The 70,387-nt window shown below is 52.3% G+C and overlaps 1 protein-coding gene across 2 annotated transcripts; it reads right to left on the bottom strand.

The window, feature by feature from the left end:
• Nucleotides 1–11,836: 11,836 nt before the first annotated feature.
• On the bottom strand, nt 11,837–45,356 carry KCNK3 (potassium two pore domain channel subfamily K member 3). 2 transcript variants are annotated; one of them, XM_049784482.1, is made up of 2 exons: nt 45,038–45,356; nt 11,837–13,154 (listed from the first exon to the last, which is right to left on the bottom strand). In XM_049784482.1, the coding sequence occupies exons 1-2, from the start codon at nt 45,318–45,320 to the stop codon at nt 12,145–12,147; spliced, it is 1,293 nt and encodes a 430-aa protein (XP_049640439.1). In that variant the 5' UTR covers nt 45,321–45,356; the 3' UTR covers nt 11,837–12,144. The 2 variants fall into 2 exon arrangements, with proteins under 2 accessions (XP_049640439.1, XP_049640440.1); XM_049784483.1 differs by lacking the exon at nt 45,038–45,356 and adding an exon at nt 13,344–13,359 and having other exon boundaries at nt 11,837–13,190.
• Between the last annotated feature and the right edge of the window lie 25,031 nt (nt 45,357–70,387).

Raw genomic sequence — 70,387 nt, 5'->3', positions numbered from 1 at the left:
ACATGCCCTTCGGATGCCTCTAGGACAGGGGTCTCAAACTCAATTTATCTGGGGGCCGCAGGAGGCAAAGTCGGGGTGAGGCAGGACCGCATAAGGGATTTCGCTTACCGAATATTCGCAATAAAAAGTCGCATTAGTAAGAAAAAAATCGCAAAAAATCGCATTAAACATTTGCATACCCTGAACGGAACTGCTCGGGGTATGCAAATGTTTAATGCGATTTTTTTCTTACTAATGCGATTTTTATTGCGATTATTCGGTAAGCGAATAATCGCAAATACTGCGATATTTGAAGGCCGGCCGCGGGCCACGAAATGTTGTATGGAGGGCCGCAAACGGCCCACGGGCCGCGAGTTTGAGACCTCTGCTCTAGGATGTTATAACCTGTGTACTTTTACCAATTTAAAAACTATAATTACCATATTTTTTGTACCATAAGACACTTTTCCACCCCAAAAGATGCGTCCTATGGAGTGAATGCCTCCCGAAACTAAAACCTGAGTGCAGGGAAGGAGAGCATCTAAAAACTATGTGTGTCTTATGGTCAGGTGTGTCTTATAGAGCAAAAAAAATACGGTAATATCTTCCAGGATGAGGCTCTGTCCTAGCGCACCCCCTTGGCAGGTATCAGGTTTAAGCTCTGGCACAACAGCTGGAGATCCCGGGCATCACCACCAGAGGGAGTGAACCCAGAGTTCGGGAGCTGGCAAGGAAAGGATGAAGGAAAGACCTGGGGATGGGAAATTCATGAAGTTTCACTGTTAGGAAACACAGAGATGAACCAGGAAGGTGGTGGTACAGGGAGTGCGGCACTTGCCTTGCACACAACTGACCTCGGTTCCATCCTAGGTGTCGCATAGATGTGTGGCACTTGCCTTGCATGCAACCCATCCTGGTTCCATCCCTGGCACTGCATAGGACTCTGGAGCTCTGCTGAGAATGGAGTGTGGGTACTGAGCTACGAGTAGCCTCCCAACAACACTGGATGCAGTCTGCTCCCACAGCATAGACAAACAAACAAGCAAACTAGACCTCAAACAACAGAGGTAAACTGAAGAAATGGCGCAGCACAGGGAGGATGGTATACTCTGCACTCTTACAGGTTTCAGAAGAGAGAAGCAGCTTCTTCCTGCTACACCCCCGTGTTAACAAATCCTGAGACCTAGGAAGGCACCAAGTTTAAAAGAGGCCCTGTCTGAGGAAGGGTTTTTTGTTTGTTTGTTTGTTTGTTTGTTTGTTTTTAAAGCTGTCTGCTATTACAAATTTTTTTCAAAGCAGTTTGTACTCATAGAGAGGATGTTTGAAAGAAGTAGCACCTATAAGAAAAGATGCTTGAAAAAATGACTTGTTACTCACAGGTATTAGGGCCCTGAAAAAAAAAATCCTTGGTTGGGCCCGGAGAGATAGCACAGCGGCGTTTGTCTTGCAAACAGCCGATCCAGGACCAAAGGTGGTTGGTTCGAATCCCGGTGTCCCACATGGTCCCCCGTGCCTGCCAGGAGCTATTTCTGAGCAGACAGCCAGGAGGAACCCCTGAACAATGCCGGGTATGGCCCCAAAACAAAAAACAAACAAAAATCCTTGGTTGCCTGTCCATGAGGCATTCAAAAAAATAAAGGGATATAGCATACATATTATTTAAGACATATTTTAGCTGATTTTTTTTAAAATTACTCAGATATATAAACACACCCTATGAGGAACATTTGCTTAGATTCAAGTATTTTTTATTTAGTCTTATAGAAATATTACTCATCCTCTAATCTAACTTTGCTCTTAGCCTATGTGTAGTCATAGTATGAGTTAACATTTCAGGCCCCAGTTCAGTGTGCAGAAAACCAAAACAATATTGAATGACCTTGCTGGCAAAGGCTCTCAGATAGCAAAAAGCGGCTTCAAAAGAAAAACTGCCCCTGTGTCAAATTATGTTTTAATAAATTTGCCCCTGTGCTCTTTTTATTTTATTCTTTTTGGTAAAATTAGTTTTGTCTGAAAATTTGTGACTTGTCAAGAAGTTGAGTATTAAGTATTTGACTTTTGCTTTGAATAAACAGAACAGAGCTTGAATGCAACTTGAGTCCTCGGCCTCTGTCTTTTATAGCCACCCGTGCACACACCTTTCAAGGGAACCCCAAAGATTCCATAGTTTCAGGACCAATCGGTCTGTGACATCTGCCAGAACCCCAAAATCTCGCTGCCCAAGAGCCCCAGGGAATGGTCCTAGACAAGAGGCTGGATGGTAACTTGCTGTGTGCCCTCGCAAGTTCAAGATCTGGCCACTAGATGGCAGACTGACCCTGCTGCTAAAGGTGCTTGCGTGTTTACATATGTACACTGGTGTGCGTGTTGGAGGATGAAAACAAGTGTCCTCAAGCCAGACAAGAAGGTGGCAGGTACCATCCCTGGGATTGGCATGTAGGTCATTGTTCCTAGAGGGTTGGAGATGCACTGAAGGGCATGAGTTGTAGGGTCAGGAGTGGCCCAACCTGACGGCATTCAGAGCCTCCTTTCCACCTGTAAAAGGGATCTAAGGTCAGAGTCCCATACACGGACCATTTGTTGAGTCTCTGTCTAGGATAATTTAGGAATATTCATTCTCACACATTCTTTTTTGTTGTTGTTGTTGGTGGTGGTGGTGGTGGAGAGAGAGAAGGGGTTGTCCACACCCAGCAGTTCTCAGCATTCACTCCTGGCTCTATGCCTAGGAATCACTCTTGGTGGGGCTTGGGGGACCATTAGGAGTGCTGAGGATTGAATTTTGGAGTCTGCATGTTAGAGGCGAATGTCCTTCCCCCGTCCTCCCCCCAGTAGGCTGCCCAGCTGTCACCTAGCAGGTTTGCAGAGCCACTGGCTCCGGAAGCTATTCCCTGGCCAGTCAGGGTGGATGGATGGTTCCCAGTTTTTATTTTTTATGGGGACTTTTGAGCAAAGTTCTGCATATCTGCTTAAAAGTGGTTCTGTGTAAATGCTAGATAGTGGAAACACTATAGAAAAGGAAGAAGGAACATCTTGAAAAAAGGATTGGCTAAAGCCATCATTGCAACTGATGCAAAGTGGTCAGGTTGGGAATGTGTCATTTTCAGTGACTTGGGCAAAGTGACACCCCTTGCCTCAGTGGAGATGGTTGTGTTGGGAACAGCAGACTGTGGGGATGGGGTTGGGGGGAGAAGGGAACTGTGGGGACAGGAGACCATGCGGGACGAATCATGTTCTTCTGTGGGTCCCTGTACCTCCCATTCTTGCCCAACCCCTCTGGATTAAGAACCTGAAGTGATGGGGCTGGAGCAGTGGCGCAGACAGCAAGGCATTTGCCTTGCATTTTCTAACCTAGGATGAACCACGGTTCAATCCCCCAGTGTCCCATAGGGTCCCCCAAACCAGGAGCGATTTCTAGTGCAGAGCCAGGAGTAACCCTTGAGCATCACTGGGTGTGGCCTCAAACCCAACAACGATGATGACAACAACAACAACAACACAATCAAAGAACCTGAAGTGAATCCACCCATTTCCATGGTATAGGTTCAACCTGGGAGGAGCTTGTTTCTGTTTCCACCAGGGCATTGGTCCTTGCTTTGAAGGGCTATTCCTGTGTCTCCCATGTTCTGCCTTGGACCCCCAGTGCACTTGGTCTGCCAGTGTCCCTGGCCCTGGTGTCCTCATGTCCATACGGCCACACTTCTAGTGGGGGTGCTGGGTGGGAAGGCTCCAGGTGCCTGAACCAGTCATGGGGTCCCAGGGAGCGCAGCCGGCAAGACACTCCGGAGACTCTGCCTTTGGCTTCCAGGTGTTTCCTGGCCTCACTCCCTGTAGTGTGTGCCAGAGATCCTGCTACTCAGCTGACCAGGGAACTCTTAGGGACTGAGTGACAGGAGGGTTCACTCCCCAATGCACCTAAAATGATGGGGCATCAGTCCAGCACCTGCTGATGCTTCTAGACTCTCCTACAGCACCAGGAAGGTAGATATTCCCTGCATGCTCTTTGTGTTCTAGATGGGAGAGAACAAGTTTGCCCCAAAGCAAACCCAACTCCAGGTGGATCATCATTGCAATCCAGGCCAGGAACTAGAGGCTGGGGGCTCCCTGTTCATCCAGTTTAGGGGAGGTCTGGAAGGAGCAGAGAGGATATTTTTAAAAGCCAAGATGTGCCTGAGAGGTAAGTACAGTGGGTAGAATGCTTGCCTTGCATGTGGCCAGCCCAGGTTGATCCCTGATACCCCGTAAGGTCCCTTAAGCACTGCCAGGGGTGATCCCTGAGCACAGAGACAGGTAAAGCTCTGAGCACTGCCAGGTGTGGCTCAAACTTTCCTACCCAAAAGGAGAAAAACAGAGCCAGTTGAGTGGAGATGGCACAGCTGTGGAGTGGGGGCACGTGGGTGACTGCCTATAAAGATGCAGACATGACCCCAAACCTATCCCCTACTCTGATGCTATTCAAACCCTTGCCCCCCCCATTGCCCCCATCTGCTCTCTGCCCTTCTAGAGGAGTCATATTTTCCAGACTTTCCAGAAATGCAGCTGAACAATGCTCCCGAATTTGCCTTCTTTTGCCCAATTATTGCTGGACTCTGAATTGGTACAACCCCCTATTTTAGTTTTAGTTTAGTAGTTTAGTAGTTTTAGTTGAGGAGTTTCACCTGCTTGCAGCCTACTTAGACTCTGGGAGGTGTGTTTGGGTCTGCCCATCTGCTCCTAGAATCAGGCAGAAGTGGACAGGGTGGTGAAGTAGGGGCAGATCTGGAAGATTAATCCCCAATCTCTCAGCTTACAGAAATGTTGGTTCTGGGCTGCTTGTCTGCAGTCAGGGGGTCACCCCTCGACCTTGCTGCTCTGTTGGGGCATGATGGGGTTTAGGAGGGGTTCTGCTGGACTCACCTACTCTTCCCGAGGCCATTGAAGGTGGAAACATGCTAACACAGCCAGGATCTACGGTCTGCTTTTGCCACTGATTACTCTGGAGAACTTGGCCAAAGTGAGGTCCTCTCTGTGACCCCAACTTTTCCATCCAAGATATGCTGGCCATGGCACCCACTTCTTAATTCTGTAGGGGTTATGGAGAGGTTTGGGTGGGTCATACAGGGCAGTGAGTAGTGGCTATTTCCGGCTTACTGCCCCTGGGTCACTCCTGTGTCTTTTGGTGACCTTGTGGTGCTCAGGAAATACTTTTTTTTTTAAAGCTTTGTTTGTTTGCTGGTTGGTTTTTGAGCCACGCCCGGCGGTGTTCAGGGGTTACTCCTGGCTCTGCACTCAGAAATCGTCCCTGACAGGCTGGGAGCACATATGGAATGCAGGGAATCCAACCAGGTCCCTCCTGGGTCTGTGCATGCAAGGCAAACACCCTACAGCTGTGCTATTTCTCTGGCCCAAGGAAATACTTTTGTCTTTGTTCACTCCAGCACCTCCTGGCCCTGGCAAGAGTATTTTTTCCTTGCGTTCCATCTCAGCTTCCTGTGGTCCCTGTATCTGCCTCCCTGTGCCTGGCCTATGCAGGAAAGCCTGAAATGGAGAGGGAAGACTCAGGCCCCAGGGGCTAAGAAAGAATCCTGGGCTCTCCAGGCCCCCCTTTACCTGGGACAGGGGCAGCCAGAAGTGTCCGGAGAGCTCAGGCACTGGGACACTGCATAGCCTGGCAGTGGACCCTGACAGGACAGGGCTGGACAGGACACTAGCTGCTCTGCTGCCCAGAGGCCCCTTGGGTCTCCTGGGCACAGAGGATGATTCTAGGCCAGCCTGGGCCCTGAGCAATGCTGGGACAGAACCTTCTTCTGGGTACCTGGGCCTGGGCATGGACCAGAACCTGCCTGATTACAAGCTCCTGTGGAGGGCTGGGATGTGGCAAGCAGTGACTGGCCCTTCTCCAGAGTCCTGGCACATGGTTTGTTGACTGCATCACCTCCCTCTGCCCTTGCTGTGCACAGGTTCTGCCCAGGGCAAAGAGTTCTAGAAAGGCAGCTTCCTTCCTTGTTTTTGCTTGTTTGAGTTTGGATTTCACCCAGCAGTGCTCAGAGGTTACCCCACAGCTCTGCTCTCAGGAATCACTCCTGGCAGTGCTTAGGGAACCAACCATATGGGAGGCTGGAGATTGAACCCTAGGTTGCCGCATGCGTGACAAATACCCATCCTGCTGTGCTATAGCTCTAGCCTTAGCAGTTCCCATTTTTGCCCCCTTCTGTTAATAGACTTGGGGACCATGTGGTCCTGGGGGTCTTGAACCCCAGAACCAGCATGGTGAACCCTGTGCTGCTGTCCAGAGTCTGCTTCTCATACCCAGGTGGCCCAGGACTCTGCCCAGTGACATATTCAGAAGAAATGGAGGCTGCTCAGCCCTCAGCACCCCTCTCTGTCAAAGCATCCTTTGGCATCTGTGAAGTGGGGGCTTAATCCACATCTGCCCCTCAAAATGATCCAACCAGCAGTGGAAAATGCTGTCAGTGTGGATTTGGGGGGAAGGTTTGGTCACACCTAGGGAGAACTCCTGGCTCTGCTCTCAGGAAATACTTCTGGTGATGCTTGGGGGAGCACATGAATGCCAGGGATTGGACATGGGTCAGCCTCAGGCAAGACAAATTTCACCTGGTCATTCTATCACTCTGGTCCTGTCAGTTTAGATTTTTGGGGAGTGCAGGGCCAGGCAGGACCATGGCAGTCAGTTTCCCTGTAGCTGGAATGGGGTGATTTTGTGTTTGTGTTATGTTGTGTGTGTGTGTGTGTGTGTGTGTGTGTGTGTGTGTGTATGTGTGTGTGCGTGCGCATGTACACCAGTCTCGTGGTGTTTGTCCAGATGTAGACCTGAGAAATTTCCAGAATCTGCAAAACTCAGTCCTGGAGATTAGCAGCTTCCATGGACAGTTGCAGTGGAAGAAGTGGTGTCCTTCTCTTTGGGAGCTGGACCCTCTGGATTCTAATCTTGGCTGAGGGTTATCTTGCTTCATGACTTTGAACCTTGAACATGCCACTTCCTCTCTGGAAAATAAAAGCCAGCCATGAGAGAAAGAGAGAGAGAGAGAGAGAGAGAGAGAGAGAGAGAGAGAGAGAGAGAGAGAGAGAGAGAGAGAGAAAGAGAGAAGAGAGTAAGGAGTAAGAGAGAAGGGAGAGAGGGAATAAGAGAGGGGGGGAAGAGAGAGGGGAGAAAGAGAGAGAAGAGAGAGAGAGAAAGAGAGGGAGAAGAATATCTTTGACCAAGGATAGCTTTCTTGGACCTTGTGCTGTGTGTTCAATCCTCAGAGAACAGGGTCCTTCAGATTTATCATGTGACCTGGGGTGAGAGGCTGGTAAGGTCACTGTGAACAGATAGATAGTTTCTGGCCCTGGTTCTTGAGATAAGATACAGGGATGCCCCTGGGATTGAGGAGGACAGGGCTGAGCCCCTAGAAAGATCTATGTGGAGTGGGAGGAGAATTTCTCTCTGTAACAATTTGTCCCTTCGAGGTGTCATTGGTAGGCTTTTGCCACCAACAGTAGTGGGGGCAGAGGATTGGGGGACAGTCCTGGCCACCCAACCAAGTCATGGCAAGTCCCTGAGACTGGGTTTGAGCTGACACATAAATGAGAATGAGACAAGGCTTTGGTCATGTCATGGCTTCATCTCTAGCAGATGAGACATTGCTGGGTGAGGAACCCCCTCTTTAAAAATTGTGGGGGAGCAGAGGGCTATGCTGGCTTCTGAGGTTAGAGGCCTTGCAGGCATGTGCCTCGAGAGAGTCCAGTTCATCTCCACTTTCTCTCTTGCTTACTAGAACATTCTGTGTCTGTCTGGTCCTCACACTGAGTGATCACACATATGTATGCATGCCCACGTATGCCCACTCACACACACACACACACACACACACACACACACACACACACACACACACACACACACAGAGTTCTGGCTTCTGAGTGTCATTTTGCTGACCCCAGAGCAAGGAGCAGAGGGGCTGACCTCCTGCAAGATCAAGAGCCCAGGACACCACTGAGACTGTCCCCATAGTCCAGGCAGTGAGTTGAAGTTCAAGACCAAGGTCACCCTGTGTTGCTTGCCCCAGGGCAGCCCCTGGAGAATGTCTTTCAAGTCCCCAGTGGGGTTATTTTGTCCCTGGCCATGAAGAAAGGAGGGCAAGTGCCAGTGTGTTTATGTCCCTTGAGAGAGCCATGGACATATTCCTGGGTTCTGCTGACCTCAAAAGCGGACGTTCAGCTTCTCAGGAACTCAGAGGCCCTGGGGTGGCCTTAGGCCCCTGTGGTGAGGAGACAGAGCCCGGCCCCCTTTTCTTGGTCTCTCAAAGGGCATGTCCTGAGGGGTGCCATCACAGAAAGTGACACCAGTGGGGACAAAGGACACCACATCCTCCTTGTCCCTGAGCTCCTAATGAATAAATCTGTCCCTTTCAGCTGGCCTTGTGGGCAGGGGAAGGCCTGGAAGAAGTGTCCTTACCCCCAGTACCTTGGTTTCTCCCAGGCATTTCCTAGGCATTTTCCAGGGTGCAAAGCACCAGTGCTGGACTGGTGAGCAGCCTAGGGGTGGCTGTAGGAGAGGCAGGAGGGAGCCATGAGAAGGGGTAGAACTGGCTGAGGGGTAAAGGTGCTTTTATGGGGCCATATTGAAAGCCACTGTCCTCTATTCTGGTGGCACCAGCTGATAGAATGTGTCATCCTTCCCCGGCCCACTCAGGCCTGGGCTCTCTACTTTCAAAGACATGCCACATCTGTAGAAAGATGTTTCCCCATTTCCTCTTTGAGAAACTTTTCTTTATACTGGAGGGGCCCTGCAGGGCCTAAGGCACGTGTTTTGCATGAGGCCAACTTGGGTGTGATGCCGGCACCACACGCTGCCCTGAGCATTGTGGGGTGCACCCCAGAGACCTCCAGTTTCCCCTAGGTGTGGCCCTGGAAATCGCCTCCCCACTGCCAGCACTGCCAGGTGGCCTAATAGTCTGCAACACTGCAGGACCCATGCAGCTCTGCACCTCTGGGCCTGAGCATTGAACTACAAGCTGGCTTGGCTGGAAGAGCCTTTGTCTGTGTTCCCTAGGTTCAGAGTTGGGGGTGCTTAGAGGTTATGGCTGGAGAAGGTCTCCCACTCTTGGTGGCAGAGAGGTATCACTGAAGGCTGGGCTGGACCCGCTCAGAGCCTAAAGGTCATGTGAGGAGGGGGAGCACTGGACAAGGGGCTTCTAGTTCTTTTTGTTTGTTTTGGTTTTTTTTTGGGGGGGCACACCTGGTGACACAAAAGAGTTACTCCTGGCTATGTGCTCAGAAATCGCTTCTGGCTTGGGGGACCATATGGGACCCTGAGAGATTGAACCTCAGTCGGTCCTAGGCTAGTGCAAACAAGGCAGATGCCTTACGCCTTGCACCACTGCTCCAGCCCCATCTAGTTCTGTTCAACTTAGCCCCTCAGGGCAGTGTGCTCAGGGTGGCCCCTTGCCCCCTCTGGGCCTCCATTTACCCAAAGACATGGACCAGACCAGGGGACTCTCTCTTCTGTCCCTTCTTGCTCTCTGAAAGGTTCTGGGAAGACCCTGAAAAAATGTGAATCTTGGGGGCTAAAGGCCTGGAACGTGGGTGGCCCTGATTCCAGTCTCTGACCTTGCATAGCCTCCTACCTCCTGCCACACAAGTGGAACCAGGGCCCCCCACATTAGACCTGAGCACTGAGTCATTGCTATGGTGGGAGTGGCCCCAGCATGGCTGAATGGGACTACAAGAAAAGCACCATCTTGGGAGAAATAGTGGCAGGAAAGGCCTCTTCTTGCTACTGCCTGAAGTAGAGGGGGTCCTCTCGTGTATGTGGGTCAACCCAAGAGGGGTGTGTGTCTGTGTGGGTGGAATAGTGCCTCCCCCCAACAGAGCTACAGCACCAACCACAGACACAGCCGACTCCAAGACAGGTCTCCAGGGACAGCATTTATTAGGCGCCATTCTCAGTGTGAAGACAGATACAGGCTGGAAGAATTGGGGTGGGGGAGGCTGATGGGGCCGCAGTAGCCACTGCCTAGGGGTCCAGGGGCTGCCCGGGGTAGGAGTGTGGGCGTGGGGCGTGGCACCCACACATATTGCATATTCTGTGGCAGTGTGCCCAGGCTTAAGGCATTGGGAAAGCAGAAAGGCGGCCTGCAGGGGGAAGGCAGGGGCAGAGGGACGCGGCCTTCTGGGGCCCCAGACAACCAGAACTGGGGTGCAGTCATGTTCTGCCCGGGGCATCAGGCCTCCCCTCCCCTGTCCCCCTGCAACTTTGGTTGTGGCTCCCTCAGGACAGACATGACAGGACCCCTGAGGTGAGGGTCACATGCAGGACACACGGAGCTGGCCCTGCCCTGCCCCCCAGCATCAACCTGGAGTCCCGCTTGGCAGGTGGGTCCCCAGTGCCTCTGCCCGTGGTGGGGCTTGCGCAGGGGCAGGGGTGATGGAGCCTAGTCAAGCCTTTTCCTAGATTCTTGCCAGAGCAGAGGAGGCAGGATAGGGGCTGCCGCTGGTCACCCCATGGACACCCTCCTGCTTCCCTGGATGCCAGGTCTGGCCTGGCAGAGCTAAGGAGCTGCCCAAGAGCAGCACCAGAGGGCAGTGTTGAGGGGGCACCTAGAAGCGTCTGGAGTGCCAGTTTTTGCCCTGGCTGCTGCTGCCCCTCTGGGCTTCTGGGGTACAGGGGAGGCTGGCAGTGGGCGCCAGGTGGATCCCCACCCGAGGGCCTCTCCCCCTGCAGCCTTAGCTCCTCTCTTGCCTCCTGGTGCTGTGGACACAGGACAGTTGCTCTGGGGTGACCTACCTGCTGGGGGTTGCCCTGGCCCCGAAAACTCTAAAGTTCCTGCTGCACCTCACAGAGCTGGTGGGGTGCTATAGCGCCTTGGGGGGCCCACTTAGGGTCTTGCCTACTGGACAGGTGGTGTGGGGTGATGGCCTGGTTCTGGGCTCTGGTTTCTGTTTTCAGCTCAGAGGTCCCCATGGGGCTGGGGGAGTTAGATCCTGTTCCCCAGAACCCACCGTGAGGAATAGGACGGGCAGGGTGTGATGCCCTGACCAGCAGCCTGGCCCCCTGATTCCCTTTGCCATCTGTTACCTTGGACAAGTCACTCTCCAGTTTCAGGGTCTCAGTGTCACCTACCACAGGGAGACGGGAGTCTGCCTGGTGACTTCACTGTTGAGTATGTTTGCATGCGTGTTTTCGTGCGTGTCTGAGTATATGTATATGTCTTTGGGCATCTAAGTATGTGTATGAATGTGTGTACATACATATGCCAGTGCATATGTGTAGATCTATGTATTTGCGTGTGTGTATGTAATCGCAGGAACGAGTGGGCAGGGCACTGTGGTCAGAGGCTGAACATTGTCCCAGGTCTGAGAGGGTCATGCCCAGCAGCTGCCCAGGTGGAGGGGGACAGAATTAGTTGGTTTGTCCCCTAGGGCAGTGTCTGGAGGCTGGCTAACCCCTGCCCCCCACCCTTAATAAGGCCACGGAAGGCCAGTTAATGGTCACTGCCATCCAGTACGAGCCCCATCCCCACCCCAGTCAGCCCTCTGGGCCACCTCTGTCATGTGGGGGCTCTTCCCCCTTTTCCCTTAACTGCAAAGCCATGCACACCACCACAAAGGGTAGTGGGAGAGGGGTAGACAGCTGTGGATTCGGGGAGAGGGGAGAGATATGGGACAGAGTGGGGTGATCGGGGGGGGGGGGGGACAAGGATGGGGTGGGGGGAAACCTGGCAGGACAGAGGTATAAATAGAGACAGACACAGAACACGAAGGCCCCTCCAGGCGTGGGGCAGACGGAAGGGCGAGGTTTGGGTACCAGCAGGGCCTCAGAGCCTTGGGGGGGACCCTATGACTTCCAAAGGAGTGGGAAACTCCCAGCTTCCCCCTTCCACCCACTCTAACCCCTGCGCCCCACAAATTTCACATTTATTGGACTCTGCAGGGCAAGGATGAGGTGGGGGGAGCTCCTGGGCTGGGTGCAGTCTTGTCTTCAGAGCCCAGGGCACCTGCCGGCTGGTGCGAGCTGGCACAGTCGGAGATGGGAGGTGGGCACGCAGGGAGGACGGGTGGGGAGCCCAGGAGAGGTGTCCCCAATATCATCCCAAGGTGACAGCACAGCTCCTCCAGGAAAGGGGGGACTGCCCCGCGATCGCCCTCCCCATCTTCCCAGAACCCTGGGGTGGGGCTGAGGGGCGATCACACGGAGCTCCGGCGCTTCATGAGCCCCCGGAAGGTGGACAGGCTATGCAGGCCCGTGGACACGGAGCTGATGGCCGATCGGGGCGCCCCACCGCCACTGCACAGGCACCGGCGCGAGGGCGTGTCGCTATAGCGGCCGCCTCCGCCTCCTCCCGGGGACGAGTGGCTGTGCTCCACGCACGTGTCGGACGTGGACAGGTCCCGCGGGATGATCATGGGGATGGAATACTGCAGCTTCTCGCGGCTCTTATACCACAGGCACGAGCACATGGACTGGAAATGCAGCACCTCGGCATAGACATTTCGGAAGCCGCCTCCCGAGGAGGCAGCCGCCGCGGCCGCCGTGGACGAGGCGGTGTCCGTGGTATGGGCGCTGCTCCCGCACCCGCTGCTGCCCGCGAGCGCGCCCAGGCCCGAGCCCAGCCCGATCGGCCCTCCGATCGCCCCTCCGCCGCCGCCGCCCAAGCCCCCCAGCCCGCCCGCCTGGCCGTTGCGCGTGAGCAGCGCGCGGTGCTCGGCGTCGCGCTTCTCGTCCTCGGCGTTCATGGTCATGAAGCGCAGCACCACGAGGTTGAGGAAGGCGCCGATGACCGTGAGGCCCGTGAGGATGTAGACGAAGCTGAAGGCCACGTACTGCGGCTGCGTCTGCAGCGCCTGGTCCTTCTGCAGCGCCACGTAGTCGCCGAAGCCGATGGTGGTGAGCGTGATGAAGCAGTAGTAGTAGGCCTGGAAGAAGGTCCAGTGCTCGTAGTAGGAGAAGGCGGCCGCGCCGATGCACAGCGTGCTCACGCACGAGAAGAAGCCGATGAGCACCATGTTGGCCATGGACACGTCGGCGCGCCGCATGCCCAGCCCGCGCTTGGCGCGGTGCAGCAGGTACTTGACGAACGTGTTGATGCGCTCGCCCAGGCTCTGGAACATGACGAGCGTCAGCGGGATGCCCAGCACCGCGTAGAACATGCAGAACACCTTGCCGCCGTCCGTGCTGGGCGCCGCGTGGCCGTAGCCTGCGGGATGGGGACGGATGGAAAGGCAGCCGGTCAGTTTCGGGGGGCGTGGCTAGCCGAGGACCCGCCCCCAGGCCTCCCTTATTTGGGGAGAGAGGAGACAGCAGGGTCAGTTCCAGGGGGCGTGGCTAGAAGAGGCCCCGCCCCCAGGCCTCCCTTATTTGGGGAGAGAGGAGACAGCAGGGCCAGTTTCGGGAGGCGTGGCTAGCCGAGGCCCCGCCCCAGGCCTCCCTTATTTGGGAAGAGAGGAGGCAGCAGAGCCCTGTTCAATTCCGGGGGCGTGGCTACCCATGGCCCCGCCCCCAGGCGACCCTCAGTCAGGGAGGGAGGAGACTGCAGAGCCCTGGTCAGTTTCAGGGGCGTGGCCACACGAGGCCCCGCCCCCAGGCCTCTTATTTGGGGAGAGACAGCAGGGTCAGCTTCAGAAGGCGTGGCTAGCCGAGGCTCCGCCCCAGGCTCCCTTATTTGGGGAGACGGCAGAGCCCTGGTCAGTTCCAAGGGGTGTGGCTACCCTAGGCCACGCCCAAGCTTCCCTTATTTGGGGAGAGGCGGCAACAGACTCAGCCCTGGTCAGTTCCGGGGGCGTGGCTACCCATGGCCCCACCCCCAGGCGATCCTCAGTCAGGGAGGGAGGGGAAGACAGCAGAGCCCTGGTCAGTTTCAGGGGCGTGGCCACCCGAGGCCCCGCCCCCAGGCACCCCTAATTTGGGGAGAGGAGACAGCAGAGCCCTGATCAGTTTCAGGGGGCGTGGCTCCCGTGGCTCCGCCCCAGGCGTTTCTTCTCCGGGAGGCTCTCAGGGACACCCCCTCCCTTCACCCCCTCCATCCTCAACCCTGCTGAGCCTGTGGTGCCCAGGATAATGCCAGGGATGGAACCCAGGCTTGTCTCTGAGCTGAGCCGGCACTCAGCACTTTGAGCCGTCCCCCTGCACCCCTGACTCTGAACAGGTCAGCCTCTCATGTCTCACTCACTCACCATGGCCACGCCACCCGCTTCTTTGGGGAGAGGAACTCTCAAATCCCACCTTATTTCTTTTTTTTTTTTTTTTTTTTTTTTTTTTTTGGGTTTTTTGGTTTTTGGGTCACACCCGGCGGTGCTCAGGGGTTACTCCTGGCTGTCTGCTCAGAAATAGCTCCTGGCAGGCACGGGGGACCATATGGGACACCGGGATTCGAACCAACCACCTTTGGTCCTGGATCGGCTACTTGCAAGGCAAACACCGCTGTGCTATCTCTCCGGGCCCCCACCTTATTTCTTACCAGAGACTTAAGGTGTGATGCATTTTGTTTGGGGTCCACACCCAGTTGTTGCTCAGGGGCAATTCCCAGCTCAGTGCTCAGGGTTCAATACCTGAGATTGTTTGGGGATCACACTGTAAGGGGGATTGAACTTGGGGTTCTCAGGTGCAAAGCATGTGCTTAGCTGGCTAAGCTGTCTCCTCCAGCGCATTTAAATTTTATTTATTTATTTATTTATTTATTTATTTATTTAGGGGCCACACTTACTCCTGGCTCTGCATCAGGAATAACTTCTGGCAGCGCTTGGGGGACCCTATGGGATGTTGGAGCCAAACCATGCTTGAAGCATGGTCACTAGTGCTTCCCCCTGGTTTCTGCTCTGGGCCTGTTCCTTCTGAAGCCTCATCCCTCCTTTCTTCCTAGGTAACATGACCTTACCTGCAAGACCCCGCCCATTCCTGGGAGGGGTCTTGGAAAAGGTAGATAAGGTTTTGACTAGAGGGGATTAGCCCCTTTTGGTCTTTTGCCAGCATGGAGGTCAAAGGGAAGAGGGCTGAAAGGAGTTAAGATGCAGGGCTAGCTAAGAATGGCTGAATGCTTAAAAGGTTATGAGATAGGCCACACATGTGGTGGATAGGGCATGAATAAAGTTGATGCTTCCTGATGCCTGCCTCTGGATGAGTCTGATTCCGACGTTCATCTAAACCTGGGACCCGCCAGCTGAATGGGGATTGCGGAGCCATGTGGCCATGGCCTAATAATAAAGGCCTCCATCCATCCCTCTCCATCCAGCACCATCGCTAATTATTTAATGCAACACCTTCCACTCCCAGCACAGAGGCCCTGAGCAAGGGCCTTGACTGGACCAACTCAGCTGCCTCCCTGCTGCTGGAGCAGCTTTGCTCACATGCCGGACCTCTGAACCCTGACCTGCCACCCTAGCCATGGCTACAAGAAGCAGCGTGGGGCTAGGAAGAGGAGACCTGGAAGTTCTGCCCAAATCTGGCTGCACACAGGAGGCAAGGCCCTTCCCTCTTGGGGACCCTTTGCTACAGGTCTCTGGTGGGGGACCAGGCCGAAGTGCTGACCCTGACAGCTTTTCACCGTCCTGCCTTCCCCTTTATAGAGTTTACGTGCGGGAAGATTTCTGCTTGCTTGTTTTTAGGATTTGTGCTGCCAAAGTGAATGCTTTTGGGTTTTTGCTATAAGGGCCCTCCCAGCCATGTGAGGGGCTTAGGGACCACCCCTGGGGATATTCATTTAGCAGTGCTAGATATCACCTGAGCTATACCCAGCAGTGTTAGAGGCTCGGAAATGTGCAAGGATGGAACTTGGGCCTTACACATGTACTGTGTATTCCACATCATTTGTTTTGTTTTGGGGCCACAATCAGCAATATTCAGGGTTTACTCCTGGCTCTGTACTTAGGAATTACTTCTGGCAATGCTTGGGGGTACTATACAGGATGCTAAAGATTGGAACCTAGGTCAGCTGCCCGCAAGGCAAGCATCTACCTACTGTACTGTTGCTCAGGCCCCAACATCTGTAAGCCGTGTTCCCAATGTCATCAATAAAGCGTGATAATTGATTGGTGTGATATGGCCACTCCTCGATGTGGACACTGGATCCTCATGTTCCTGATGAAAACATCAGGAGACATTTGTCTCTCAAGACGGATTAAGCATTTGCAGATCAGGAATTTTGTGGCCAGTGGGATCAAGGGGTCTGAGCTTTTGGGAAGCTCCCCCAGAATCAAGAGCTGAGAAGAATTTCAACTTTCTTGCTGGAGATGAGAGCACCTCGCTCTTCTCCCAAGCCTGTTTCTTCCTCTGTGAGGTAGGAATAATACTGCTTCTTTCAGTCTAGCCTGGCTGGGAGATTCGATGAGTCAATAGACGTCAAACACTAGCACATGGGGATCAGAAAGTGACTCATCATTTGGGGGTGAGGAAACATCAGGACAAGACCCTAAAGTCCCTTCCCCCCTCAATATGCCAAAGTGCCCTTCTTGGAAAGCCAGTTCCATGGACTGTTGATCCTCGTGGGGTGAGGAAGGGTGCTGCTGGGTGAGGTTCAAGTGGACGAGAGATGACTTTTGTGGGAATCTGTCACCCACTAACACAGAGCCACAGTGCAGTGTGATTTGGGGTATGGCATGGATCCCCCACTCCCTGCCCCGGGGACACTTTACTCTCGGGAATTCGTGCTCAGTGAGTGTCCCTTGGAACATGCTTTGGGAAAGGTTCCCTGGCTCAGCCCAACCCCCGAGGTTCTGCCCTGGGACTTCTCTGACTGCCACGGTCATGTGTCCTCGCTCTTGGGGTGGCTGGGCCCCGCTGTAGGTTAGAAACACAAAGCCCTTGACAGCGCCTGGCTGCAGCCCATTTCCTGCTTCCCTGCTGCCTGGTTATCTAGTGTAAACAGTCCCCACTCGTCCTATGTTCACTCTGAGCAGCCCTGGCGCAGCAGACCTGGGGTGTGAGGTGTCCAAAAGCTGGGACCCAGCTGGGATCTTGCAAAGTGGGACATGGGAAGGGGCTTGGCTCTTTTTTTTTTTTTGGCTTTTGGGTCACAACAGGTGTCACTCAGGGGTTACTCCTGGCTCTGCTCTCAGAAATCCCTTCTGGCAGGCACAGGGGACCATATGGGATGCCGGGATTTGAATCACCATCCGTTCTGTATTGGCTGCATGCAAGGCAAACACCCTACTGCTGTGCTCTCTCTCAGGCCCCGGGACTTAACTTTAAGGTGCTATCTGAGCCTGGAGGGACAATGAGAGAGGAAGGGGGTGTCACACACCTGCAGAACCAATGTCCCCCAAAGAGTGTTGCAGAGGGCAATCAGGCCTCCCCACACAAGGGGCATCTCCAAACGCTCCTTTTAGGGGCCTGAGTCACATATCCCCTGGGAAGTGGAAGTTTGGGCATAGACTGGAGGGATGTGGTGGGGGTGTGAAAGTGGGGTGCAGGCAATTGGCAGGACAGAGGTGTCATTTGGCGAAGACTAGGTATTTGGGGGATTCAGATGGCCTATCTGCCCTGTGGTCTCAGCTCCTTCCAGGCCCCAGGGGGCCTCACTCAGGCCTGAGAAACCACCAGGGCCTTGAGGACCCTGGTTGGTATGGGGGTGGGGTGGGGACAGCAGTGGGGGCCAGACTGGAGCTGGGTCTGGCCTTCTCTGGAAGGGGAGAGAAGGCAGCAGAGACTGAGGACCCCCCCCCGACACACTGTCCAGACTGTCTCCCACTGCGTTTATCCTAGTCCTCCCACCCCTGCTACTCCCACTCTGAGTGTCTGGGTGGACCCAGCCCCCTCCCATCCCCCGCTTTCCCCAGGGCCCACATGGGATTAGGGGGAGTTGAGGGGGAAGGTGCTGGTGTCATGGAAAATCCCAGCGGCAGCCAAGGTCAGTGTTTGCAGACACAGCCTGGCCTGGAGCCAACCTCCCTCCCGGCCAGCAGCTCCCTCCGGCCCAGCCCAGAGGCCAGTCAGTGCTGCATGGGGGCCCTCAGAGGAGCCTCAGGGCTCTGGGTGCCTGGGACAAGCGACTGCAGGAGCCCTCAATCCTGCAGAGGGCGACACTAGTTCAAGTCGTATTTGGGGACTGATCAACAGGCCCCAAGGGGGTGAGAACTGGCATCCTGGGGCACCCCAAGGCTCCCTTCAAGGGGTGCTTCCTGTCTGTGCTGCCAAATAGAGCCAAGCTTCCATCAGGGGGTGGAGAGAGAGCACAGGGGTTAAGGAACTTGATTAGCACATGGCTGACCCTTGTTCTATTCCTAGCCCCTCTCTGGGTCCTCCAAACCAGATAGTCATCCTTGAGGACAGATCTAAGAGTGTAACCCCTCCCCCAAACCTGCTAGGTGTGCCCCAAACAAAGGAAAAAAAAAGAACAAACAAACCTTCCTCCAATCCAGTGAGAACCTAAGGTGGGACTGGGCTAGCAAGTGCATATAGGGTCGGGAGAAACAGATCCCATGATCCGGCTGCCATCCATGAACTCTGGACACCGTCCTTGTGGGGATGAGTTCTCCCATGGGACACAGTGAAAGTCCTAAAGAAGTACTTGTTCAAAAGTGTGGCAGAGAAGCAAAGGTTTAGGAAGAATGGAAGAGGGGCAGAAGGCAATCTCAAGGTAGAGAATTCCTGGTGTGGTATCTGGAAGTATTTCAGATTTCAGGAAGGTGGCATGTGCCCTGAGGGTTGGAAAGGAAATGTGTAGGGTTGTGGCGGAACACTGTGTGTGTGTGTGTGTGTGTGTGTGTGTGAGAGAGAGAGAGAGAGAGAGAGAGAGAGAGAGAGAGAGAGAGAGAGAGAGAGAGAGAGAGAGAGAGAGAGAGAGAGAGAGAGATGCTAGAAGCAGAGAACAGAGATGGGTCTGAGACAGATGGGCATCTACTTAGGGAACTGTGGTGGACTGAGGGCACCCTCAGGAATTGGCAGGCGTAGGCACCCTGAGGTCCTTGTCCCCCTAAGCACCTGTGATGCCATTTCTAGGCATTTGGGCCTATCACAGAGATGGTTCTGAGGTTCAACAGCTCCGTGAAATCTGGCCACACCCCAGACGTCCACTCCAAAGTGCGTTTCTCTAGTGGCATGTGGTATTGTCACTGATGTGCTGATCTTGTGTGTGTGTGTGTGTGTGTGTGTGTGTGTGTCCCCCACCTGGTGGTGCTCAGGGGCTCAGCCCTGGGTCTGTGCTCAGTGATTGCTTTCTGGTGGTGTTCTGGAGACTGTGAGCATGGGGGTTGCACCTGGTCCTCTGGCGTCACAGCCTGGCCTCCCCCAGCCCTTTGAATTCTCTCTCTGGCCCTGACAGTGGCCTTGATGAGTCTCTCCATTGAGCAGAAATCACCATGAGAGTTAAGTATGAATGGCAAGGTTCTTCCCTGCAGGTGTAAGGAGACCACTACCCCGTAGACACCAGCCTGGAGCACATCTGCTCCAGGGAGAACCATGACCAGAAGTGCCTGCTCCTGAGCCTGCAGAGTTTGGCTTTGAGTCACGGTGCCTGGTGACCTGGAATGTTCTTTGAACATGGCTTATATCTTCCGCAGAAATCGATGACTTCAATAAGCAGAAAGTGATGAGCTGCATTAGCCTAATAATGACAAGATGCCTTCCAGCTTCCTTCAAAGTGTAAGTTCATACAGTAACCAAGATTGTTCTGGGGACCAGGGCTAAAGGTGAGGGCCAGAAAAGAGAAGGCTGAGGGTCACATCTTAACTTGAAGGCTGTGTGTGTGGGGGGGGACTTGAAGGCTCCTTGTAATGCGGGGACAGTGGACTATGCTGAATGGCTGGATCTAGAGTCCATTCAGGAGCAGAGGATGGAGGACTAGAAAGAGTGGCCAGGATGCTCTTGGCATTTGTGGCTTTAGACCAGGGGTCCTCAAACTATGACCCGTGAACCACCTGAGGCCCACCAAGGACAGTTGTATGGCCCGCTGGATGTTGTTGCCACTGCTGCCTGCCTGCTTAGCAGCCAACTTGTCTTGGGCTGCAGTGTGCATGTATGGGATGTGCCCTTATTCTTCGACCCCCTCTTTTTCTCTGTCTCTTGACTCCTTCTCTTAGTCTTGAGCAGGGGTACTCAAACTATGGCTCGCAGGCCATTATTATTCATAGTTGTTTTTTTTTTAACTATAGTCCGGCCTTCCAATGGTTTGAGGACCAGGGCCGGAGAGATAGCATGAAGGTAGGGTGTTTGGCTTGCATGCAGAAGGACGGTGGTTCGAATCCCGGCATCCCATATGGTTCCCTGAGCCTTCCAGGGGCGATTTCTGAACATAGAGCCAGGAGTAGCCCCTGAGTGCAGCCAGGTGTAACCCCCTTCCCCCCAAAAAAGTTAAAGGACCCCTGCTTTAGACTATCAGCTCCATAAGGGCAGGGGTTTGTGTCTCTCTTTTTGTGATTCTGTTTTTTTCTGTGTCTCTCTTTTTTTGTTTTTGTTTTTGTTTTTGGGACACACCCAGCATGGCTCAGGGGTTACTCCTGGCTGTCTGCTCAGAAATAGCTCCTGGCAGGCACGGGGGACCATATGGGACACTGGGATTCGAACCAACCACCGTTGGTCCTGGATTGTGCTATCTCTCCAGGCCCCTGTGTCTCTCTTTTTGTAGTTCTGTGTTATTGTGGTTCTGGGGCTTGGGGCTTGGGGTCTGTCTACTGCTGGTGCTCAGGAATTCCAGGACCAGCGATGGGTTTGGGACCCCTTGGAACTCAGTACTGAGTAGGATCTAGGGACCAGCCAGTTTTCCTGAGTATTCTGGTCCACCTGGCAGGTGCACAAGCCATCTGTCCTGTGTCCCCAGGTGGCTGAGCAAGTGGTCAGCTGTTTGCAGGTGGGCCTAGCTCAACTGTGGGGGTCGCAGTTCTCTGCCTGCTTGGGCCTTCCCTCCCAGGTAGCTCAAGGATTCACCTAATTGCAGTCTCTGCCCCTGGGGGCAGCTCAGTGCTGGGGTCCAGGAGCTTGAGGGTTCCATGTGTACCCCCAGCTCAGTGCCCCCAGCTCAGTGCCATTGCTCTGGGGGATTCAGAGGGGGATTCATAGACCCTCAGAACTCCTGCTGTCTCTCACTGCCTCTCTGAAACCAGAGCTCTGAGATGCCATTGGCCTTCAGAGCAGCCCCTGGAGGGACTGGAGGGACAGTACAGTGGGCAGAGTGCTTGTCTTGTGTGAGTCCTACTTGGGTTCCATCCCCAGTACCCCATTTGGTGCTCCAAAGCCTGCCAGGAGTAATTCCTGAGTGCAGAGACAGGAATAAGCCCTAAACATTGCCAGGTATGGCCCTCAAACAAAACAAAACAAAACAAAACAGAAAAAGAACACTTCCTCTAGGGGCTGGAGAGGTAGTACAGTAGACAGGCGCTTGCCTAACAAATGGCCAACAAAGATTCAATTTCTACACCACATATGGTCCCCTGAGCCCCGCCAGGAGTAATCCTTGAGTGCAGAGCCAGGAGAGTTGAATTCAGGCCTCCCACTTGCAAAGCCTGCGCGCCAGTCCTTTGTGCTCCGCCCTGGCCCAGATTTCTATCTTCTGTTATTACTGCATCCCCCACACCTACAGGAGCTCCTGGCAGGCAGCTGGCAGTTTAGTTTCTGCTGGACAAGTGGCTCAGAGCAGGCCACGTCTTAAGAGCGTGGGCACTGGAGGGTGGAAACAGGGAGGTTCAGACGGGGCAAGTCTCACCTCACAGCAGCCTGGGCAGATTGTCTTGGGAAGGGCAGTGGCCATTGCACCAGGAGGAGAGGGGACACACAAGGGGAAGCCATGGATCAGGTATGCCTGTGTCTTTTTGCCTAGCTGAGTAGAGCATCTAGGAGCTCAGGACTTCTGACAGGTTGGATCTGGTGGGTTTGTACTGATGAACCCCAGGGACTGCTTGGCACAGAGAGAAATTTGAAGGCATTGTTTGAAGTGGATTTCGCCATTCAGCTGGTCTTTCTCTGTCCACGGTTAGAAATGCTACATCTGAGGCTGGAGAGATAGCCTGGAGGTAGGGTGTTTGCCTTCCATGCAGAAGGACGGTGGTTTGAATCCTGGCATCCCATATGGTCCCCCGAGCCTGCCAGGAGCAAACCACAGGGGCATTGTTGCAAGCATGGAGTGGGGCCCAGTGCAGTAGGGGTAATCAGGAATTAGCAACTGCCACCTCGCTCCAGTCTTACCCCTGCTACTCCCAGGGCAGGAGCTGGCAGACTTGTTTCTGTAAGGGGCCTTTGGAGTATGGAAGCTGCCTGAGATAATATGTAAATACACTGCATGGCTGTGCTTCAATAAAAACTTTATAACAGCAGGTGGCTGGATGGGGTTGGGGCAAACTCAGTCCCTGGGCTCGCGTTTGGGGATCTTCTTGGGCTTTTACTGAGGTGAACCAGCTCCCTGAACTAGTGTCTCTACCTCTGAGTGGGAAGTGAGAGTTGGAGGTTATTTCCTCTCCTACAAGGTTTGTCTTAGGATTGTCATTTGCCCAGAATCCTGACTACTGGGCCACACACATACTGGGTTGGAAGGGTTGAGTTTTGAATAGGGTCTGAAGCCAAACTACAGTGGGATTGGAATCTGCAACTCTCTGCATGACTTCAGCTGCACTTCCACATTTAAAAAAAATTGGGGGGGACCCCAAACCTGGTGGTGCTCAAGTGTTACTCCTGGCTCTGTGCTCAACAGTCACTTCTGGCAGACTTAGGGGACCATATGGGATGATGGGGATTGAATCCAGGTCATCCTCTTGCAAGGCAAATGTCCTCCCCATTTGCTATGGCTCTGACCCCAATTTGTTCATATTTCTGGACACTCTTCCTGTTCTCTTTCCTGCCCGATGGGCTTGTTTGCGACAACCAAGTCAAAAGTCACCTCCTTTGGGAAGCCTTCCCTGATCCCATCCATCTACCATATCGTGTCCTGAACACTCTATCTCTCATTCTTTCGCTCTGTCACCACTTGCTCTTTAATCTACTTATATACTTCAATCCACTCAGGAGATAGTTTTGAGTCTTCAACATATGAAGGGGGCTCAGAGCTCTATAATAATAATAATAATAATAATAATAATAATTTTGTGTGTTTTAATTGTTGAGATTTGGTTATTTACAGAGCAAAAATTTCTTTTGGCAGGGGCCACATCTGGTGATGCTCAGGGCTTACTCCTGGCTGTGCACTGAGGAATCACTGCTAGTGGGTCTCAGGGGACCATACAGGGTGCCTGGAATCTCTCTGGCCCCTTTATAGAGTGATGTTTGCACATTCTACTGTTGGAGTTCACACAGCTACCCCATGGTGTTTTTCTTTACATTTTACAGATGTAGAGACTGAGCTCAGGGGTATAAATGTGCTCTGACCTCAGGCTATAAATGCCAGAACCAAATTGGAGCTCAAAGGCAGTTCTCCCTGGACTGTGTCTAGACACTTTCAGAATTCTGGGAGAGAGGGTTGAAGGGTCAGAGATCTGGGGGAGGGGGTGTAGCTGGGCAGTCCCTGCCCTTCTCTGGGCCTACATCTCCTCTTTCAGGAAAGACTAGAGATGTTCTTTTGTTTGTTTTCAGGTCACACCTGGTAGTACTCAGGGGTTGCTCCTGGCTCTGTACTCAGGAATCACTCCTGATGATGCTCAGGGGACCAAATAGGGTACAGGGAATGGACTCCAGGTAGACCCCGTACAAGGCAAGTACCCTGCCCACTGTACTATCCCTCCAGTCCCTGCAGAGACTATGGTTTCAGAAAGGCAGTGAGAGACAGCAGGAGTTCTGAGGGGCTATGTGTCCCCCCAAAGCGACGACACTGAGCTGGGGGTACACATGGGACCCACAGGCCTTTGCTGAGCTGCCCTAGGGGTACTGAGCAGAGGCTGTAAGTGGGTGAATCCTTGAGTTGCTTGGGAAGGAAGCCCAAGTGGGCAGAGAACTCTGACCCACCCAGTTGATCTGGGTCCACTCACACACAGCTGACCACTTGCTCAGCCATCTGGGGGGGGACAGGACAGAAGGCTTGTGCCCCTGCCAGGCAGAATATAATACTCAGGAAGACTGGCTGGTTCTCAGATTCCTACTCAGTACTGAACCCCCAGGCGTCCCAAACCCCTTCTCATAGCTGACCCTGGAGTCTAATCTCCCAGGGATTAGAGTACTGAAGAGTGTGTGGCGTGTGTGTGTGTGTGTGTCTGTCTGTATATGTGTGTGATGGTGCATTGTATATGTGTGTGTGTGCATGCTGGGGGTCAAATACATGGTCTCACATACGCAAGGTAGGAGCTCTCCCATGAGCTACACTCCCAGCCTCAGCCTTGGCTTCTTTTGACTTCTCAAGTGGTACCATCCTCTTCCTCCTCCTCTTTCTTTTCCTCCTCTGCCTCTCCTGCCTACTCCCCCCTCTCCCTGTTCTTCCCTTCCTCCCTTTCCTCTTCTTCCTTTTCCTCCTTGCCCTCTAGTCTCCCATGCGCAGTGCCCTTTGCATGCTGAGGCCCTTGAGGGCTGGGCTAGCATTGCTCAGGCCTGAAGCCCAGGGCTGGTGGCAGTAACAGCCTCACTGGTGTCCTGGTAGCTGTGGCAGTCAGAAGCACTGCTCCGGACTGAAGCTTCATTTACTAGCTGTCCATGAGCCACCAGCACTAAGGGCTCTGCACCCCAATTTCATTGACTTCTCATAACTACTCCATGAGCTAGAATCCTTTGTCTACATGTGGGAAACCCGGTGTGTGTGTGTGTGTGTGTGTGTGTGTGTGTGTGTGTGTGTGTGTGTGTGTGTGAAAGAAAGGGAGACAGAGAAAGAGAGATGGAGAGAGAAAGAGATATAGAGAGATAAGTGAGAGAGAGAGCCAGTCCTGCCTATCTGTGTCCCCCTCCTCTTTCATGTCTATGTGATTTCCAGGGTCTCTGGACAGGGAACTGGGGTATGGGCCCTGGCCCAAGAGTGAGGCCTCTTGAGGGACTTCCCCAAGCAGATACAGAGGCTGGTGGCAGCGGGGCAGCTGTGGGCTCTACAGACATCTCCAGCTTTGGGTCTCCTTCCTGTCAGGTTCTCCCAAGAGTCCAGGAGCACCCTGGGGCCTCACAAGAAACCTTTAGTGGCCCGAGCAAGGCAGGAAGCAGCGGGAGAAGGCTGGTCACAGGCACAGGGGACTCAGAGTCAGAAGAGAGGGTACTTGGGAGGTGAGGGGGGGCTGCAGAGCACAGGTGAATGAAACAATGGGAATGGCCACAGTCCTGCTCTCACTTTGAGCAAAGGTTAGCTTGCTCCTATGTGCCACCGAGATGGGTTCTGGGGCTATTCCTGTGGCGTGCAGGGGACTAAACTGGATGTGGCCGCATGCAAGGCAAGTAATTACCCCTGCACTGTCTCTCTGGCCCCCTAGGCTGTGTCCTGGGTACCAGGGAGGCACCATTCAGGGCACAGACAGGCCTTTGAGTACATAAATCACAACATTCTGCAGGAGGAGCTGAGTCTATGCCAAATGGGGGCAGAGTTGAGCAGATGTCTGAGGGCCTGGCTGCTGATCTAGCCCCTGGGACCGGGATGACTGTCCATGTGACCCAGGTGCATAGGAACATCTGGCTGGGACTGCTTGGCACCAGCAGTGGGGCAGAGGTCACCGCTCTGGGCACTCTCTTTGCCACGCCCTCTCCGTATATTTAGACTTTCTCTATTTACTCAAGGAAATGCCAATGTTCATTCACAGGCTAATTGTGAAAGTTTGCCTGCCTCGCTCATCCTGCTCATCCAGCTCTCCTGGCTGGCACCTAGTTCCTCCTCCTCTTCTCTGTGCCCTCTCTCAGCCCCACAGTGAGGTCACACCTGGTATTCTGCATCTGCTGAATGTGCCACTGAAATTGGGGCAAAGCCCAGACCCAGTCCCTGGTGAGGGCCTTTCTCTTGCCCAGCCGGCTCTGGGGTGGCAGGTGGGCAGGAAGGGGGCACCATGCACAGGGACTCAGCTCTCTCAGCCTCCACCCACAATGGCAAATCCTTTGGTCTTCTGACAATCTGATCATCTCCTGGCACCCCTGATCATTTCCTGGTGCTCCTGATCGTCTCTTGAGACCCTGATGGTCTCCTGACGTCCCTGATGATCTCCTGATGCCCCTGATGTTCTCCTGACGCCCCTGACGGTCTCCTGACATCTGTGATGGTCTCCTGACGCCCCTCATGGTCACCTTACACCCCATGCTCTCCTGACACCCTCCTATCAGCTCCCCTGCCTCAGCATAAGGTAGTCCATGCATAGGCTCATTGGCCTGCCTGACTACTACTTCCACCACACACTGCTCCCAACAGGCCAGGGGGCTGCATTCTCCATCCCACACCCGGGCTGTGAATAGAGCTCAGAATAGCGTGCAGAGAGACCCAGATCAGAAGCGTCCCTCCTCAGAGCATGAGGCGGCCGAGCAGGAGAGGAGGTGAGAAAATAGCAGAAAAGCTCCTTTGGCAGGCCCACCATGGAGGACCATAGTCACTTCCGGCAGCTAGAGCAGGATGGGCTTAGGTGGCTACTGCACCACATGACCCTGACCCAGTCAAGCCCAGTACTGGATCTCTCTGGCCACCTCCTCCGATCGCCTCGCTGGCAGCCTTGGGGGGTGGTGGAGCACTGCACGGTGCAAAGAGCAGAGGACCCGGCCTGCAGAGGCTCTCAGGAGCAGCTATCAACAATATAACAATAATATTATAACAGCATAACAATAATATTATTATCGCTCTAAGCACAGCTCTGGGCTGCCTCTCGCCACCCAAGCTGTCCGCAGTTCTCCGACTACATGTGATGTTGGTGACAACTGTGGAGGCCAGCATGGAGGCTGTCTGTCTACTGTCTGTCCACTGCCTGCCCCCCTCCTGCCCACCCTCTCTGGCCCGCTCTTTTCTCTCCACCAAGTCCTCCATCCACTCCCTCTGCTCCATGGATTCCTGCACAGCTCCCCCCTTCCAGAGCCTGTCAAATGTCTGCCCTTCACAGGGCTGCTCCTGCATCTTATCCCTGGCCCACAGCTACTTGCTGACAGGTTTTGTGTGCAGGTGGGCCCCTTGTCCTTGGGCCCACCTTGCCTAGCATCATCTCCTGGTGGATCCCAGGAAGCCACGCTTGATATATGGGGAGTCATATATGGGGTGGGCATCCTGCGACATACCCTGCATCTCATCTCCATGCCCTGCTTCCCTGCTCTCCTCTCTGGCCATGGCGAGTGGCCCAAAGGACTCTGGGCTGGCAGAAAATGTGGGAGCAGATGCCAGGAGATGTGAAGGAGGCTTTTCTTAGGCGCAGCACCCTCCGCGGGGCTCAAAAGCTCAGATGGTGCAGGCTGGCCCCATGCCCAGCAGGAGATAGACTCAGGCAACAGGCACTTCAGCCTGTAGGCAGCTCAAGAGGGGCCGTAAGGTGGGAGGCATGCAGGCAAGTAAGGAATCTTTCCTTCAGTAAAGGGAGAAGAGGCCTATCCCCTACCGGTACCCCAACTCCTAACTGTTCTGTCTAGTTCCAGCTCTGAAAGAAGCCACCGATTCCAGCTCCCTCCCCTACTCAATGGCCTTGACAGGTGCTCCCGCTGAAAGCAAGTTCCAGCAGCCCTGCACCTTGGAAATGCTCCCAGGGCGGAAGGAAAGCTTGGCGGCTCAGCCCATCCTGAGCAGAGATGGCACACAGCTGTCCTATGCTCGGGGACAATCACTGACCTTCTTCACAGGCAGACTTGGGTGCAGCCTGCTTTGAGAAGGTGCCAGACTGGCCCTGGGCTCACCCCCATCTTTTCTCATCTCAGAGCTGCTCTTGCCTCCACCCATCTCCCAGCTCCCCTGGTCCCTGCACTGGGCCAGGGCAGACTTGGAAGATGATGCCTGCTTTCTGCTCACCTCCAAGAAGCCTCTTGCTTGGGTCCTGAACCCCGGGTGGGGGGGGGGGCTTCAGCTCTCTGGGTGTCTGACTTTCCCAGTCCCCGACTTGATTCACTCGCCTCTCCTTACACACACACACACACACACACACACACACACACACACACACACACACACACACACACACACACACACCCCAACTCCAACCAGCATTTGCTGGCCTTTATATATTTTGCTAGCCATTACTACGTGCTGCACAGCTTGGAGCCAGCTAATATATGCACTCCAGATCCCCAGCAACCCTCCCCCGTGGCTCCTATTATTATCCTCGCTTAAAGATGCAAGGACCGGCCAGCAGAGAGGTTAAGTGACTTGCTCAGGGCCACACAGCAAGACTGCTGTGGCTCCCTGAAATGGTTTTCCTATGCTGTATTTTCTTTAAGCTCCAACTTTAGAGGAGGGGCAACTCTTCTCCCATGGCTCAGGAACCTCCTAAAGGGGTTCTCTGCTCTAGCCCTGGGCTTTCCTCCTGGCTTTACTTGCTTCCCAGACAGGAGCCTCCCTTGCAGGTATTTTCAAATTCTGGCTTTTCACTTCCAGCCTCCTGTACTGGGAAAGGGGAGGAATCTAGGGGAGTGAGAGGGCCCAACCCTCTGCAGGCTCTCCTGGTCCTATACCGAAAGTCCCCCCCCCCTTTTTTGTTTTTGGGCCACACCTGGCAGTGCTCAGGGGTTACTCCTGGCTATCTGCTCAGAAATAGCTCCTGGCAGGCACGGGGGACCATATGAGATGCTGGGATTCAAACCAACTACCTTAGGTCCTGGGTAGGTTGCTTGCAAGGCAAACACCGCTGTGCTATCTCTCTGGCCCTGAGTTTCCCTCCTTTACCTTTATGTTGGCTTTCATTATCACCCACAGTGACTGCTCTTAGCCAGAACAGAAACTTCTTGTGGGCTGGGCTCTGTGGGGTACCTGGCTCTTGGAAAAAATGAGTCCCAGGATCAAAATAACTAAGTTCTATTGGACAGTGAGCAATCTAGACAACCATACATGGTGGTCTTGGCTACCGATTCTTATCTCTCTCTGTATGCTTGGGGCATGCTCAGACACCATGCCTGGGTGTCTTCCTCTCTGGGAGCACCTACTTCCTGTCCCCCTTGTCCTTTACAGCACCTTTGTTTTGAGCTAGGACTGTGAAATTGCAGGGGCCCCAGCTCCAGGGCACCCACTGCTCCAAACAGAGACTCCACCCCCTGAACTCATCCTGGCTTCCTCAGTATCTCCCAGCTGCCATCTCTGCTGCCTGTCATGGTCTTCATTCCTGGGTCCCCACCCTGACACCCTGCTTTCTCCTCTGCAGCATTCCATTGTTTTTTTTTCCTGACCCCACCCAGCCTCTACAGTGTACCTGCTACCCCCAGCGTTTTGGTTTGGCATCAGGCAGTGTTTCCTGGCTCACTGCAGCAGCGCCCAGTCCCTCGGCCCCATCTCCCCCATAACTGCTTCCTGATGATGTCTGCCCTGTAGTTGCCATTTGGTCCCTCTGCTCTTCAACCTCCTGTGACTCCCCTGTCCACCAGGAGCACAGCCCAGATGCTTCAAAGTCTAATGCCCCTGTCCTGGACTTGCATGCTCAGCCTGAACTGCAGGTGAATGTGGACCAAGAGAGAGGGTCTTGGAGCTAACTGTAGTTGTACTTTGCTTTGATTTTAGGGAATCTCCTGAGAGGCCTGGGGCATGGGGTAGGGGTATCTGCACCATCTGTTGAGCCATTGCCAGGTCCAGATATTTTTTCTCTTTTTTTTTTTTTTTTTTTTGGTTTTTGGGCCATACCCGTAAACCAGGGCTTACTCCTGGCTATGAGCTCAGAAATCGCTCCTGGCTTGGGGGGGACCATATGGGACGCCGGGGGATCGAACCACGGTCCGTCCTATGCTAGCACTTGCAAGGCGGACACCTTACCTCTAGCGCCACTTTCCCGGCCCCATTTTTTCTCTTTCTTTCTTTCTTTCTTTCTTTCTTTCTTTCTTTCTTTCTTTCTTTCTTTCTTTCTTTCTTTCTTTCTTTCTTTCTTTCTTTCTTTCTTTCTTTCTTTCTTTCTTTCTTTCTTTCTTTCTTTCTTTCTTTCTTTCTTTCTTTCTTTCTTTCTCTCTCTCTCTCTCTCTCTCTCTTCCTTCCTTCCTTCCTTCCTTCCTTTCTTCCTTCCTCTTTCTTTCTTCCTTTCTTTCTTTCTTTCTTTCTTTCTTTCTTTCTTTCTTTCTTTCTTTCTTTCTTTCTTTCTTTCTTTCTTTCTTTCTTTCTTTCTTTCTTTCTTTCTTTCTTTCTTTCTTTCTTTCTTTCTTCCTTCCTTCCTTCCTTCCTTCCTTCTTCCTTCCTTCCTTTTTTCTTTCTTTTCCTTTCTTTCTTTCCTTTCTTTTTTCACTTTTTTTTTGTTTTGGGTCACACCTGGCAGTGCTCAGGGGTTCCTCCTGGCTCTATGCTCAGAAATCTCTCCTGGCAGGCTCAGGGGACCATATGGGATGCCGGGACTCGAACCACCATCCTTCTGCATGTAAGGCAAACACTGCACCTCCATACTATCTCTCCGGCCTCTCCTTTCTCACTTTCTGTCTTTCTTTCTTAATATTTAAAGCTCTTTGAAAGGCTGTCTGGAGGAGGGGGCGGGTGGTGCTAGTGGATTGTAGCTTTGCCTGCACCATCTCATCTTGCCATATCTGACAGATGTGTTTCACTCCAGACAGCTGGATTAGCATTTGTCTAGACAGAACATTCTAGGAAAGGCAGGTCTTAGGTACAGGGGAGCTTCTCAGGGGTAGGGAGTGGGGTAGTAAGCCCATTGGGGGGGCAGTTTTTTCTCTGCAGGCCGGAGAGATAGCATAGAGGCAGGGCATTTGCCTTGCATGCAGAAGGATGATGATTCGAATCCCGGCATCCCATATGGTCCCCCGAGCCTGCCAGGAGTGATTTCTGAGTGTAGAGCTAGGAGTAACCCTTGAGCACTGCCGGGTGTGACTCAAAAACTAAAAAAAAAAAGAAAAGAAAAGAAAAAGAAAAGAGGAATCTGGGGCTCTGATGGTGAGGTGACACGGTCAGGGTCCCTGGGTCTTTTCATGGCTAACCCTTTCATGGCTGCCTGCCCTATTCACCCTTAAGAACCTCCCTCGCCTTTCGGAGGGCATCTGGTCTCCCGGGGCCTTGGTGGAGTACCAGGTGGTGGGCATCATGTTCGACTCTAGTCCTGGTTCCAGTTGGCACCACACCTGGGCACAGCGGCCAGCCACTTGCCAATGTTACTTTATAAAGAAACCAGGGGGGCTGGAGAGATAGCACAGCGGTAGGGCGTTTGCCTTGCATGCGGCTGACTTGGGAGGGACCCAGTTCGATTCCCAGCATCCCATGTAGTCCCCCAGCCTGCCAGGGGGTGATTTCTGAGTGCAGAGCCAGGAGTAACCCCTGAGTGCCACTGGGTGTGGTCCAGAAACCAACCAATCAATCAATTAATCAATCCATCAAGTTTAAAAAAGTAAATATAAATAAACCAGGGAAGAAGAAGGTTTAAAAATAACCTTGATGGGGCTGGAGCAGTGGCGCAAGTGGTAGGGCATCTGCCTTGCATGGACTAACCTAGGACAGACCGAGGTTCAATCCCCTGGCATCCCATATGGTCCCCCAAGCCAGGAGAGATTTCTGATCGCATGCATAGCCAGGAGTAACCTCTGGAGTAACCCCAGGAGTCACCAGGTGTGGCCCCCAAATAAACAAACAAGCAAAAATAACCTTGGGAACGTGCAAGGAACTATTTGTCACTGGGCCCCCTGTCATGCTTCGGGAAACTGGCTGCGTTTTTGGGTTCTCCTGTGGGTACTCCCAGGGCAATGTGGAGGACAGGGTCTGAGGCTGTGGGTCAGAGCTCAGGCATCTCTGAGCATCGCACATCTGGAGGCAGCCAGGCATGGAGACCGGGAGGGTCTAGGACTCACACTCGTGCCAGGAGCTCTCCCTCCTTCACCCATCTTGTCCCAGAACAGGTCACTCCAGTCTTGTCACTGCAATCTGGGCAGGAGACGGGCTGGGCACAGCCAGCTCAACCCTGAGAGTGTCCAATTTCTCACCTGAGAGGCAGCGGCCACACCCCATCCTGCACATCCCCTGGCTTTGAGAGAGAGTGCAAAGACAGCCCGCAGTGACTGTGACATCCAGGGCTGCTGGCACTGAGGACAGGCACAGGATCAAAGAGAAAAAGCAGAAATTTCCAGAGGGGAGGAAGGCAGGGTGGAGGGGACACTGGAAAGTGACAGAAATGATCAAAGGGTGAAGATGGGTGCAGGGGCAGGAGGGCAGGGCTGGGGGAGAGACAGGAAAGGAGGAGTAGGCTTGAAGGAATGCAGGGGGCCCAGAGGGTTCCTGTCTGGCTGACCTGGGGGTCAGCCTTGCTGAGTAAGGGACAGATGGACACTTTGTGAAGCCTCCCTGACTCTCCTGGATTCTGGCCCCTCTTTCTTCTCCCCAGGACCCCACAATGTTGTCATGATGCTGTCACTGTCCCAGGCTGTCGGCCCAAGCAGCAGATATGTCATTGCCTTTTGAGTCAGTGACCTTGTGGTCCTCTGCATTCTCCTCCCTGAACTCTCCCGGTGCTCCCAGTTTTCTGCCTGTGGACCCCAGTGCTGGACAAGGGACTGGCTCTGCAGCCATGGTCCTGCCCTCACTCACATCCGGTTCCCTGTTTCTGTCTATTCAGAACCCCAGTTCCGCCTTTCCCTGAACTGCAGACTAGAGCTCTGAGTGCCTTGTGGGTCTGCCTTAAGCATCTCCTAACTAACCTGTTGGTCTGAGCCAGAGGCCTGGGTCCTTCTGTTTCCAGTTTCCAGGCTTTCATCTCTTTCCTCTCCAGTCTCACCATCTGCCCATGTGCTCAGATCAAAATATCTGTAGTGTTTGTTTGGTTTGGTTTGGGGGGACGTATGGTGCAGGGATAAGCCCAGGGCTTCATCCACGCGAGCACAGTTTCTTTTATGAGTTATGTCCCCTGGCACTGTTTTGTTGTTGTTTGTTTGTTTTTCTAATGCACATCCAATTTGTTTATTTTTTAGAATGGATGCCAGTGAAAGCTTCTACAAAAATAATGATCTTTGCTTTCTCTTCTGGATTGTTCTGGTTCCCTGGCTCCTGCAGCCCCTGCCCTGATCCTCCTTAAGAGCAACCTTAGCCACCAACAGTCCCAGGGACTCTGTCTGAAACCCACCCTCAGTCTGGCCATGCACAGCAGCACATGGGCGCTGCTGATGTTGGTCTGAGCCAGCCCACGGTCCACAGCCCACAGCCTAAGGTCTACAGCCTACAGTCCATGGCCCATAGGCCACAGCTCACAGCCCAGAGACCTGAGTCCATATTTCTCCTGCTCAGACCCCAGAGAGGTCCTCCATGTTCCCATGTGGAGGTCACACTCCTTGTGAGGTGCTCCTTGGCCCCTCGCCCACTGCTTTCTCCTCTCCTGCCCTCAAACATGCCAGTCCTGGCTGCTGTGGCTCTTTTGTGGTCACTGGCCTTCCACAAGGCTCTGCCCTGAGCTCCCTGTGATTCAAGCCCCTCCCAAAGGCCCATTCTACTCTCTCATGCCTCACTCCCTGCCACACCCCCTTAGTTGACTGTGTCCTGGCACCTGCCAATGAGGTGGTACACTATGAGGTGATATGCTCTTTTGACTCACACCTCACGGTACTGGGGGACCTAGTGGGGCTAGGACTTGAATCCAGGGCACTAGTCTATGGGATCCAGCCCTTGGAACTGTTTCTCTCTGACCCTGCCGGCATCTTTTACTTTGTTTTTTTGGCCACACACAAAAGCAATGCTCAGGGGTTGCTCCTAGCTCTGTGCTCAGGAGTTACTCCTGGTAGTGCTCAGGGAGACATATTAGATGCCAGGGATAGAACCCTGGTTGGCCATGTGCAAGGCATACACCCTCCCCACTGTGCTCCATCCTACCCACGTATGTTTCTTTCTGGGCCTTTCATCTCAAGGATATCTTGGGGGAGACCTTATGGCTTGCCTCTCCCATAGTTCTCTAAATCCCAGAAATTTGGGGTTGGGGTCCTCTTGCTCTCAGGACCCCTGTCCCCTCCCAGGGGGGCACTACTGAGGCGCTGTCTGTCTCTGCACCGCACTTCCCTTTTGGGAGAGGTCACTGCATTCCAGCTGTCCTTGGACTGATACACTGTGGGGTCCCGGCCAGGCAGGAGGTGCTTTCCAGAAATGGAGACACAGTTCCAGTCTAGAACTGGCTGCTGAGGAAGTTCCTCCAGGCCCAGGCCCAGCAGCTGAGGGTGAAGCTAGGACACAGCGTCCCCCAGGGGCTGAGGGGAGGCCCAGGGAGGTCCCACAAAGGCCATGTGAGCTCCCAGACCAGGTTGGGTGGGGCTTGAAGCCTGAGCTAAGAAATGAGAGGGGTCCCGTCCACCATGTTTTCCTTCTCAGCTGTACTAGGTCGGAGTCTTGACCCCTGTCCGCCCCGCAGAATTGCTCCAGCAGCTGAGCTGAGCACCCAGATTGGGGTGGTGGTTGGGAGCAGGAAGCTGGGCCATCCCCAGCTATGTTTGCTTTCTGGCCCTGCAGAATCAGGGGGCCCACCTGAGGGGCTTGTGCAGGCCCTCGACCTGGTGAGTGAGTGACTCTGTCCCACTTTACCCAGGTGAGGCCCCCTTATTTCCCTGGCCCCAGGGATGCTCTCCTATAGTCTGAAAGCTTAAATCATGGTGGGGAGACAGCCTGGGATGCCCATTACCTGGAAAGAAAGACCTGCTCTGCCATCCCTGAATCCCCCCTGCTGGTTACCCCAGGATTCCACAGAGAAAGTGTTGCTGGGGGTGGCTGGTGAGGACAGAAAGGGGAACACAGCCCTGTGGAAGTGCATGGAGCTTTTAACCTCCTCATTTCTCGCTGTGCCTGGGACGCCCCTTTCTCTCCAAACCTGCAGAGCTGGGTGTAGGAGCCAGTGTAGCTGCTGTGGGCCCAGCTGGGTGGCTTTCCTGGGAATTGTGACTTGAGGGTGCCAGGAAAACTGAGGCTGGCTCCAGGGGGCTCCTTCCTGCTGAGGTAAAGTCTTTCTACAACTAACACCCATCAGCACCATGGGGCTGTGAGGCCTACATCTGCTTGTCCTCAGGCCCCAGGGGAGCACTTGTGCATGGGTGAGCCGGGCACAGCTGGAGGAACATTGGAAGACTTTTTGCCCACCTGCAGGTCTGACAGTCTGAGCTGGTGTGGCTGGTGGCTGGAATGTGTGACTCTGGATGGTCTGAGACAGTTATCTGTGTTGTTGAGCTGTAGTTGGGCCAGGCCGTTGTATTCCTGGGTTGGGATAAGTCTGCAGCAAGCTGAAGCATTGAACCCTGGGCAAACTGGGGTGTCCGCTGCCCCGCTGAGCTTGGCACTGTCTGGGAGCTCCTGCAGCCTTCTGGAAGGAAGGCAGGGCTGAGTCTTGAACTCAGTAGAGACTGGACCCAGGAGAAGCAGCAGCATGTGTGTGTGTGTGTGTGTGTGTGTGTGTGTGTGTGTGTGTGTGTGTGTGTGTAATTGTGTAGGGGTATCACTTCTCTAGGGAGAAACAGTCCTCTGGGTGTCCATGCTGAGGGGACAGAGGTAATTGGGGCTCAAATTGCCATTTCTCTCTGGCTCAGCAGGAGTTTGGGGTACCCAGCTGTTAGGTGAGTCAGGGAGACACTCAGAGGCTCACTTGGGGTTCCCTCAGTCAGGATCAAAATCAGGGGAGCACAGTTTGGTTCTGTTGCCCCTTTGCCTGTCCACCAGAGTCCAGCCCTTCCTCCCCCTAGGTTCAGTTCCTGACATCTTTCCTTAGACACACTGAAGTCCCTAGTCTGCCCTGCTGTTCCCTCAATCTGCACCCCTCTCAGTACATCTTCCCCTCACTATCCTACTCGCCCTTCAAGACTTCTTTAAAGACCACCTGCTTCAGGAAGCCTTCCTGGATGCCTTTCTGGGCGTTTAGCATTTCCCCAAGTCAGCTGTGCTTCCAGGTCTCCACGGACCAGTTTCTTAGAGAAGCATCTGGGGTCACGATCCATTCACCTGGGACCCCACATAGTGCCTGTCCCTGCATAATTCTCTCTGGGGTTCAATAAGCTGCAGTGAGGGGTTGAAGTGGTAGCACAGCTGTAGGGCATTTGCTTTGCAAGCAGCTGACTTAGGACGAACCACAGTTCGATCCCCTGGCATCCCACATGGTCCCCCAAGCCAGGAGCGATTTCTGAGCACAGAGCCAGGAGTAACCCTTGAACGTCACCGGATGTGACCCAAAACAAACAAACAAGACCAAAAAAAAGCTGCATTGAAAGAGGCTACAGCTGATTTCTATTGAAAGGGGACCTAGCGGGTTGGGGAATGGAAGGATTTGAGGACATGGCAAATTCTGCTCTGGGGTCCCTAATCCTGCACTCCTAGAGCACGCCCTCAAGGCCTCTGGGGGAGACACTTTGGGTTCAGCCCCAGTCTGAGCACTGGGTACTGGGAGGGGTTTGCTGGAGTGTCAGCCTGGCCAGACAAAAGCCCTGGTTCCTTAACGGCACATTAATCTTGGAGGTGCTGGAAAGGCATTTTGTAGCTGCGGGGAAAGTCTGTGATCAATCGACTTAAGTAAGGGCAATGGCTGCCCAGGATCTGGGGGGTGGGGGGAGCTGATGGAATTAATTGTGAGTTTATAAGCAGAGCTCAAGTCTCCCTGCTTCCCCTAAGAAGGCTTTCTGCCCGCAGACAGGAGCTCCTGCGTCTGCTGGAGGAGCCTAAGCTCAGCTGCCCTGATGGGGATCTTGGTACCTGCCTCCCAGCCACACCTGTTTCTCTGTGATCCAACTCTGAGCATATTTTTCCAGCTCATGCTACTTCTCTGGTTAACCCCTGAGGCACGGGTGATCTCTGTAGTCTGCCCAGCCACAGCTTCTTGTATGCCTCCTGCAATGGGGAGATCACTAGCTTTTGTAGCCAGAGGTGCCTTTGGTCAACTGTGATTTTACCCAGTTCTGCCACTTTTCTACCAACTCAACCCACTGGTGCTGTTTTGAGCTCAGGGACTCAGCCAGCCTTGTAACAGCTCAGCTGGTGTTTGTATTTCTCGCTCCACATGCCTGCCTCTTCCAAGCGGCCCTTGTCCATATGCTGCCCGCTCCCAGCTCTTTTTTCTTCGATTGTCAGAGTCTCTCTTTTATGCTGTGGACACAGGAGACATGGCAGATCTGAGAGGGGGGAGCAAGCCTTATCTTTTCCATGTCCCCAAAAAGTGGGGGCTGAGGGGCTGGCAGCCCCAGGACATAGGCCTGGGGGCCTTCTTGGGCCTTCACTGCCTGTGTCCCAGCAGAAATGTCCCTCTTTCGTGAGAGGTCACACTGCCCCTGGACTTTGTGTGGACACTTTGACCTTCTTTTCTTTTCTATTTTGACCTTCTCTGGGGCCCTGATCTCTGTGGATCTAAGGAGATTTCCTGGTGGGCAGGAGGAAAGGGCAGTGGAGGAGCAGGGAGATGCTGGCTCCCAGGTCTGTGGGTGCAAACAGCTCAGCTAGGCTCCTAATTCAGTTCCAGAACCAAACTTTCTGTGCTTCAAACCTCAGCCTATAGCCCCCTGGTTCTTCCCAGGAGTCAGACCCGCTGCACAAAGGAGAAGACTGAGGCAGGCGGCTGTGGGCCTGGCCTGGCCCCTCTAGGGCAGCAGAGAGAGAGACAAGCAGGACGGCAAGTCCAAGAGTCAATTTAGTTTCTGGGTCAGCCTCCTGCTCCCCACAAAAGTCCTGGAAGTGTCAGGGAAAAGAAGAGTGTGGAAATCTGGGGGACAGGGAGCACACTCAGGGCCCCTCAAGGAAGGAAGCCCCAAAGGCTCCAAGCTACTGGCTCTGCAGATGGGGAAGTGAAGGGGCCACTTGGGGTGTGTGTGTATGTGTTGTGTGTGTGTGTGTGTGTGCATGCATAGTTGGGGGTGCTCCTGGATCTCTTGTAACCCAAACATTCTCTGTCATCAGCTGCATAAATTAACCTGGGATGTGGCTGAGCTGGACTCTGACCACTATCTCTGTCTCTATCTCTCTTTCTGCCACAGTGAAAGTTGTTGACCATGTGTCCCTTGAGGATCTGAGGCTTGAGAGGGACCAGCAGAACAGGCCTAAGGCAGCTTGCTCTGCCTGTCTAAGTACCCCTGGTGGGGGGGAGTGTTAGCTATGGATCCAGCCATCTCTTTGGACACTGTGAGGCTGACATTTACCTTCCACCATAAACCCAGAGGGTTGGAACAGGAGTTCTGACCCTTGTGGGTGCTAAAGTGAGCACTGATGAAGACCTGGATCAAGTGAGGGATGAGCCACTCTGGAACCTTTCCAGCTTCCGGTCCTTTACCATAAGGGGTCGGTCTCACCCTGGCTGTGAGTGCAGGAGGGAGCCAAGCAGAACTTGGACAGTGGTTCACAGGTCACTCCATGCAGGGTCCCAGCAAGGGGTGCCCCTTCAGAGTCTCCATTGAGGCTCCCTAAACCCATGAAGATCAGGGGCTGACTGAGCCAGTTTCTTCCCTGGCTGCCGGCAGGACAATCTTTTCTACATTTATTTTTTATTACAAAATCAACTCGCAGAGTTCCCATTTGGGCTGCCAGCTGAAAGCTGTTTATAGTGGTGATTTGCACCTAATTCATCTGTGCCTGTTGATGTTTGCTTTGAAAATACTTATTGTGTTTGTCCTGTCCCCACCATGGCCAGTCTTGCGCCTTCTATTTCGGTCCTATTCTCACCACCAACCCCCCAGCCACCCAACGGTGATATAGAGGAATGGGAAATGTGGGGGAAGGTGAAGTTGGGGTACAGGCCACTAGTCCAATGCACCCATTTCACAGATGAAACTTCGAGATCCAGTTAGATGAAGCTCCAGCCTCCTCACCTCTTCCCCTGGCGAGTTTCCCACAGTGTCTGCCCATGTTCTGGGGAATCTCGCCTGGAGATACTAAGGATTCATTTCTGACTCTGCACTCGGGAATTGTTTCCTGGTGGACTTGGGGGACCATTTGGGGTGAGGGGATCAAATCTGTGTCTGCCAGTTTCAAGGCAAGAACCCTACCCATTGTACTATCTTTCTGGCCCCTAGTGTCTGCTCTAGTGGAAGGGGAAAGTGTCTCAGGCCTGCAGAGGCACTGGGGGGGGGGGGCGAGTGGGGCTGGGACAAGAAAGGGAAGGGGCGTGGCTGACCCTGATGAAGTCGCAGAGGTAGACAGGTCATGGTTAAAGACCAGCCACCATGCTCAGGAGGCAGGGTCCTTTTGGGGGTGGGTGGGTAGGGGAGGTTCTAAAATCACCCCAATTGTTAATCACCCAAATAGCTGCTGTCATTACTTGTGGCAGGCTCCTTTTTTCTGTTATCCCGGGGCAGCCACTATTCTATCCATGGGAATCAAGTAAAGCCTATTGCTCCCAGCCAGGGCCTGGAGCAGTGGGGATTGGGGGATAGGTCTGTGGGTCTGTCTGAGCTCAGGGGCTTCCTAGCTTCTAGGTATGGTACCACCTTCCTATAAAACTCCACAGCTGGGTCTGGAGTGGCTGAAGCAGAGGGTGCCCTGAGTAGGGAGGAAGGATGGGTCTGAAAATCTAGGGCAGAGGAGGGGGGGTCTTCAGAATAGGCACCCCAAGGCTGGATTCTCACAAGAACTGTGATTGAATGTGCTGTGTGACTGAGCGTGTCACGGTGCCGCTCTGGTTACTGATTAATCTGAGGGTTGCTCATGTCATCTTTCCCTCTGTCACTGGACGGCTTTGGGATTTGGGAGCTGTGGTGGCAGGAGAGCGCCTCTCTCCTTTCAGATTTGAGGGGCGTGGGGGAAGAAGGTTAAATTTTCTCCTGAGAATCTCCTGGAAGTCTCTGGCCATTGGGTGACCCTAAGGGACCCTCTGGGAATGAACTGAAGATGGGGGAAGTGCCGATGGGGCCTCAGTTCCAGCACTATCAGCTACACAAGCACCTGGTCTCCTGTTGCCACGAGTCACGAGGCTCTTGGAGATCTGTGGGAGATCAGCACCTGGGAGCCATCAAGTGCCGTCTCCAGGAGACTGGCCCTGCCACAGTGCTAGTCTGGGTCAAGGGGCTCTGGCTGGCTGGAGGCCAGAAGCTGGCAGGGGTGTGAGAGCACAGGGGCCTGAGCTAGCCCGAGAAGGCTTTTCTAAGGCTCCCTGCGCCCTGCTATCTCCGAGTGAACGCTTAAGCTACAAGGGTCAAGGCTGAAGAAAGATCTAGCCAAAGAGCCAGTGCGTCTGGACAGCTGCCACGGTTTCAAGTGGCGAGGGCACGGGTAAGCCCATTATGCGGAGCCCGAGGCTCCTCAGCTGGAAACAGGGCCCGGCTCTACCCATATGAAGGTCGGAAAGAGAGAATGAAGTGAGGAAAGAAGCATCTAGAATGGAGCCCCCAGAGAAGATAATCAATGGTTATTCTTTTTTTTTGGGGGGGGGCATACCTGGTGATGCTCATGGGTTACTCCTGGCTATGTCCTCAGAAATTGCTCCTGGCTTGGGGGGGGGGTCACATGGAACTCCAGGAATCAAACCCAGGTCCATCCTGGGTCAGCCACATGCACGGCAAAAGCCCTACCACTGCGCCACCACTCCGGCCCCATTCTTATGACTGGTGAGGCTGCTATAGACGGTGCTGTTAGAGGCATCTGGAGACAGGAGCCACTGGGGGCAGAGGACAGATCTCACTGCCCTCTGGCTGTGCCAACTCTCACTTTGAGGGTTCCTTATTTGACAGAGGAGTGGGGGGCAGCACTAGCAGATCCCCGAGGTGCCTTCCTTCTCTGACAGCCCCGGCTATGAATAGATGGGGCTGGGACCCTGGAGGAGTTTAATGACTCACAGCCAGGGAGGTTAAGCTTTCCCAGAAAAGAGTTTCCATTTACATGAGACAAACTTAGGGCCCACTACAGGAAGGGAAGGGTTTCTGGCTGGGAGAAAGGGATGAGGGGGTTGGAGGGCTCCCTGCAGCCTCGGAGACTGTGACTAAGGAGGTGAATGACTAATCTAGACCCTATCGACCTGCCACCAATCAGGGCTGCCTCTGAGCACCCCACCGGCTGGCTTCACCAAGGGAGCAGTCTGGCTATGCCAATCCCAGCCAGGCCTGGGCTTCATGGGGGAGGAGAGGCGGAAGGAGCAGCCAGCGATGGGCTGGGAGAAAAGCACTCAGGTTGGGTTTCGAAGGTTTAGCTCCTGGGTCTAATTTTGTTGCTTCCTGGGGGTAGAAGGGCCCCTTGGAGACATCCCTGCCTCTGTCTGTGAGCCCCCTGCCTTCATCAGAGCAGGTTGCTGACTGCCAGTTCCTTGCCAGAGGGAAGGAGAAGCAGGAAATGAGAGGAGAGTGCACTATGATCACAGGGGACTGGGTGCAGGAGGTTAGCATGGAGGCCTCCCGACAGGACGCTGGGGCCCTGGGGAGACTCATTTAGGTCCCCAAAGAGGTCACAAGAGCAGAGGCCGCTACCCCGGAGGTTTGGGTCAGAATCAGTGCCCTGTAGACGCCCCATCCTGCCTCCCAGTCTCTGATCACAATGTACAGTGAAGCCGCTAAGACAGCTCCCAGCAGTCCATGAGCCAAGCGATGGCAAAGAGCCAGGACTCACTGGATAGGGCTCGGACACCCACAACTCGGGGTGCTGCTCTAATGCTGTTGTTCTTTGGGCCCAGCACCTCATAAATAAATGATGGCCACAACCACACCGTCCGCCTTGCCCACGGTTTCTTGGTGAGGATGAAGAGCACTTTGGGAGATGTGGGGAGGAAAAGGGAGGATGGGGCCTGCTGAGCTCTGCATCTCTTCAGCCTCCCACCCCTCTTAATGTTTCTGGGGTGCTTGTATATGTGCTACTGGGGCCAGGGCCAGCTCTGGGGCCAGGAGGGGGACAGAATGGCTCTCAGTTGTGGAGGCTGAGTCCAGGTGGGGGAAAAGAGGCAAAAGGCCAAGCCGGAGAGATAGCACAGAGGTAGGGTGTTTGCGTTGCACGAAGCCAACCCAGGACGAACCTGGGTTCGAGTCCCAACATCCCATAGGGTCCCCCTAACCTGCTGGGTGTGATTTCTGAGCACAGAGCCAGCAGTAACCCCTGAGTGCTGCCAGGTGTGCCTTCCCCCGTAATAAGAAGCAAAAGGCAAATGATCTTACAAACAATATTGAGGGTGTCACCTCAGTCATTATGACACCCGGTGTTGCAGCTGTCCCAAGCTTCAGACTGCCAGGGTCAGGGTAGACTTCAAGGATCTGGGAATCGGGACCCCACAGGGAAGGCTGACTTGGGCCAGAGAAAAAGAACAGAAGCACCTGGATGGCAACTTAGGGGGTATGTCAGACACTCTAGGATGTGCATGGACAGTCTTGGGGGGATGTTCTTGACACTCTGGCTGCCTGGGAGGGACCATGGAGAGAAGAAGGGAGAAATGAGGTCAGACCTGGGTGACGGGAGCCAGGAAGGAAGGAAGAGCCTTGGAATTTGGGATGAGAATTGTGGACCAGAGCCCACGGTCAGGGGAGCTTCTGGAAGGACATTGGCATGGTCAGAGCTGTGCTTTGGGCTCATTCTGTGATGGCAGCTTGCCCTCTGGGTGAGTGTGGCTGGAATAAATGGGCTCATTTGAAATGATGAGGGTCTTGGAGTCCCTGGAACTGGAGAAGCAAGAAAACACAGAATCCAAAGCCTGGGGTGGGGGAGGAATGGGAAGTTGAGGGGATTTTCAGGTGAAACCTTGAGACATGGAGCAGCTCCAGAGAAGTGGGGAGCAGTGCAGGAAGGGGGAAGGTGCCCCCGGGGCCAAAGCAGGCAACACTTAGTCCAGGAAAGCAGGTTCTCTCTACCCCAATAAAGTGGGTCATCATTACACCCAGGAAAGTGGGTCTTCTCTATGCATGTCTGACTCTGTGACCCTCGATCCAAAGGAGCTACAGAAAGACACCCCCCTTGGAACTCTACCCACACTTGGGGAGCCCCTTCCCTCCTTTTTCCAAGAGAAAAATCCGAAGACCACATAACCCAAGTGCAGGGTCCTTAGAGAGCCATGGGTCATCAGGACAGAGCCATCTGGTGGGGAAACTGCAGTGGAAAGGGTCTCTCATCTCTCACCCACCCCTGACTCCTGTGGACGCAGAGGAAAACACTGCCATCTTGTCCTGGGCTCTGCCAGGTGGCACGGAGCCCCCAGGAGTGCAGCCAAGCCAAGGAGGGGGATCAGAGAGAGGATACAGATAGAACAGACAGGACAGAGGAGACAACCTGAAGGACTAGGAATGGGGCGGGGTGAGGCCACGGGGTCTCAAGTCCAAGAGATGGGGGCCTGGGGACCTGGGACCAATTCAGCTAGCTAACCTTCTGGAACTATCCAGAACTGTCTGGAACCATTCAGAACCTTTGGGATATCTGGAGGAGCCTGAGACCAGACAGAGGAGAGGGAACTCACCCAAGGGCATCCAGGAGGTGGGGTATGTGGCTGGGCAGCAGTCGGAATGGGACGCTGAGGGGGTACAGAGCCTATCTGTACAGGACCGGCCCACCTTAACCCTCCCAAACTGCGGGCTACTCTAGCCTCTCATGCAGTCGTGTGTCCCAGTGTGAACACACCCTTCGGGGAGCAGAGCAAGCATGTGGCTGCCTGCATCGCCCAGTCTTGGAAAGAGAACTGGGGGCCATTCCTACGAGGTGACTATTGCCCTGGGAAAAGCCGAGAAGAATGTGGACAGGGCTGGATCTGACTGACTACGGGCACTAGCTCTGTGGGCTGGAAGGCACCAGCTGGCCAGGCCAAACTCTGAACTGGAGGAACGCGCGCACACACACACACACACACACACACACACACACACACACACACACACACACCATATACAAACGCACACACACACACACACACACACACACACACACACACACACACACACGCACATATACTCGCACACCCCACCAGGCGGCACCCACAGCTGCAGTTACAGGCGGTTTTCAGGAGCCAGGAGTGCTACTGCGGAGCTTGGAGCTCTGGGTTGGGGGGGGACCTGCCTGCACTTGTCTCCCCAAGATGTGGATCGCCTTGCCCGGGTGGGGTGGGGTGGGGTGCAGGCAGGCATTTCTTGGCGGGGAATGGAGCAGCAGAAGGGGATCGCAGGAGTCAGGGGGAAAAAAGCAACCACACTCAAGCCCTCCAGCTCCAGGGGCTGGCTGGGCCACACCCCTCCTCCTCTTGGGGATCCTCAGCTGGACAGGGCCTGGAGGGACCATTTCGTTCCTGCCCCTCTCACACTCTTCCAGATCCCCCCAGGGCCCTGCCTGGCGCAGCAGCGTGTTGTGTAGTGGCAGCAGGGACAAGTTAGGGCTGGCCAGGAATGGGCACCTCCTCCGCGGCCCTGCCTGGAGCCGCCTAGGTCCATGCCGCCTAGGAGGGGCAGACAGACCATGCCAGTCTGCACTCTCCAGGTTCAGCGCCGTTTGGAGCCTGGCTGGACCAAAGTGGGGAGGGGGGCTCAGCCTGCACCGTGCATCCTGCACACCCCCTTGTAAGCCCCCCTCAGCCCCCCACCCAGTAGTTCCCATGTCAGGCTGCACCCCGGGGTTCAGCGCCATCAGCAGCCCAGCTAGACTAGATTGGGTGGGGGATCCAGTCTGCACCGTGTACCTTGCACCCTGTACACCCTACCCACTCGGGGGCCCCCAAGTGGTCACCATGCCTGGCTGCGCTTCTGGGGTTCAGTGCTGCCTAAAGCCCAGCTGGACCGGGTGAGGAGGGGGAATCCAGCCTGCACTGTGCATCTGGCACCCTGCACACCCCCCTGTAAACCACCTACTGGGGGTGGGGTGGTCCCCTGAATAGTTACCATGCCAGGTTTTACTACCGGGGTTCAGAGTTGCCTGGACCAGGATGGGGAGGGGATCCAACTTACACCGTGCATTCTGAACCCTGCACTTCCCCCTGTAAGCCACCTACCCAGGGGTCCCCCCAAGTAGTAGTTACCATGCTAGGCTACACCCCCGGGGTTCAGCGCTGCCTGGATCCCTACTGGACCAGGGTGGGGAGGAAAAATTCAGCTTGCATAGTCACCTTGCGTCTTGCACACCCCACTGCAAGCCACCCTCCCACCCCAACCAGGGTCCCATGCCAGTCTGCACTTCGGGGTTGAGCGCTGCCTGGAGCCCGACTGGACCAGGGTGGGGAGGGAGATCCAGCCTGCACAGTGCACCTTGCGTCTCGCACACCCCCCTGCAAGCCCCCCACCCACCCACCCGGGGGTCCCCCGAGCGAGCGGTCGACCTACCGATGGTGGTGATGACGGTGATGGCGAAGTAGAAGGAGCCGGCGAAGCGCCACTGCACGCCCGCCTTGTGCGGCTTGAGGCGCAGCACGACGCGCTCCAGCTCCTCGTAGCCGCCCTGGCTGAGGTTGTAGCGGGCCCGCAGCTTCTGCTGCCGCTGCTCCAGCGCCTGGCGCTCCAGCAGCTCGGGCTCCGACTCGAGCGCGTCGAACACCGCGGCGCCCACCAGCAGGTAGGTGAAGGTGCACACGATCAGCGCCAGCGTGCGCACGTTCTGCCGCTTCATCGTCCCGGGGCGGCCGCCGCCCGGCGCCCCCCCGGCGCCCCCGGCACCCCCGGACCCCCAGGCTCCCGCCGCCGCCGCCGCCGCCGCCGCTGCTGCTGCCCTGCGAGCGGCCTGGGGCATGGCTGCTGCTGCCGCCCAGACCCGCAGCCAGCGCCGACGCCGACGCCGCGGAGCTGTCCCTTCAGCACCACCCACCGCCCGGCCGCCCGGACCCAGACCCGGCCCCGGACCCAGACCCGGCCCCGGACCAGGCCCGGCCCCGGCCGGCCCGCCCGCCCGCAGCCGCCTCCCGCCGCCGCCGCCTCCTGCCAGCCAGCCCGCCCGCCCAGCCAAATAAGGACCGGGAGACGCGCAGAGGGAGGGCGGAGCAGGGCAGGAGGGAGAGGAAGGGAGGGAGGGAGGGAGGGAGGGAGGGAAGGAGGGTGGGAGGGAGACAGAGAGACAGAGACAGAGAGAGAGACAAAGAGGAGAGAGGACAGAAAGAGTAAGATAGAGAGACAGAGTGTAAGAGAGAGAGAAGAGAGAGGAAGATAGAGACACACAGAGAGAAAGAGAGACAGAGAGAGGAAGAGGGAGGACAGAGACAGAGGAAGAGAGAAAGAAAGAGAAGAGAGAGAGAGGAGAGAGAGAGACACACAAAGAGAAGACAGAGAGGAAGAAAGGGGTAAGGAGACAGAAGCAGAGAAAGGAAGAGAGACAGGGATAGAGAGGAGAGACAGAGAGAGACAGACAGTGAAAGGAAGAGAGGAAGATAGAGGAGAGAGACAGAGACAGGAAGATACAGAGAGAAGAGAGAAAGGAAGAGAGAGAAGAGAGGAAGAGAGAGACACAGAGAGAGACAAAGAGAGGAGAGAGACAGAGGAAAAGAGAAAAGAGAGACAGAGAGGAGAGGAGAGACAGAGGGAGACAGAGAAGTGAGGAGAGAGACAGATAGAGGAAGAGAGAAAGAGAAAGAAAAAGAGACAGAGGAGAGACAGAGAGAGGAAGAGAGACAGAGACAGAGAGACAGAGAAGAAAGAAAGAAGGAGGTGAGAGACACACAGGGAGAGAGGGGGAGACAGAGAGAGGAGAGAGACAGAGAAACAGAGGAAGAGAAAGACAGAGAGACAGAGAGGAAGAGAAGAGAGAAAGAGGAAGAGGAGAGAGAGCAGATTAAGTCCCGACAGAGACACACAGAGGGATGGGAGGTGTGACCCCCACGGAGCTATGTGGCCTTGCAGACATGCACTTATGCACACACACAAGAGAGGATAGTAGACTAGGAGAGAGGAAACACAGACAGGATAGGGACCCAGGACCTGGCCGTCCTGCCCTTTCCTGTTTCGGGGGAAACTGAGGCACAGAGTGGGCAAGCACATGCTTATTCATGTGAATTATTACCAAGTTGTCCTCCGTGCTACTAGGTGGGGTCTGTCTTGAGCACCAACACCAGGGTGAGGCCTGCATGCATAAGGACATGCCTGGGGCAGAGGGTGAGGAAGACAGGAGGGCACAATGCCCCCTCCCCTGCCCTGTTCCTTCTCTGCCCTGTCTCCTAGATGCCATGTTGGCTGCGGGCATCCCATGCTGTTTTGCTGCTCCAGTAGGCCAGGCTAAGCACCTGTCGAGGGAGTCCCAGTAGAGCTCCTCTGTCCCCCCCCCCCTCAGCGGCTGTTTCTTTCCGGGCCAGTGATTGTAGCACCCAAGGGTGCTTCTCCTTCTAAGTCTACTATCCTCATCACTACTAGGAGGGGCCCTGGGTCCTTTTCATGCAAGTCCTGCTCAGCCTGTACAATTCCTGAGTTGGGTGGGATGAAGGAACAGAATGTTCTGAAGCAGGTCCCTGGACCAAGGAGGGGTCCTGGGTCCTTTAGTAGAAGGCACGAGTACCATTGAGGACATGAGTAATTGTGAGTACCAGTCAGGGCATCAGTACTAGTGAGGGTGTGAATGCCAGCAGGGGCATGAGCCTTTTCACAACTGACATCACCGTCCCCCCCAAAGCTGGTGTCCCACCTCGAGCCGAGAGGTGTAGTGACCCGCTGACTTTGGGGCTTCAGGCTGTGTGTTGTGGGCTTCTGGCCTTGCAGGGCTACTGTGTCCTGAGGGAGATCTGGGTGAAAGGGCGCTGGAGAGGGGAAAGATGCTCTTCCAGACAAGCCATTTATTTAGTCTTAATTATGACCAAGATTGCTTGAAGTACAACAGAGAGACAGCTCAGCAGGGAGGGCATTGGCCTTGAACATGGCTGGCCCAGGTTCCATTTCCAGTACCCAACGTAGTCCCTAGAGACCCAGCAGGAGTGACCTCTGAGCACTGCTGGGTGTGGCCCTAAACCCCAAAAAGCAAAACTGGGGGTGGAGCTTCAGAAATGGCCTTTCCCCCTCTTCTCATGTAACAGGTGGGGAAACTGAGGCCTAAAGAGAAAAAAGCCAAGGTCACATGGTGAGAAAGGGGGGGATCCAAGACACACACCTCAAAGTTGGGGTCCCTCCTGTATTCCCAGGACATGTGCCATACATGTGGGGTCACACTCTTGGGCCCCTGAGGCTCCTTCTCCCATTGCCTTTTTTTCAAGTGTGTTGCTGGTGGGTGGGACGGGGTTCAATCTGGTGTCAGTCCAAGCTTTGGAGCCTCACAGCTCCTCATATCACCACCTGACTCCTTCCCTTCTGCCCAGAACCCTGGGGACCTACCCGCACCTCTCACCCCATGACGAAGGCGACCCGGCCCTCTGGCCAAGGCCAAGCGTCAGAAGCTCCAGAGCCAGTGCAAGGATGATGGTGTCTGTTGCAAGCCATAGGGCAACTCCGCTGGGAGCACCATCTCCTACTTCCACTGATGGTGCCAGAGGAGGAAGCTGATGCCAGTTAGAGCTTTCCTTGTCTTCTCCCATTGGGAGCCCCCTGGGTCATGAGTTTCTGAAATCCCATCCAGTTCCGGGAACTCAGACTGAAGGGTGTGGGGAGAGCCTGGGCCAGGGTCCTGCTTCTGCCCTTGCCCCGGCTTGCAATGGGCTTGGGGCCAGTATCTCTGCCTGGAGCCAGTTTGCATGACACTGAGGAGGGTTTGTGCCAGGACACTGTGATCCTTGGTTGAAAAGATCCCATGACCTTCTTCAATTATTTCTTTCAAGAAAACCTCCCCCGTTCTTCCAAGAAAGAGGAAGAAGGTGAAAGGAAGTTTGTGAGGGAAAGAATGACTTTGGAGTTAGGAGACATAATACCGAATTTACATATCATGATTGTGACCTCATCCAATACACTTCCTTGCTCAGTCCTGTCTTCTTCCTTCTCTAAGCTCCAGACACAGCTGCATTTTTGTTTCCTACATCCTGCAGTGCTCAGGGCTTACTCTTGGCTCTGCATTCAGGGAACACTCCTGACAAGGTTCAGGGGACCGTACAGGGTGCTGAAAATTGAACCAGGGTTGGCCACATGCAAGGCAAAAGCACCCTTCCTACTCTACTGTCTCTCCAACACCTCAACTATATATTTTCTGTTTCACTTCTGCAGCCTTAAACCAGGCCTCCAGGAGACAGTCTGATAGGACCATCAATAGAGAAAGCCAAGAAGCAGAGGTCCCTGAAAGCCATGGAACCTCCTTTCTCGATGCTTCCATTATCTATTAAACTCTTATTCAGCCTTCAGGACCCACTTGAAGGCCACTTTCTGCACAAAGCTTTCCTAACAGCTCCTTTCTGTCCCCACTCTGTAAGCTTCAATTCAGCAGCTCCTTCTTTTGCCCAGGGTATCACTTGCCTCCTTCTGCCATACTTCATTTGCCTCCTTTTCAGCTCATTACCATCCCAGTGGACCCCCTGATCCATGCTGACCTTCTTGCTGTGTGGAGCACAGATCTTTGCACAACCCCCAGGATTCCTGTTTGCTCAGTAGCCCCTGGAAGGCCTTGGTGAAGCCTCTGCCTGTTGGACCAGGAGGCAGCGCTGGGTGGAAGGAGTCACAGACAGCTGCAGGCTGAGAGCTCTGCCGTCTGCTCCAGGCTCCAGACAGATGCTTCTGAAGCGGCAGAATCCTGCCCACTAGGGCGGAAGAGGTTCAAGTTTCATATTTCTCACCGGAGCTTGGTCTGCAGCCTGTCATCAGTACCAGCTGGCTGTGGGACTTGGGCATCTTTTTTCCTTAACTTTGTTTTTGGGCCACACCAGCAGTCCTCAGGTGCTACTCCTGGCACAGTGTTCAGAGGGCTAGAGGTTGCTCTGGGAGATCAAACCTGGGCTTTCTACCTGTTGTGGCCCTTTGAGCTCTGTGGACACTCCGGAAAGAAAGATGGACACCCTACCAGGTGGACCAGCCATGTGGATTTGTAGGGGTCCAGGCTATGATCATGTGACACTGTGAAAGCCTTCTCTGTCACTCACTGTCCACCCCTGCACCGTCTTTAAGAACCTCTTTTACAGGAGGAGAGGGAAGAACAGTGGGAGAGAGAGCAGATGAAGTGTGGAACTGAGTCAGAGAAACAGGGGTTCACATGCTCCTTCGGCCCAGAGGCTCCTGGGCAAAGTTGAACCCTGCTGGGCAAGGTCCCTCCTCTCTGCCCCGCCACCCCTGGGCCGTGCTTAGCACGAAGAGTGTCCTCAGCAAATAATCTCCATCTATCCTGTCACCTGACTGAACTGTGTTTGGTCCTGGGGCTTATAGTTCACAGTGGGAAGGGGGTCCGGTCACAGAAGCTATAGCACAGGGGCCGGGCAAAGCCTGAGAGGGACCAGAGGAGGCCAGCGGGCCTGGGCGAGTGGGGCAGGGGTGTGGGGGAGGGCCGAGCACTTTCTAGGTGCTGCTTGACCTGGTAAGAGTAGAGCATTTGTCTGTTTTATGGAGTATAACTGGTCCCAGTGCAGCCAGCTTGCATTCGTCAAGGGACACTATTTGTTTAACATCCGGAGCCCAAACCAAACACAAAGGTAACTGCTAGCAGGGAGAGGCCCAGGCAGCTGCTGCTGCGGAGCTAGCACACCCAGCAAGGCCCGGCTCTGGCCTCCAATGAGCTGCGGAGACAGTCAGGGGACAGATTGATGGGACCCTCAATAGTCAGAGCCAAGGAACAGAGGTCCTGAAGGCTGGGGTCCTGGGAGCCCCCACTCTCTCAGCTGCCTTAGTCTGGCCTTCCCTATGGCTCTGCTCCATGAGAGGGTCTCTCAGGGGCCTCCATTTCGAATTCTGAAAGCTGCGGGGAGATGAGCACCTCATAAAGAAATGCAGCCATTTTCACAGGGACTCTGAGCCTCACTGACTCCATCCTCATGGGGCTGCTGGGGGCTGCACCCCTCAAATACCTCCTTTCACAGAGAGGATCCACTCATCTGCTATTGTCACTCACTTCCACACCTCCCCACTTTATACTTAGCTCTTCTAGTCAAGGCAAGATGATGGGTAGACCCCAGCGGTCTGAGGGTCTCAGATGAGGAGAGAAGTGGAACTGGGGAAAACTCAACAGCTGAGCCCCAGCCTAGGGTGTGTGTGTGTGTGTGTGTGTGTGTGTGTGTGTGGACCCCTCCTCTTTCTTCTTCCCCTAGCCCCCCAATTCTCTCTACCTCTTGCTGAACTCAAGGAATGGAGAGAGTTGGAAGAAACCTTTGCAAGCCATGAATGTTGAAAGGAGGGGAGGTTCTGGTGAGGGGAGTAAACCCCAGATCTGGGGTTCGAGTCCTAAATCAAGCTGCACGAGGAGCTCCCCCAAACGAGCCCCCGCTTGCTCCTTGGGGAGATCTGAGTTCACTGTCGAGATTCCCCAGGGCTCAGGCCTGAATGAATTCCTGACAAAGGGGCTGCTGCTAAGGAGAAGAGGGAGAGCCAGAGTTGTAGTCAACACCCTCACAAATCTCGCATTCTTCCTTGAGGGTTTATGGCTTCTGAGAAGCCAGCCATGGCAGACTGTTCTCAGCACCCAGCACAATAATTATAATAGCACTTGCGGTGATTAATCAGCCGGCCGTGCTCAGCAGCGCCCGCGGGAGCACACAGCAGTGGGGTGAACGCTCAGGAGCATGCTAGCCTGTCAATGAGGTGGGGGGGGTGCATGGGGGAGACGCTCCCATCCAGCCGGCTAAAGGGTGTCTGGCCTGGATGGAAGGGCTCACTCCTCCAGCCCCTGTCCCCCCACACCCCTTGGGCAGTGTCCTGCTTTGACCAGAACAGGTTCTTTCTGCAGGGAAGGGATGGGATGCTGCCCACTTACTTCCGCGTGGTGGAACGGAAGAACCAACAGCAAAAAGCAGGTTTGGAATCCCGAAAATACACACCTTTGTGGGTGTCTCAGCAGCTTGCTGAGGGCCACCAGAGAGGAACAGGATTCAGGGGCCTTTGAGCTGTCATTTGGAGGGATTAGCTCAGCTTTGGGGGGACTCTGAGGAACTGTGGGGAGAAGCCACAGTTAAGGGAGAGCCTCTCTCTCCTCTCTCTCTCTCCTCTCTCTCCTCTCTCCTCTCTTTCTCCTCTCTCTCTCTCCTCTCTCCTCTCTCCTCTCTCTCTCTCTCTCTCTCTCTCTCTCTCTCTCTCTCTCTCTCTCTCTCTCAAGCTGGAATCTTTCTCCTGGGGAGGGACAGGGCTGCCCAACATATATAAGCTCTCCCATTTCTGGGGGGCATACAAGACACACCGTGAGTGGGGTTCTGGCATTTTAGCAGGAGTGGGTACATCCGTTGGCACACGAACATGCAGGAAATGTCTTTCCACTCTGCTCACAGAGCTTGGGGGCACCACTGGCTGGTTCCGCTGGACTCGGTTCACCTTCTGTGGAACAGTGAGTCCCAACGCACCAATCTGTGTCTCGCCAATCTGAAAATACTGCAATTCCCTGGCCAGAGGGAGGGCAGTGCCCAGATCCATCCGATCCATCCGTGCACAGCCTTCCCAGTGTCCCCATCACTGTGCTCAAGCACCCCCTCCATCTGCTGGCCATGGGGCTGCCTGCCGAGACCCCAAGCACACAAGTTGGAGGAACCCCTAGGACCCCTGGACTCCAGGGGAGGGGGAACCGAGCCTCTGGCAGGCTAATAACTGGGAGTTGATTCTATTAAGCAGATCGCTCGCTCTAGGCAAAGCAATTACAGCTAATCAGCCCCGTGCAGCGGTCCTCAGGGACGAGATGGAGTTAGACAAATACAGGGGAGAAGCATCAGGAGCAGCTTGAGTTCAGGCCAGGGGAAATACTCTGAGGTCAGTGGTGAGTGCTGGCCGTACCCCACTATTTTCCTGTCTTAGGCAGTGAGGGAACCCAGAACCTCGAAAGCTGCACAGAACAGAAGCTCAGAACCCTGCTGAGACCTGATAATTTTGCAGAGCTCTTGAGTTGGTGGGGGAGGCAGGCATCTGGCCTGAGCCTCAGTTTATCTGTCTATCATGCAGACAGAATGGGCTTCTGTTGACGCTTTCAGCTCTCTCAATCTTGGGGCTTCGCATCTTATAAGGGGGTCATGTTTTTGTGGCCTTCTCCTAAATAAAAATAAAGAGCAAGGAGCCAGAGAAAGGCTGGGGGGGGGGACTTTCGGAGGTGAAGAGTGACATAGAGGAGGGGGTAGTGATGGCTCGGCAGCTCTACCCTTATCTGCAGACTTATCGAGGTGTGGATATTGAAAACGTGTGGCTTTCTGTATGGCGATCACGCCTCAGTAAATTGATATCAAGGGAAAGAAGAGCGTGTTCGTCTGCTTTGGATTTTTTTGTTCGGGCTAAAATGAGTTGCCCAGCTACAGAACTGTCTGAAATCCCCAAATGTGGAAATACATGCCTAAGTATTTAATTATTCAGAACATGGGGCTTGAAGGGGACCATATGTGGTATCAGGATCAAAGTAGAACTAACTGGCTGCCTGCAAGGCTGGTGTCTTAACCCCTGTGCTCTTTTTCCAGTCCCGGCAGTTTTTATTTATTTATTTTTTAAAGAGAACTAAAAGAAGAGCCCTAAAATAAATTATGGGTGGCAGATGTTCTTTTTTTTTTTCAACTAGACTATAAAATTGTAAATTTTAGGAAAGGTATGTCTCCCCACTGTCCCCAATTATCCATGGTGCTTTACTTATTTAGTCAGTCCTGGCGGTGCTTAGGACTGACTCCTGGCTCTGTACTCAGGAATCACTCCTGATGGGACTTAGGGGTTCCTGTGGGATGTGCTCTATCTGCTGTACTTTGCCCAGTTCCAGTCACGATGCTTTAGACCATGATTTTGTGCTTTGTAGGTTCCAGGTTTATGGAGGAAGTTGGAATGTGCTGGTGGAGGAAATAGCAGTAGGAGAGAAGACAGAGTGTGACACTTCGCAAGGTCTTTTCTCCCAGGAAAAAGTTTTGGGCTTACCAGACTTCCAAGGGTGTGCTTTAGATGTCTGTGTTGTCCAGTGCTGAAATATTATAATTTAGGGGTGAAAAGCAGCTGGGTGGGCCAGACTAGGGGAGAGAGAAGCAGGACAGGTGTCCAGGGAGCAGAGTGGAAGAGGGTCACTGCTCCCCGGACCTGGGCTCCTCCTCACGAGAGTGGAGAAGGGGAAGAGCGAGCTCCTTCTGGTTTCCCTCCAAGGTGGTTTCGGGAGACCAAGTGTGATGTTGACTGTGAAAGAAAATGACTGATTAATTAGTTCTGCTAAAAGGTGAGAATATAAACTCAAGAGCTTTGAGCTGACAAAGAAAAACTATCAACAAAATGGAAGAGCAGCCAGAATCAAGAATCGAGCTGGAGCTTGAAGCTGCTGCCTTGTAATCTTGAGTTTGGTTGTGGGTCTGAACCTCTGGTGCCTCATGTGGGTTGAGTGAAATCCTGGCAGCTCTCTTACTCATCATTCACCATGTAAACACACACATGCATGCAAACACACATGCAGCCTACCTACATATTATATGTCACTTAGCTGCTTAAATACACAATATATAAGAATTCACACAACTCAATAGAAAAAGAAGCAATCCAACTTTATTTACTTTTTTTTTTCTTGCATCACACCCTGCAGTGCTCAGGGGTTAATCCTGGCTCTGTACTCAGAAATTGCTCCTGGCAGGCTTGGGGGACCATATGGGATGCTGGGAATTGAAAAGGGGTCCATCTGGGTTGGCTGCATGCATGGCAAACGTCCTACCACTGTGCTATTGCTCTACCCCAGCAATCTAACTTTAAAATGAGCAGAGTAGCTGTAGGTATTTTTTTTCCCCAAGAAGACAGGCAGATGGTCAGCAGATCCATACAAAGGTCCATTATCATCAGGGAAAATGCCCATCAGAGCCTTGATGAGACACCATCCCACACCTGTTAGCCTGGCTGGCCTCACAAGATATGCCAAATATAGGTGGGGCTGGAAAGACAAAGGAGATCTGGGTCCTGCTGGTGGGAGGGAAAATTGGTGTAGACACCACAGAAAAAGGTGTAGAGACTCCTCAAAAATCAGAAACAAGAACTCTCATAAGTTCCAGCAGGCCCATTCCGGGCACTTATCCAAAGGAAATGAAATCACTATCTTGTCCAGAGGCCTGCACCCTCCTGTTCTTTGAAGCTTTATTAACTATAGCCAAGACCTAGGGACTGTCTCGGTGTCCTGAGATGGATGGATGGCTTCAGAAAAACGTGGTGCATACATAATGGAATATTAGTCAGCTGCAAAGAAAAGATGGTCCTGCCATTTGTGATGACATGGTTGGACTGGGAGGTTGATATGCTAAAGGTGAAATAAGGCAGACGAAGACAAATATGCTATGATCTTCTTTTACGTGGGACCTGAAAAAAGCCAACCACTCAGACACTGCTCCCACAGATAGGTGGGGCATTGGGTGTTTGCTGGAGGCTGTGGGTGATAGCAATGGTCAGCTTGGGTAAAGGTGGTTCAAGGAGAAAATTCCTGGGGCCAAAGCAACAGTACATCAGGAAAGATGCTTGCCTTCCATACATTTGACTTGGGTTTGATCCCCAGCATCCCATATGGTCCCCAAGCATTGCTAAGAGTGATTTATGAATATGAGTCAGGAATAAACCCTGAGCTTATTTGAATGATCCCAAAACAAACAGAAAAGTCAAATTATCCAACTACCAGATAGATAGTGGCTCAGGGGGTAGCCAGGGGGCCCAGATGGCAACTAGGCAAGGAAACTAGTGTCTATGTTTGAAAGTTGAAGAGAATGAGTAGATCTTAAAAATCCTCTTCATGAAAGCAATGATGACAGTGGGTAGTGAGGCTAATGGCATGGATCACTTCACTATGTCTCTACAATAGCAGGTCATTTTCATGTCCGCTTAAAACAAATTTACAGCACAAGCTAAAGAACATAGACTAAAGACAGAGACTGTGTGACTCACAGTGGGGACCCATCTCCCTCTCCATCTTTGTCCATCCCTGCTTTTCCTTCATCATGATGGCAGCTTTGAGAGCAGAAAGGCCTTGTAGAGGCTCAGCTCAGCTCCAGCAGGCTGGCCTTGGCCATCTCAGAGCCTGGTGCCAAGACAGAGGCCAAAGCCTTGGTCTGTGCTCCAACAGAATCCATGGACCTGACTGGCTGCTTGTGGCCTTGCTCACAGTGCTGGCCAAGTGCACAGTGTGGAAACAACCTTGATCCCAACTCTGGAGTCCTTGAGCCATGCTGCAGGGAAGAAGAGAGAAGGGGTGCAAAAGGAGGGAGCATCCTAGCAGCCAGGATCACTTCACATTGGTTGTTTGCCAGAAGAGATTCTGGAAGGAAGAAGTTACTTCGCTCCTTGAATTAGCTGCGTGGTGGAAGGTGAAGGGTGTGCCAGACCAGGACACTTAGAGCAAAGTCTGTGTTTCTCCAGTCTGGGCAAAAAGTTGGTTATTGCTTCTGGCTCTTTCCCTGTTGTTCTGCTGTGGGCTCTGGGTGTAGCTTTTCTGGGCCTTTCTGAGTTCTTTGCAGTTCCTCCAAACACACTAGACTCTTCCTTGCCTTTCCATCAGAAATGCCCATCGTTTAGTTCCTCAGATGATAGCCCTGAAGACTTCCTTGAACACAGACACACGCTCATTTGTTAGATGAGCAAACCTAGGCCCACCACCCATCCAGGTGTCTCAACTCTTCCTGGTAAGGTGACTACAGAGTCAGGATTCAAACCCGGGTCAGCTTGACCCAATTGCCACAATCCCTAGATAGGAAACAATTGAAGGCAGAGCTAGGCAACAAGAGGAGGAACCCAGGGTGCCCTTCATGAGGCACATAGAGCTTTGAACCAAGATTGTGTATGGATGAAGCCTGGCAGGTCATGCAGAGGGAAGGCAGACAGCAGAGGAGGGACAGGGTGATCTTGCTGAGGGGTGGGACATAAAGAGACATGGGAAGGGAATAATGAAAGACCCAAAGCAACAGATCTGAAAGTCTCCAGAACTGAGGCTCCCAGGGGACTGGGAGGGGATCTGGGGACTTCGGTGAAGGGTACACTGTTGGAACCGTGACTCTCTGACAAACAGTACTGCTTAATCACAGGGCTTCGGAGCAAACTGGGAAAACCCCAGACCAAATACAGCAGCAGCTGTGGACAGGGATCTGGGAGCAGAAGGCTGGTGGGAGGGACAGACCCTAGGAGCCCCAAGGGCAGGGAGCATTTGGGTTCAGAGGTTCCTTTTGGAGCAAGCCTGTCTGGACTGAGAGACAGACTGGAGGGGTGAGGAGCACAGGAGGTGAGTTACCATCAGTGAACCCTTGGGTGCTTCTCAACACCCCTAAGATGGATCTCCCCAGACAGATCCTGATGGTGTGTACTGAAGATGTGGAGCAGGGACCCAGGAGGAGGGGGAAGGGACACCCCACAATGCTGATGTCCTTGGTTCTGGTTCTGGGGAGGCCTGCAGGATGGGGGTCTTTGCTCTCCGTGCTGTGGCTGGTGGTGGAACTGTCAGTGTCCCCCAATCCCTCCTCCTGTTAGGGAGCAGGAGAGGAGTTGGCGGAGGCCTGGCAGAGCTCTCTGCCCCCAGCTCAGGGGATGGAAAAAGTGATGTGGCTCAGGAACAATGTGGAATGAGCTTTGCTCACTGGGTCCCAAGGACAAGTGGAAGACGCTGCCAGAAGCCCGGGGGTGTCTGCGATGGCTGCCACTGAGCCTCAGTCCAGGCTCTCAGAGACACCTTGCAGAAGCTCCCTGGGCCCTTTGTCCCCCAATATTCGACCTGGCCAAGCCCACTTCTGGTCTCTTGTTAGAGCTCAATTCATTAACATGGACTTCTGTCCCTCATGGCCAGCAAGCTGTGTCCTGTGTCATCCCCGAGGGGAGATGGGCAAAGTGGTCCTCCTTAGGTCAGGGCATGCTTAAAGCCCCACACTCTACCCCCTATCCCAGGCAAGGTCTGGACAAAAAGACAGTGCAGAAGGAAGCCACTGCGAGGCAGGGAAAGGGGGTGGCTCAGAGAGGCTGAGAGGTGGTCAGGGCACTCTGCAGAGGCTCGGTGGAAACCGAGAATCCTGAAATGTGTCAAAGGGAACGAGCATATGTGTTTGGTGTATGTTTGGTGTGTGTGTGTGTGTGTGTGTGTGTGTGTGTGTGTGTGTGTGTGTGTGTAGGGGGGGGTGAGGGCTGGGTTATCAGGTCAGATCTGACTACTGTGAGGTGAGAAGCCAGAGGCCCAGAGAGGGGAACATCTAGCTGGTGGAGGGGCATGCGTCCTGATAAGAAAATCTTCTGTACCAAACAGATCACATGCCTGGTGGCTGTGGTCGGGCACTGAGTGAGAAGAGGTCAGTCGGGGACTCAAAGCCAGGCTCCTGCACACCAGGTATGAGGTCTCTTGTCATCTCTCTGCTCAGGCTGATTTGTGGTAAAAGGAAATTCCCAGTTAGCCTGGATACATGGGCTCAAGGGTTCTGGGGTCCTGCCCTTTGGAGAGGCAGAGGCAGGGTTCTTCCCCAGAAGTTTAGGGCTAGGGGCTATGGAATCTGCTGTGAGGGGTTTCCAGGGGCTAGACTCCGAGACATGGGAGATCTTTGTCCACCCAGTCACAGGAACTTCAAAAAACATGCTTTCTTGTGTACATATGTGGTCCTACTGTCTTTTCTATTATTTTCAGGAGGAAGGATGGTTCCTGGGATATTCCCACAATGCACTGCAGCCTGTGTATTCTCCTCTTCCTCTTTCCATTCCTCCTTCTTCTGCTTCTCCCCTTTCTTCCCCTTCTTTTCCTTCCTCTCCTCTTTACCTTGTCTTCCTCCTTCCCCTCTCCCTTCTTCCCCTTATCTTCTCCTCATCTTTCTCTCTCCTCTCCTTCCCCATCTCTTCTCCCTTTTCCTTTTTCTTCCCTTTCTACCCCCTTCTATCCTCTCCTCCCCCCCCCCCCCATCTTTCTCCTTTTTACTCATATATCTGGAGCCTCAGGGAGTACCCTGAATTCTTTCCTCTGGAAGAGCTGTGTCAACCCTTTGGCCTTTGGTCTGGACCCATCTTCTCTTGTAGAAGTGAGGAAATGGAGGTTCCATCCCTCTGCGGAGAGGTAAATGGCAGCAGAATTCAGGTGACCTTCACCCTGGGTTCAGCTGGAGCAGCCCAGCAGGGCTTGGATGTCAGCTGAGGGAGAAACAAGGGGCCGAGTTAAGCTTAGCTGGGACCGAGAACACCAAATCCTTTCTGAAAAAAACAGTGAAGGGATTAAAAAAATATCAAGATATTAACCTTCAGAAACCGGCCTCCCTCTGCAGAGATTAACTTTTCGCCTAAGCACTTTTCTCCGTTTCTATAAACATTTTAATTCCTGCTGACTTCGTGGCCAGCTTGGATTATAAAGAGACAGACAGATGGAAGGAGGGTCTGGTCCCTGCTTCCCACGTGTGTGCCTGTCCCTGAGGGGGAGAGATGACAGGACCCTCAGTGGACCTGGGACAACAGTGAAAATCTGAATGCAACTCCCACTTGGCCTTGTGGCCTGGGTCTCAAGGGGGTGACATGGTTTGATCAGCCACTGTCTATACCTCCTTGCCAGCCAGAATTCTTCCTCCTCACTGCTTCCATTTAGAACCATCTATAGAGACTTCAGACCCGAACACTCAAGAGGGGGGTGAGAGGCTTCCAGAAGCCCCACAATCACACTAGCCAAGGACAGACTGACCTGAGCACCGATGAGAGGGGACATCCCTTCCCAGCCCTGGGAGGGCAGAGACCAAGCAAAGTGCAGAATTACAAGGCCACATTGTCTTGGCCTGACATTGTGGGGAATAGGGAGAGGTGGGGGGCCTGGGGGCCTTTCCTCCTTTAACTAGCTGCCTGAGTGTGATTCAGGGATGGGTGGTGAGGTGGTTGTGGATGGATATATACTACTATAGCTTCTTTACATTAAGGGGAGAAGTGGAAGTCAAAGAGAAATTCTTAAGGGGAGAAAGTGAGGGGAGGACCCAAGAGGCAGAACCCTGGAGTGGAATTTGGGGATCCATCTGGTGAGTTGAGCATTTTCCCAGGCCAGGCCTGTTCATGGCAGGGGCTGATTAATTCCCCCCAAATTCCTGAGTGAGAGGAACCCCAGGGTGGTCTGGCTCGTATTCAACTCCTACAAGACCCCCAAACCCTGCATGCCCCTACATGTGGACCCACCTTGCTCTGGCCTCCCTGGACAGCAGGGGGAGGCTGAGAATCTCCTGCTTGCATCCCAGAGTCATGTCAGTGTTTCAGAGCCTTTGGGGTTCAGGGACTTTCCTCTGAACTGTACCTAAGGCAGCCCAGATTCTTCTTGGCCTCAGGCCCATCTCCTCCACTCCACCTTGGAATCCATGTTGCTGCATTCAGCTGGATTCGCCCCCAAGAAGTTACCCCCACTCATGAAGGGAGCACCAGCATTCTGCCCACTCCCAGAAACACCATGGCCACTAGCTTGGGGATCCTGTGTCCCTGAGGTCAGCCAGGGTAGGGCCACCCCTCTGGGCTGCTGGGCAGTGGTAGCTCTATGACATCTATTCTATGTCTATATATGACATCTATGTCTATTCTATGACATCTAAGGGTGTCAGGGTCCAGAAAACCTTGCAGTTCCATCTGTCTTCTCGCACATGACACAGGGGAGCAAGCTGAGGCCCAGAGGTATCACTCTGGGAACTTTAGGGACCAGTGCAAGGCAGACCCAGGGTTGAAATTGGACCTTATTCTTCCCTCCTTAGCTCCTGCCTGGCCTCCTCAGCCCTGTCCAGATATGGGACCATAAGCAACTCTCTTGAACCATCAGGAATTCTGTGATCCCATCCCCTGCTGAAGCCTGGCCAGGCCAGGAAGGTGATGTGTAAACAGGCGTGTGGCCTGTGCGTCCGGCGGCTGCAACACTGCACAGATATTTTCCACCCACATGTCCTGTGGCTGGTTGAGGTCCAAGGTATTCCCGGGCCTTTTTCCTACTTCTCATCCCAGCTGCCTCACCTGCTCCATGAAGGGGCTCCCTGAATCCCTCAAGTTTCAGGGATGAGAGGGAGCCTTATTTTCTGCCACCAGGAACCGTTGTCATTCTCAAAGCAGAACATTAACAAGGAAGGTGGGAAGTGTCTCCAAAGCCAGGCCAGTGGGCAGTGCTCCTCTATCAGGACTGTTACCCCTTGTCCTGATCCACAGTGCTAGGGTTGTACCTGGTTGATGTTGAGCTGGTGATCAGGTGTGCAATGATGCATGGTCAGGCAGGGCCCACTTCTCAGGACCTGGTACATTGAGCAGGTAAAGAAAAGCACCTCCTAGCAAGCCACAGAGACTCAAAAAGTATCAGCCAGAGGGTGTCAACTTCATCATAATCCCTGGCTTATCTTCATCACTTAAAAGGAAAGGAAGATGGTAGAGGATGACCCCATCACGGGCATGACAGCTGCAAGGTGCTGGCCTGGTAGGGAGTCGGAACTGAGCTCAAATTTAAACTCAGATCTTTCTGCTCCTCTTCCTCCCAGATTCATGCCCTTCCATGAGGCTCAGAAATATAGGAACCCCTGATGCAGAAGGAGCATGAGAGACCCTCTGTCAATATTGATTGCAGACAAAAAATGAAGATAGGAGGGAGGAGCCTGACAATCACTCAGCTGGAGTCTGAAGCCTGGATCCCCAGACCACTCACATCTCTCCAGTGGGTAACCTGACTTTCTACTTTTCCATGGTGGGGAGTTATTTTCTGGGACAGCATGGTGGATGCTTAGTGTGTGTGTGGGGAGATGGTGGCTATTGGGGAGACCATACATACCCATTCAGGAAGGAGCTACAATGCCCAAGACACTAGCACTCTCCACTTGCAAGAAGTCAAGCCAGGCTAGGAGTCTGAACAGAGTCAGACATGGGATGAATTTGAGGTCACCTCAGGGGTATATCTTGACCCCATATACCTTATTTTAGCCCATCCTGCCTCCCCTGCTGGCCTCTCTCTCAACAACCCTCTGAGGAACTTCTCCCTTCCTGTCCCTCCTGACTTTTCTGGGTCTCTGAGAAAACTCCTTGGCTGTCAGTTCTCCAAAGCCTTCAATGTTGCTTTCTGACGACAGGCAGCATTGGGGGAGAGGAAAACGGGTCTTTTTTCAATGATATTCCAGCATGGTGGTGGTTTTCTTGTGGGTGACTCTCTGACCAAAGCCCTTTCCACCACTGTTGAGTATGACTCCATGACAAAAACTACTCTCTGTTCCAACCTGGTCCTTCACTTGGTTGCAGGTGGCTGTGCCCACCTTTTCACCTATTCGCTTCTTTTTTTCTGAGACCAAGACAGTCTTCTCTGCCACATTAACTCTCCTGTTATGGTTCATCATTTAGGCCCCTCCCAGCATCCTTATAGTCTGTTTGCTGACTGAAGTGACTAGCGTAGGAACTAGGAAGGACCATGTCCTTCAGCATAACACTGACTTTGTTTTAAGAGTGTCGCCCAAAGCCATGTGCATGGCGGCAATAAAACCTGGAGACCTCCCTACAGCCTCTTTCCTTGGAGTCCCCCGAATCTTGGATTGAGATATGCAGAGTAGACAGCTGCCCTCCAGTCCCACTCCCAAACCTCTGAACCAGTCCCCTGAACAAAGGGCTTTTGGCAAAGATGTACTAACGTAAATTCACCTCCAATAAATCTATAGATACAATGAAATCTATAGGTCCAGTAAGCATGGGAATTGACATGCTGGTTCTAAATGTTATCAAAGAGAAAAAATACATGAGAATCACACAGTAAGAACAATGAGTGGTTGGAGACATAATACTGAGGATAAGGCACATGCCAGGAATGTGCTTATCTGAGTTTGATCTCTGACACTATATATGGTCCCCAGAGCCCACCAAGAGTCATTCCTAAGCTAAGACCCAGGAAAAAGCTCTGAGCACCACCAGTTTGGCCTCAAAATACAATTATTGGGGGGGGGGGAATAAAGAACAATAAGAAATCAGCTCTCCACTTCTTTATCCCTATCCCCCTTTTCCATGGAGGGAAGGAAGTTCTGAGACTCTAGGACTTCCCAGGGATGTACTGAATTCTCTATGTATTGTTTTATTTCTTGTGGAAAAAACCACTCACGATATTCACTTATGATGAATTATGTTTAGACTATAGGCATGGTGAGAGGTTACTTATAACCAATCATAGAACAATTCCAGATGATAGACTGAAATAAAGGCCACGAGGATGTGATTATCTCCCTTAATTCTTAAAATACCGTGTTTATAATATTTTCTGACCTCAGCTGATTGTGAGTAACTGGAACTGCAGAAAGTGAAACTGTGGAGCAGAGGGGACTCAAGTAGCAAAAGTGGCCAATGGAGTGTGTGAAATATAGGATCCTGGGGCCAGATGTTTGCCTTGCACAAAGTCAACCTGCCACTCTATATAGTTCCCTGAAGCCTGCCAGGAGTGATTCCTGAGTGCAGAGCCAAGAGTAAGCACTGAGCATGGCCAGGTATGGTCTAAAAACCAAAAATACCCAAGCCAAAAAAAAACAACAACAAAAAACAACCAAACAAAAAAACCAACAGCTGCCACCATGCCAACTGATCAGACCCATTTTATTCTCAAAATAGATTCAAGCCAAGTCACAAAAATTCGTGAGTACACCAGTCTCACAGCTAAAAACACTAGGGCACTCTCATGGGGGTGGTGTGCAGACAGGTGAAGTCTTTCCCTAAAGAAGCCTTGTCAGCTGTATCCACATTCCATAATCACCTCCACAGCAATGGCTCCCAACTTCACTGCTTTTTCAATGAGCTCAGAAGAGCTAACTGACCAAAAACTGACCAAAACTCCAGGTTTTGGAGCTGAGAAATCTGGGTCTTCTCTGTATGAGGCAGGCAGCCTCTCTTTACCCCTCCGTACTTCCGGAAGCCCCACAGACTTAGACACTGCCCACAGCCGCCGCCATATTAGCTCACTGGCCTAGCTTCACAGATCCTAGAATGCCTGGATCTTGAGGCTGTGGGTGCTTCTGCATCCTCATAACACCTCTAAATTTTTCAATACTGACAAGCTATTAGGAATGCACCAAATTAGATGTGCAATTATCATAGAAGCCATCCAAGGTCAACAAACAAAACCAATAATACAGAATGCTCAAATAGCAATAAATAGCTTAGTGAAACCTTAATAAGACAATGACTTAACAACCCCATTGTGAGATATGCTAATTTTCACAAATTTTCTTTCAGTGAAGTTTTTTTTCCTGATAATTCCATTACCAGTTAGTTGTAATAAGCAATATTAAGCAAATTATTCATACCTGCCAAGGGAAAGGCTTGGGAGAGAGTGGGAAACTGGGGACAATGGTGGAGGAAATTACACTGGTGGTGGGATTGGTTTTGGAACAGAAAATGCCAAAAATAATTTTATCATGAGCAAATTTGTAATTTGCAAATTTGTGAATAATTGTGCTTAAATAAAATTAAAAAATTAGAAACAAACAAACAAACAAAAAACCAGATGACCCTGACAATAAACCAGAGAAGAGAAATAGGTGCGAGGCCATACAGCATATGCGAAAAGAACATTCTGGATCACTGGCTAAGGAGCATGGGTTCAGGAATAGAACATTATCCCAATGGGAAACAATTAAACTGAATCTTTATTGTGAATCTTAATTCCTGAAAAGAGAATTTAGTCTAGCTATTTTAATCAGAAGGGCATTTTTGTGGCTCACTATTGGGCTTGCAGGATGTAGTAGAGATAAAGGCTTTGGAATTCAGCTTTCCTGAATGACTTCCCAATCCACCATGTGAAACTGAGCTGCTGTGGCCACAGTCTGCAGCTGCCAAATAACATCAACCCTGCTGGGGTCTGTGCTAGTCACTGCATTGCTCCTCTCTACATGATGCTGCGTCTGCATTGGTCTTCGAGGAAGTAGCAGCCATAAAGATGGAACTAGAAGACAGGGGATGCATGTAGCAAATGCTTGTGAAAGATGAAGAGGAGGAGCAGGAATCCCATGGAGAACGGAACCAGAGGTTCAGAAAGTTCAGAAGGCACCAGAGGTCTGATGGCTGTGAAAGAAATGGAGAAAGGGGTAGAAAAGGCCTCAGCCTATGAGGTTACTTAGAGAAAATCTTCACCACCCCAAAAATTTTGCAAGGAGAGCTCCTTTAGGGAGAAGATCCTGGTGGGGAAGAAATGGTTAGGACTCAGTGCTCTCTTTATGCTTAGTTGTTAACTTGGAGTATGGCAGATCCCAAAGGCATTTCACTGCGGTCTCTCTATTATATCTCAATTACTAGCTTCAAAGGACTCTAGATCCTAAGCTTACATCACATATACCAGGTATATAAAGCAAAGCTCAGACAGATTAATGAATTGCAGGCGAAAAACTCATACTATTATTAGAAGAAAATGAAAAAAGTCTAGAGATCTAGTTCTGTAACTTTCAATAGAGAAGTTCTTCTTTAAGCAAAAATACAATCTAGAAAACAAGAATATTTAAGATTAGTTTGCATTCATTTGATTAAAAAAAACAATTCTCATCGGGGCCGGCGAGGTGGCGCTAGAGGTAAGGTGTCTGCCTTACAAGCGCTAGGCAAGGAAAGATCGCGACCGTGTTTTGATCTCCTGGATTCCCATATGGTCCCCCCAAGCCAGGGGCAATTTCTGAGCGCTTAGCCAGGAGTAACCCCTGAGCATCAAACGGGTGTGGCCCGAAAAACAAAAACAGAAGCAAAAACAAAAAAAACCAATTCTCATCAACAATATAATTAATGGTGTGAAACTAGATATTTTTTCTGGGAACAAGATTTTTTTTTCTCACCAGTTCCATTTTGCATTTTGCTGCAAGAGCTAGGTAGTGCGATAAGACAAGAAAAGGAAATACAAAATATACAAAATGGCAAGGAAGAAATAAAATTGCCTTTGTGGATACCCAGGGTCCTCAAAAGAATTTTTAAAAAGATCCCTATATGTACTAGGTTATGAAGCACAGTTGCAAGATTAAGATATACAAAAGTCAATTGATTTACTACATACCAGCAATGAGTGAGTAATTGGAATTTGACACTTAAAACACATTAGCATTTACTTTAGCACCATAAAAGAAAAATAAATGAATACTGGAGCAGGAGTGGTAGTACAATTGGTAGGATATATGCCTTGCACATGGCCAACTGGGGTTCTACTTTTGGCAACCCATATAGTCCCCAAAGCCTGCTAGGAGTGTGGAGTCAGGAATAAGCAGGAATTCCTGAGTGCAGGAATAAGCCTTGAGTACCCCAGATGTGGCCCAAAAACTAAAAGAAAGAAAGAATATAAATATAACATAATATATACAGGATATAAATGGAGAAGTCTGAACTACTTCACTGAAAGAAATAAGATTCATGTTACTAGATAGACTCAATATGGTTAATATGGCCTCAATTTTGGAGGCCAGAGTGAGAGTATGGCAGGTGAAATACATATCCTGTACACAACCAACCTGAGCTTTAATCCTGACACACATGTAGTTTCCTGATTCCTGCCAGGAGTCATTTTGGATGCAAACCCAGGAGAAAACCCAGAGCATCACTAGGTATGGCTTAAAAATAAACAGCAACAAGTTAATTCTTTCCAACTTGATCTGTACATTCAAGACATCCCACGTCAAAATCCCAGCAAGTTACTTTATGAAAAATGACAAATTGTTCCTAAAATTTATATGGAGAGGTGAAAGACCAAGAATAGTCACTGCAACACTGAAGAACAAAATTGAAAGTTCAATACTTATTATTCAATTTTAAGATTAAAAAAACCAACCATCATCAAAACATGATAAATGTGGAAAAATATATAGATCGATGGACCAGAATGAAAAATTCTACACAGACTCATGTAAATATTGTCAAATAGTTTTTTTTACATAAAAGCAATGACAGTACACTAGAGGAAAAAATAGTCTTTTCAACTACAATCTGACATTGGAGCAATCTGACATTCCCATATAAAAATAATGACTCTAGACAACTGACCTTACATTTTTCACAAAATAACTCAAAATTGATCATAAGTCTGGGCGTAAAGCTCACATTCATAAAATTTTGAGAGGATAATATAGCAGAGAATCTGAATGCCCTTGAGTTTGGCAAAGATCTTTTTCTAGTACAATATCAATTCATAAAAGAAAAAATTGCTAAATTGCTCTTTAATAAAATTTTAAAACTCACTCTGTGAAGGACACTGCTCTTGTGAAGGACAAGAGAATAAAGAGATATGCCAAGGATTGAGAAAAAAATATCTTTGTAAAGGATATCTCTTTCAAGGATTTGTATCACAACACACAAAAAAGAACTCTTGGGCTGGAGTGATAGCAGATAGCATGGCAGTAGGGCATTTGCCTTGATGTGGCTGACCCGAGACAGACTCAGGTTCAATCCCCGGCATCCCATATGATCCCCTGAGCCTGCCAGGAGTGATTTCTCAGCCCAGAGCCAGGAGTAACCCCTGAGCACTGTGGCCCAAACAACAATAACAACAACCACCAAAAAAAAAAAAACCCTCAAATAACAAAGAAAACCCACCAACAACTTCCTCAAACCCCAGACCAAAGGTCTGAATGGATAGCTCAACAAAGAGGACAGACAGATGGCAAATAAGTGCATTAAAAAACATGCAATATCACGTCATAGGGAATTTCAAATTAAAGCAAGAAGTGCAGTGTCCCTCCAAACTCTTGAAAACCCCCAAAATGCAAAACACCAACGATACCAAATGCTGGCATGGATGTGGAGTAAACTCACTCTCCTGTACTGCTAGTAGAATGCAAATAGAGCCCTGGTTTTTGGAAGACAGCTTGGTGTCTCTCACAGAGCTAAAATAGGGTTATAACTTCAATCCAAATAAATGGAAAACTTTTTGTTTCCACAAGACTTTGCACAGAGACATTTGAAGCAGTTTTGTTGATACTCACCAATAATGAAGGCAAACCATGTTATCCTTCATCGGGTAAGTGGATAAACAAAACCCTGGCAAAGCCATATACTGGAATACTATTCAGCAATAAAAAATTAAGAGACTCTCAGAAAAGCACAGAAGCAACATAAGAGCCTATTGCTAAGTATAAAAAGGCGCTTCTGAAAAGTTCCTTTCCTTGCAACTAGATGCCCTTCAGTGGGTTGGGGGAAAGCAGGACACCAGAGATACTAACAGTACCAGTGGTTCTGTAGGGCTCTGAGGGAGAAAAGGAGGGGTGAAGAGATGGGGTGCAGGAAGGGGCTAGGGTGGTGAAACTTCTCAGAACCTTACTAGACCAGTGGCTGCCTAATGGGAAGTATTTGCCAAATTTCCAAGAACAGCTGAATGCAGAGTCAACCTTCGTGTCCATTCTGCATTTAAGTTAATAATTAATCATCAAAATCCCACTGTTTTTGATGATTACAACCAACCACTGTAACGAACATGCCACGGTAATAAATGCTAATAGTTGAACCAATCGTGCATGTGTGGTTGAGCAAGAGAGTATTTGTGTGTGTGTGTGTGTGTGTGTGTGTGTGTGTGTGTGTGTGTGTGGTATTTCTATTTATGGGACTCTACTTCCTGCTCATTTTTTTTCTGTAAACCGAAAGCTATCTCCCAGTAAACTCTATTACGATTTTACAAGAAATGAAGACATTTGGAGTAAATTGGCAGTAAATATAACAGTCAGGCGGCCATGGTGGCTTCAATTCTCAGGGGATTTCTTTCTTCTTTCCTTCTTGTTTTGTTTTTGGGCCACATCCGAAGGCGCTCAGGAGTTACTCCTGGCTCTGCACTCAGAAATCGCTCCTGGCAGGCCCGGCGGACTATATGGGATGCCAGAAATTGAACCCGGGTCTATCCCGGGTTATCCACGTGCAAACAAATGCCCAACCACTGTGCTATCTCTCCAACCCCTATCAGGGGATTTCTGATCTAAACTTGCTTTTCCGTGTTCCAGCTTGGCCTAGTGCTATTCTGGCCAAAGCATCCTGGTTGAAATGATCAATGAAATGGCCACCACATATGATAGGTCATCTAGAGGAGTAAGATGTTAAAGGTCCTTAGTCGCAGAGAAGAACAAATGCTCTAGAGGAAGTTGCTTATTTATTTGCTAGATTTTCCCTGAACAGAAGCAGAGACCAGTGACTCCTGGCAGGGCCTCATTTTCTCTACCTTGGTGGGTTGTGAGTAAAAGTTCAAGTTCAAGGTGTTGGCCAGATGGCGGTCTCTTACCTGGTGCTTGCTCTTCGTACATGCATTTCTGTGTTCTGATCATCATCTTAGGAGGACATAACCATAAAGGTCACACCACCTCATTTCCTCTGATGAACTCTAAATGCCCTCTTTTCAAAGACTGTCATAGCCAGAGAGATAGTTCAGGAGGGTAACAGACTTACCTTGCTATGTCTAACCCACATTTAAGTCCCCATCACCTCATATGGTCCTCTGAGACTGCCAGGTGTGAGCCCTTAATACAAAGCCAGGAGTAAGCCCTGAGCACTGCCTGGTATGGCAAAACCCAAACAACAACAACAACAACAAGAAGAAGCCCTACTCCCTTCCTCCCAAAAAAAGAACAACAAAGATAATTATATCTGAGTGACTGGGGATTAGGACTCCACCCAGTGAATTTGAAGACCCAGGAAGGAAAAGGGAAAGAGGCAAAAGGACTCACATTGCAAACCACAGACTTGGGAGGCCACAAGTTCACCCCACAAATCCATATGTCACACTGGAAAAGGGAAAGAGGCAAAGGAACTCATACTGAAAATCCCAGATTTGGGAGGCCACAAGTTCACCCCACAAGTCCATATGTCACACAACCACAATGCTAGAGCAATACATGTTAGTTCTGCCTCACTGCAGCCAAGTGTGCAGAAGTGTGGGACCCCAGCTCTGCTGTGGAAAAGGTAGGTATCATGAATATTATGAGTTAAGGATGCAGCCTGGTAGGGAGGCACCCTGACCAAAAATGCTCACTCCTTACAATGGCCACAAAAGGAAAAGGGAATTTAAAATGAAAAAAAAAAAAAACAAAAAAAAACAAAACCCAAAACCAGAGCATTTGAATATGTATATGTTTGTTGGGGTCATGACACACTATTCAGTGCTGACAACTGACAATTCACAAATATCTAAATGATCTGTAAATATAAGCCCAAACATGATCTATTCTCCAAACTCAGACACTGGCAAGTTCAAAGTGATAATAATTGATGTCTCTGCCCCCATGCCTCACATTCACAGTCACTATATTGAAAGAAGGTTCATTTTACCTAGGGCTGGCAAGGATGCAGGATTTGCTCATCCTTGGTGGAATCAGCTGTTTTCTGTCTTCTGTGATGGACTGCGGCAGCCCTGTCAATGTGAAAAGCACACACAGTCTGCTTTGATCTGGAAGTTTCACTTCCGAGATGTGATCTTACAGAAATATATCTCGGCTGGATAGATAGACCAGGGTGAAGCAAAGCTTGCTTGCCTAGCATGCACCCCACTTGGGCTCTATCTCCAGCACCTAGAGGAGTGATCCCTGAACAAACAGAACAAACAAAAGCAAAAATAATCCCCAAAATAAATTTTTTTTTTTTTTGGTTTTTGGGCCACACCCGGTGACGCTCAGGGGTTACTCCTGGCTATGCGCTCAGAAGTCGCTCCTGGCTTGGGGGACCATATGGGATGCCGGGGGATCGAACCGCGGTCCGTCCTAGGCTAGCGAAGGTAAGGCAGGCACCTTACCTTTAGCGCCACCGCCCGGCCCCCCCCAAAATAAATTTAAAAAA

Source organism: Suncus etruscus, chromosome 12 (genome assembly GCF_024139225.1).
Source record: "Suncus etruscus isolate mSunEtr1 chromosome 12, mSunEtr1.pri.cur, whole genome shotgun sequence".
In the NCBI taxonomy this organism is placed as follows: domain Eukaryota; kingdom Metazoa; phylum Chordata; class Mammalia; order Eulipotyphla; family Soricidae; genus Suncus; species Suncus etruscus.
Note: the sequence above shows the minus strand (reverse complement) of the source record. Positions and strands in the feature narration are given on the sequence as shown.

Coding starts and splice junctions, on each gene's coding strand:
- KCNK3 (XM_049784482.1), bottom strand. CDS start 45,320: ATGAAGCGGCAGAACGTGCGCACGCTGGCGCTGATCGTGTGCACCTTC. Junction 13,155..45,037: donor CACCGTCATCACCACCATCG/GTAGGTCGACCG, acceptor CCCATCCCGCAG/GCTACGGCCACGCGGCGCCC.